At 32.9% G+C, this 72,089-nt stretch overlaps 1 protein-coding gene and 1 pseudogene across 1 annotated transcript; both read right to left on the bottom strand.

The window, feature by feature from the left end:
* LOC128238846 (calcitonin gene-related peptide type 1 receptor-like) overlaps positions 1-11,193 on the bottom strand; it is a 19,337-nt pseudogene extending 8,144 nt beyond the window's left edge.
* A 25,879-nt stretch (positions 11,194-37,072) lies between these two features.
* On the bottom strand, positions 37,073-63,105 carry LOC128235653 (calcitonin gene-related peptide type 1 receptor-like). The gene is made up of 10 exons (XM_052950461.1): positions 62,360-63,105; positions 52,137-52,234; positions 51,549-51,640; positions 42,427-42,577; positions 39,941-40,091; positions 39,661-39,727; positions 39,123-39,189; positions 38,856-38,938; positions 38,124-38,259; positions 37,073-37,708 (listed from the first exon to the last, which is right to left on the bottom strand). Exons 1-10 carry the CDS (start codon positions 62,817-62,819, stop codon positions 37,427-37,429), a joined length of 1,587 nt encoding a protein of 528 aa, XP_052806421.1. The 5' UTR covers positions 62,820-63,105; the 3' UTR covers positions 37,073-37,426.
* Between the last annotated feature and the right edge of the window lie 8,984 nt (positions 63,106-72,089).

Raw genomic sequence — 72,089 nt, 5'->3', positions numbered from 1 at the left:
AACATGGCATTATCAATAGTTACCATAGCAACCAAATGCAGTTATGAACTTTTCGTTAACTTTTGTAATCAAACGATGAGTACTTATTGTTTCTATGCTAAAACTTATATGTTACATGTAAATGGTCCTTGACATAATACTTATCTGACATGGATATTTCATTCTAAATAAACACATTAGACCATACATTTTGTTCATTTCGATTTCTACACCCGTGTTACGAAAAGTACTATATTTTTTAAGGTTTTGTGAATTTTGACTTGGAACTTTGGATTTTTGTTCTAGAAATACTTGGCATCATAAAGGTTACAATATCTCAAAATGTCATTTTTGGGCCAGAATGATCATATTCCCATTCCTATCCACATATGTGAATATTATTATGTGAAAGGAATTAAAATAAGTTATTTATATATTATGCTAAAACTATGACAGTTCGTTTGAATGATTTCATTTCCACAAAATTCAAGTAAGTTTTTGTCCAAGAACGTGACAATGTTCGTATGGGAACTGTTTCAATAGTCTGACAAGCATTCAATCGATAAGGAATAAAATATTTAAACCAGATACGTTGAAAGATATATGTATATCGCAAAATACAGACGGAAGTCTATGTTGTAAATTGTTTCATTAAATTATTTATATATGGATACGTTTTTCTTTCTGGTTGATACAATTCCAAGCTAAATGCGAGCTTAATCTGAGACTGATGGCTGCCTTTGAATGATAAAATCGTTCCTATTCCAAGCAAACTCTTTTGCTTCATTGTCCTTAATTTGATGAAGACTCTTATGACGAAATAGGTGATTGCAAATCGTTTTTTATTAGTTGTATTAAACAAAACAATTATCGAATAACGAAATTTAGAAGAAACTAAAAGTACTTTACAAATATATTTGTTTGTAATTTGACTGATTGGAAATACAAGTACAATTATAGCGAATTTATGTTCTGAATTTTCATGATATTGAATCTCTATAACATGATCAACACATACTTACATTTGAAACTTTTACATATTATTATATTTAATCTGCTTATTGAATTATAGATATATGCATTGTTAAATGTACTGAATATTTACCCTTTCTTCAAATTGTTAACCCTTCCAAAGCAGACATCCAAAGGGTTTTGTTAAAGATTAAAAGTGCTGCAATATGCAAATGTTTAACATATCTAAGGTATCTAAGATTAACATCACTTACAGAATTTCGATGCATAACAGTGTTTGTCCGTTCGTTCTGCAATCGATCCAGGTAGACAGCTACATCCCACGTGACAGTTACTAAGGAAGCGAATATAAAGGAGAGAAAGAGACAGAGATGTAGCTTGATTCTTTTCTGCACCCTCAGCTGCCTGCAAGTTGACGGAGATAATGGTGATTGATTAACTCATAGGAAATAGGGACATGTACTTAATTACATTGTTGTCATTTCATGTCGTGCTGTGAGTTTGTTTGCGTATTCATCAAGTTCAAATATAATAGCTGCAATACGCATTCTGTATACTTTGTTTCTATATCAAATAGCATCAACCTAGTAATCAACCTATCATTAAAGTCAGGTTTATCTGTCGTATGATATTCGCACGGCCTACTATATCTATTTAAGCCACTACGTTTACCAAATTTGAAATATGAAGCGCGATTAACATAGCCGATACCTATCTTTATTGTTACATCATTGAATTAAACTCGCCATATATATCAGGTTAAGCTGTTTTACATCTATGTTTCAATTGTCTGTTCTGACTTTCAATGTCAAGGTATAAAGACACTTCGACTAAATAGGGCGTCAGTTATTATCATTAAAATATGACAAAGCGTGATTTTGTTCAAATGCCTATTCCAACAGAAAACACGGCCATTTTATTTAACAGCTATCGCATGAATGGCATTTACGACTTTCAACCTAGACGCAGTTTATTGTATGGCATTTATATCTTTCAGTCTGAAATCCTCTTATTGATTCAAATTACCTTTGGTAATAACTATTGTTTACGTCTATAACTACTGTTAACGTCTTGCTAATCGGAAGAATAATGATTAACAACATACTTATTAAACAGAAACGCGATGCTAAGGTCCATATGACATTTGCTTTGCTCTCTCCAGCCGAAAACAATCGGGCTCTGAAAATTATACCTACAGTTATGTAAAGCTAATTTAAATCGGCGGCAAGAAGTATTCGTTGATTGGTTTTATCCGTACTATAGATGAAGGAAATAATGTTAAATGCTACGCAATCCTAATTACATATACATTCAATTGAAGCTATGCAATTAAAGATACAAAGTCAACTGCAAATTAATCAATAATATATTGAACACAACAGGAACACACTAAGTAGGCAGCAAATTAAGTGTCAAGTATCATATTTAGAGTAATGAAAAAAACGAGAGGCACAATGCAAAAACGTACACCCTACATACACTGCAAACAGACCACACGTGCATAATTATATGGAGTTAACTGAAGAGCACGGAACTAATCTAGAGGAAGATAAAATCATACAACGACATTTATCTGATATAGTTATTTAATTGTATGCACTAAATCCCAATAAATGAATACCGATTTTATCATAAATTGGATGAGGAGATGCATACATATTTGGTGTTCGCACATATGTTCTCCAATGACAATCAACGATTTACCCTATTTACTGCAGCTCCATATCATGTAGAGCAGATTTGAGGGTGAATATAAGCTCTTATTTTCGTAGAGAGAATTTTGTCGACCTACATGACTTGGTAAAGTCGTTTATTTCACACAGATCGCTCTGCCATCTGCGCACGTTTGACAATTGTATGGATTACGTTACTACTTTTTTGGGATTAAGAGTACATATTTAACGTTCACTTATTTTTGCCAACCGTTCAAGGGCGATAACCACTACATTTATTGATAACGATATGTTGACATTGTTGTACTTGTGTCTCTTGCTTTGTTGCGTCATTTAAGTGTCTGATTGGCTTTTTAATTTGCGCGTTAAAACAGGCTTATGTTTTAGCTCTTCCATGTAGTTTTTTTTAATCATCAAACACATTTTGAATATTAAATGCAAAAGCGCCCTTGTGCAAGAGAAAAAATCTCTCACTGAAATCACATATCCAAATTAATACAAAAATACTAAAAAGTGCGAAACAAAAAAAAAACACGCACAAAGCGGAAATCATGCGGGCGACTCGGTGCAGACAAACACTCAAACTTGAATCAAACGAAGAATAACATACAAAGAAAAGTATGAATGCAATGTTACGACCTTTTGGGTGATCATGAAAATAGTTCATAGACGATAACTGCAAATGTTTAATATATAAAATTCATAAAATTGATGAATGCACTGACGACCGTTAATCTCTTGTCGAACACTCCCCTGTTATTGTTTACAACAAATTGTTGTTGTTTTTTATCAAGGGTGATAACAGACCTAAAGCCAAAGAAAATTGCACATGCAGGTAAATTGAACTGTAATTTAAGAATGTTTCACGCCCGCACCACATACATGGCAGTATTTATACAGCATATGGAAGCTTACTGTTTGTTTAAACACATCCTTAAATCGCTACCACTACATATCACAAACTATGGGTTTCCGATTCCACCATCTGCAGTGCATTTTGACCTTATTCATGCATGCCGACGTCATGTATAAATACAGTGTACAATGATTGAACGTTAAAGAGGAATTGTTTTTATCCAAGCGCATGTTCAACATGTTTTAGAATATAAAAAAGATATGTTAATTTATGCAACAATAAAGTTACTATGGTAATATTTCCTTCTAACGCAATACAAGGGCAAATTATTGGCTACATGGCTAGTAAACAGTACATATGACTGAGAATAAGAATCCGCCATTCGACCAATAGGATGTGCCTCCGATCAACACAGGGCTCTCAAATTAGTCACTAGAGTTGGTTTCTATCCAGTAAACCGCCTCCAGCCTTATTCTATAAGCTGTCAGCTTTAAGCACAAATAAGCGAAGCACATAGTTTAAACTCAATTTGAAATACCTATTTCGGTACGCAGATTAATTATTAATCGATAGAATCAGGTACGGTATTACCTGTTTCGGTACACATGTGGTGTAATTTGTCCATTCCGAGCCTGTAACCGGGTTCACCCACCATGTACCATTTTCGGAACAGTCTTTGTACGCGTATGCTAAAAATATAAACACAACTGTTATAATTCGTTGTCCTGAAAGGCTGTAGATGGCGAAGACTTTACTCACTAAATAAACTTGATTTACTTTGTTATATAGCTGGATTTACAGACATCACAGCTATTGTTGTTGTTATAGCAGAAATCGAAGATCGAACATAAATAAAAAAGCATCATTTAAATATCCAAACTTGAATGTAAAAAAAAATAAAATCTTTAATATTTGACAGGTTAAGTATAATTTATAACGCATTTTTTATATATATCATCATTATATCCGGAGCTGTTACGGCACCCCCGGACTTCAATTGACATAATTGGACACCAGCTGACGATTGGACATATGCTACGTATCCCCTACAGTAATTCGTTAAATCAACACGCTGACCTCATGACCTGAAAATGATATCAGTAAATAAGAATAACATCCTTCAAAGAAATGATGGTTATTAGGTGAGTAACAAAAAATTAAGATGCATATTACATTGAATCTTAATGCTTTGTTACTCACACGCTACAGTAAGTAATCATTTATGTCAAATGTAGGTTTTTTGTCCATTTCAGGTCATTTTATTTACATCATATTTCTATAGACTCATTGATCGTTGGATCATTTAATAATTGATATTAGGATCGCCTGGGTAGCGCTATTGGCGAAATGATTCTAAATTCATTGTCAAGTTTTCTGTAAATACATACATAGAAATCTAATTTTCAACATATGTGGTAAAAGAGTTCACATTAGAACACAAACAATATGATATTTCTCAGGGGAAAGGACTTTGTGTCAAAACTGAAGCCATTCTACAGGCAACTGTATTTTGTTTTACTATTCAACAATTTTATTGATAGTAATGGACAGTTTATGCGTTCATGGACTTTGTTTGCATTGAACATATAAATCAATTTTGCAAGTCGTCTCAAGTTTATTGCGATAAGCATTGAACTTGTTATTATACAATACAAATATTGTTTGTCGGAACATTTATAACGATCGTTCCAGGGCAAGCTTTTCAAGGCTATACACAAAAGTAGTAAAAAATATTCATTTTATGATTGTTTCATTATTTCACTACTGTTTGCGTTAAGTTCTGTATGATGGCTTTAAAATGATATACGGCTTTTATCAATTACTATAATAAGTTGTATTCTTTAGATTTAGTTTGCGCTTCTGGGTTGTATTTCGCAAAATGTCATGGAAAGGTTTCTGACTGATCGTTGCTTGTTCAGGATACGATTGAAACTACAGCGACAGGCACTTAAGCCAACAATTAAACAGCAATCTTATTTAAAAGCTCAATTCTATGACCTACCAGACACGGAATGAGATACGCACAACGAGCAAACTAAATATGCAGGTCACACATTTATCAACATATATCTATCAGCAAATGTATGTGTAATCGTGAAAACGTGAAACGGTCCCCGAAACAGGAGACGACTTATATTTTGAACTAATTTATGGATATCAGGAACGTGCCATTACATTTTTCAACAACAGCAAAATCAGGTGAACTTATAAACGTCAAGTATCTAACAATTAGATATAGCCAGCCCCTTATTACGAATGAATCCAGCCAATGATTTTTACTGTATGAACGCATGAAAAAAGGATACAGTTTGGAGTTTCATCGAGCCTTCTAGTGCACGTTTAAAGTAAAATTTACCTATGTCTAACATGTACGCGTAGTTAAAGGTAAGAATACACGTATAAGTCTTGTTATGCAACATCTAAAATATTTTGCAAATCCACGGCCGATATGATAACATAAGTTATGTACATAGTAAAACAGCATTTTGAATGGGTCACACGTGGGATTTCGTTAGAAAAGAAACATCGACTTTGAGGACATCCTACACATTTTTTATCTTACATATTGAAATAATGTATCATTTTTGCAATAATAAAAGTCCGTTGAAATTGTTGTCTTTGTATGAATATGAATTGGTGACGAAACAATATATTTTTAAGACAGACAAATAAATGTAGTCTTGTCTCGTGAGCAAATAACTCCACCAAGGTATTGTTAATTAAGATATTTTCCGTCCGCTAGAGCGTAATTAGAGCATGAACTTATATTTGGCTGACATTGGTATAACGAGTATTTAGTTATAGTTGAAAATGTAAATTATAAATATTTGGTTGCATAGCTTTTACTAATGTTTTATAAATTTTAAAGACGCATATGGTTATAGAGAATACTAGATATCAGAAAAAAACGGAATTGAAAACAACAAAAACCCTGAAATCTTCAGATATTTAAATATAATTGGCGTAATAGCAAATTTTGGCATCGAGCGGAATCTTTTATATTGCCTTTTACGGTCTACAATATAATATTGTGATTATAATCCTGTTGATGTTAATATTGGTGACACCAACTTAGAATGATAATCTCATTTTTATCTCATCCAATATATGTCGATTGAAAATTAGCTTCAATTTTTCAAAGCTTTCTTGTCAAGTCGGCATAAAACATGTCTTTGAAATGATATCAAATATATCACATCGTCAGGTCATTTTCCCCAAGTATTTAAATATTTCTGTTTCGGTATTTACTACAACAAAACTAGATAGTATTTATTCTATATTTCATAAGCGTTTCAACATCAACATATATTTACTCTTGCAACACAAGTATATCTCCGATCTGTAAGCCTATAAGACAACACGTCATATATAGTAAGTAAGTAACATAACGTTCTATTCATCATACATCTGTTTGTGTTCGTTTAGAATTGATTGGCCCAGAATCGTTAAATCAGTTTTGAATAACTGAAAACTCAAAGACAGTGTTTAGCGAATTTAGCATGGTAAATATATAATATTAATATTGTATTTTACTGAGGGTATAAGCATAAAATCGCTTTCCGTTGACAAATCCAGCGGAGAAGGTATTTGAGGCTGCAATTGTGTATTTTACTGAGGGTATAAGCATAAAATCGCTTTCCGTTGACAAATCCAGCGGAGAAGGTATTTGAGGCTGCAATTGTGTATTAGAGTGTTTACGAGTATAAGCTATTGCCCTAAATTGATGTACAGTAACTGTATCATAGTTTATCATATCAAACTGTTCGGTTCAATGATAAGAAGAAAATTCATCTTTTATGATATTAAATGATAATGTTTTTTTCGAGAGTAGCGATTTACGCTAGATCACAAAAATTGGATGTAGTATCTGTTTTATTGTACCCAATTTTGCCAGAGGCATGGTTAACATTTAAGATTGATTTTGTATAAGTAGTTATTCATATTTCATAAAGAAATTTACATTGTGTTTCGAAAATCATTTTGACAAACAATCATAATAAGTTATACAAACACTTTTTGATAATATCATTCGTAGATATAGCTAACTTAGTTATACCAATATTTTCAAATTAACACTATCATGAAGTATAAGCACACATTAGCATGTTACGTGTGTCTATATAATTTTACTGTTTCAAAGTTTTATAGTATTAGTTGCATAACATCCACAAGGCCATGACCCATGTAAATAAGTACTATATTCAGTATGAACAGGTGAACGCATATACAAAAACCAATATTACTAATACGAATAATCAGTATATTAAGAGTAAAACCATCAAACAATAAAGCAAGTCACTTAAGTAGGTTGCATTGTTACTTTCTACACTGTATAACGATTTGCTTAAATACTTGATAAAGGTAGCTCTATATTTGATTCAACATAATCAATTGTTAATAATAATATCATTAACAAAAAAAAGGATTTCAAATCTTATTTTCAATATTATTCAAGCCAAAATCAATTATTAACATGTAATGCCATACTAATATAAATGACGAAAACTTGTGTCTCATATCTATTTATCAATTTTCAGTTATAAACTGATATTAACAAGCATGTTATTACCTCTTAAAAGTATGAAGTTTTTTTCAGGTAAAAATTTCAATTCATACTAAATTGCATATAACTGATAATGTAACCGTTGATATCATTACGCAGTTACGTTTCTGATTTTTGTACTGTTTTTTGCTCGTTAGGCCACTATTTTAACGCGAAACATTTGTTTGTTAAAACCCATGTTTGTCTCATTAATGAAACAGTACCATGTAATTAAGGTTCAAAATTAACCGGAAAAGTATTTACATTATTCTGAATCGAAAACGAGATAAGGAATAGAACAAGACAGTTTTACAAATGTTGCAGCTGGTTTGTTTGTCTTAGATATTGTGATAATGTTGCGGCAAGCAATTTCATTTAGCTAGAGCATGATGGGCTATAAATTGGTCCAATTATCCATTTTCTTGTAAATTTTATGTAGGATAATAATTGAATTGGTAAAAATGTTTAATATAACGTGATTTTTTAATCAAATTATTTTTTTGTGCAGAATTGCATGGCGGCCATTATGGATTTTTTTAATGGATAATAATATCTGATTTTATCCGATGTTAAAACGTTTCATCAAGTGACATATTCTTAACGATGGAATGTACAAACACCAAATAAAAGTTTAAACTAATAAGTGCACCGCAAGATATAACCAAAAATCAAAAAAGATTATTTAAAAAAATATAATAACACATTGGTTTTGCAACGTTTCCACAAGCAAAAGGTCGCTGTACGAATAATACTTTAATCATAAATGTCGTTTAAATTGTACACTGATATTGGTAGATGTGGTATTGTTATTAGCTAAGTATGTGATAAGCAACAATTTTTAAAAGTCGTTTAAATTGTACACTGATATAAGTAAATGTGGTACTGTTATCAGCTAAGTATGTGATAAGCGACAATTTGAAGGCACCTCATATCACACATGAATAAATTTATGTCTGATTGTATTGACTAAAAGGTCTTAGTTGTCAAGTTAAACATCTAGAGCCTACTACCGGCTTAGCATTTTGAGTTCCTTGTCGATTTTAATCGAGGAAGTATGTTTTTTCAATTATCGGTTACATCAAGATATTTCACTTCGATTATTTTAGTGTTTAAAATATGTCACCTGAATAATATCTTTCAAGTTTGTTGATAATTTGCGATTCATGGAACAGGTTAAAATGACTGGCAACCAGATGGTCCCAAAATCGGCAAGTACAGTTTGTCCTCATAATAAGCCTAGACTTGTCAATACAAGCTAATTTGACGTCGATAATACATCGCTTTAAATGATTAAAAGAATAGTCACAGTCTCCCGTTTAATAATGGCGAATAATGTATTTAATCTTCTCAAATTACTGACAAATGCCGTGCTTGAACCCCTTCACATTCCACCGTTAAATAACACTATGCAACAAATCAAATACGGGCAGGGTATTAGTTTCATCCAATATATATATATATACTGTTTAGATATCTAAAAATATGGACACTTTAGCCAGCGGTCAAGGTGGCCGGCACGAACATTATCAGTGGTTTATGTTTACTCAGTCTTCGCAAAATGTTGTTAAATTGACTCTGAAATTTTAATCGAAAATGATCAAACTGGATTGTATCAGTGAGGTTCATATTTTAATGAAATTTTATTTTAACCTTATATCATCATTGAGTCTCATTTTGATGATAAAGTTGCTTACAAATCAATTCATTACATTTTTAGTCAGGCAAACCAATGTAAGCGCACAGACACTAATTTAAATTCTTGAAAACGCTCTAAGTTAAATTCTTGCAAACGGAAGTGTTTAAGAGGTTTATATCGCAGAAAAACAAATAGTTCAGTTATATATTGGATAAACATTTAATTTATAGAACCTACGCTAATTTAATTGTTGTGATTGAAATACATGATTGATAAAATATACCCGCCTAGAGTTAATACAATGCACATAATGCAAATTATTGTTAAAGTATAAACCACTGATAATTTTCATTTAGCGGTTACATACTTGTAGCACCAATTCCAAATATGTAATGCTAACTAAATTATTGTTCAAACTAGCGGATCGAGAGAAGACGCACACGGTGCCTATATGATTCAAGTTCATTTTTTTATTTAAATATAATAGCAAAGATAAGCAATTAATAAATAAATCAAATGGCCCCCCTCCCCCACAATCATTGTAAACCAACTTAATTTAGGGTATGAGGGAGCAGCACAAGTCAAAGTGTTTTACCCATAAGTTACACCCCTCTTATGTCGACTCCTTGATTAGTCCCTGGTATAACGCATGTTTCAAAAACAGCTGTATGTAGGTTTCAGGAAATGTTTTTACAACTAATTATTCAGCAAAAGAAACAGAAACCAGCTAAAGCTTACCGGAAGTGGATCCATGCTCTATGTAGCTGGGACAGGACAGCTGAACTCGAGTAGAGGGCAGGACGTCGTCAAAGCAACTGTACCCGTCCCACGTGCGTGGACAGAACACACCGGAAGTTACGTTACTCAGCGGGATGCCTAACTGTTTTTGACAGCATCTTATTGCTGCCTGGCAGCAGTCAGTCCAGCGCGTGCAGTCGTCACGGTTAAGTGAGTTGCATATGACGTCACGATATTTGGCGTCTTTAACGTCAGCTAAGACGGAAAAGTTATCAGAGTAATGTGTCCGCCCATTTTCAGTGGGAACAAGCATCCAAGGTTTTTCAGTTTGAGGAGTTAATTTATTTCTCGTGTGAAAAAGATATTTATAACACATGGAACAAGAGAACACATTAAATATATTCACTGGTAGCTCAAAAAGCCTGTCCCTGCAAATTCCATCTGTATACTCCATGTCCATCACCAGAATCTAACAATATTTTTTTTTAAATCATCAATTGAAAACGCACATCATGAGCTTAAGGCCTTTTCTAACAGGTCAGTAACGGTCTACGACACAAAACATATCCAATATTTCTAAAAAATGTTTTTAAGAATAATATTGTTTAATAAACCCGTGATTTGTTTTTATTTCAACTAGCGATGAAACGCGTATACACGTACATCTGTTTATTTAAACCGATAACTTAGGTTGTTGATTTAGGTAAAACTTGCTAAAGCTTCATTATCGAAAAGATATAATCCAATGTTATATGAACGCTCCACCGTACACCGACCGCCTGCCTGTGAACTTTAAACAGGGGATTACAAGTCTACCTGCATTTATTAACATATCAACTCCACGTCTTCAATTTCTAAAACCAGTAAACAAATAAATAATTCAAAAGCAAACAACTTCATGTGTACATTAAGGAACAATTCATAGTTTTAAACCCCACCGCATTACTACACAATGTCACAAAGCCCGTGTTTATTAGCTTATCGGAATGTATCATATTTACATTAAAGATAGTACATCCACAATCGGAGGCTGGCTATAAATGCGATAGTGCACAGTACGTTTAAGCGTATACTTGTATTGTAACAGTGGTCGCGATAGAACTGACATTTGATGTCCCTCAATATGATAGCTATAAAACTGTCCACGATATAATTAATGGTCGCCACGAACATTAGATATGCAACAAATGGTATCTATGATCAGTCACGATCCGTGGTTTCAGTAGCAATTGAAAGCTAGTTTCGATATAATTTATTGTCATTGTTATCAATTTGAAAACTTTCATATATAAAATCAACAGTTTCATATTGTATTCATATATTTACATCCTGTTCTTTCACCCTCGCATGAAGCACTGATTTTGAAATTTTAAAGTAGTGATTTTCAGATTAAAGATAAGTTTAATAGAGCGCGAAAATCAACACCACGTTATTACTTTAACTGCAGAAGTGAATGAGGAAGCTCATATGCATTAATCAACGGTGTATTAACTATTCGATTTCAAAATGACTAAATATAAGTGTGTTCATTCGGATGGAATTTAGTTCACTTTCGTTATTTTTATTACACTTTTATCCAAATAATTCAATGAGCGCAAAATTATCCAGATGGCTTGCATGTGCGCGAAATCCCCTAATTAATAAAAAATATATATTCCAATGAACGTTCCGATATCCTCAAACGTATTTTCACTTCCTTACATTATGTTATCCCAGCCCGTCAGGCTTGAAGATAACTATCGTTGTTTCGCCATTCGCTCATTTGAAAACATACGACAGTCCAAGCTTTCACGAGAAATGAGAAAATATCTAGCCAATATTTTCTCTATCTGAAATCGTCATTGACTAGCCTGTGAGATACAAAGATGCAGCAGACTGCTTCTCTGATAAATATCGTGTTCTTATAATTACCATTTGGAACTTTTCTTAGCCTTTTCTTCGCTTATTGGAAGAAAGGTTGAGCGAAATACTGAAACTAAATTGATATATTAATTAGCCCTTTAGCATATTTGTGCATTGATGCGACAGAGGTTTGACCACGAACCATGCTTTTGTGGAAGTAAAGTATAAAAAATGTTTGTTTAACAATTTCATGGGTTATTTAACCAAAACAGAGTCGTACAGGTCATTTCATATAGAGTTTCCAACAGTAATCATGCAATATACAATATTAAATACTTCTTAACCAATGGTTCATGTAACAATGCTCAAACTCTGTTGAATTTATTATACCTACTCGGGTATATCCTCAACTAATGTTTCCTTAAATACTTGTTTTCTTGAACTAAAATCGGTGAAAAAACTTTCATCGGAAATATATGAACATGCCCTTTTCACAAACGATCGAGCATGTAATCATTGTAAGATAAACGTGTACGTTGTTTTCATATACATGCATGTCTGCTTAGCTCTTCTAATGATGTGTTATATCACACGCTTTGTGTGACGAAAATAATGAAATTAAGAAGACTTTTTTCGAGCGAAACGAGCGAAAAAATCAAAGGGCGAATCGAGTAAATGTCTAAACACACCATAAAGTATTGTGCCATTTTCATAGAACAATGATATTTTATACACGTTGTTATTTCAACTTCCTTCTCAACGAGCCTACAAAACCTGTAACGCTACATACAGACTCACCAAAAGGGCGAGGAAATACTTATTTAACTCATTTTTAAGAGAATACGTATACTCAATCAAAGAGCTATGTATGAGGAGTGTCCAAACGGTACACGGAAATATCCTACCATATTTTCAAACATATTCGAACGATGAATCGTGTTGACGGTACGTATACAAGTACTATAAAAATAGCTATGTTAATCAGTGGAAGGTAGTCGAAATGCAAAGTATATCGGACCCTAACGTCAGTTTACTCTGATTACCGTAGCATCTAAAGGATCCATGTTAAACTTATTATGCATATGTTTGAGTTCACCATGAATAATTGTATACACAGTTCAATTATAACAGTCTACTCGCCTGAATTTCAAAAATCGTTTTGCGACGGTCCTTGTCAAGCAGTTCTTTGACTTGCACGACATGATTTGACGTAATGGGTTGCACTCTGCTATCCATCTTAGAAACTTCCTTCGAAATATCACTGTTTACCTTAGTGTGACATCTCCATATGAATCTCAGTATCTTTTCTTGACTTTGCATTAAGAACTCATCATATTACGGCTGATCTCTCGCAACACTCATTTAAAGACGACTCGAGAAACGAAATGGCTACAAAACGATTAAATGTTGTAAGAATTTTATTTGAAATAATGAACCGGGTTTCGCTGATTGACGTTGTCATTGAATGTGTATCGACGTATTAATTAAGTAAGTTCGCTTCGTTTTATAACTTAAGAAATGAGAGGTTTTTTTTCACTTAACCTTTTCACCCTTTGAATACTGCAACCTAGCAATAAATCGATTCCGAGATAATTGAAACGTCCGAAGTAGACAAGTAGGCAACACCACCTAAATTTTTTTATACCTACATTAAGTATATAATTTACCTAACAACGAGCTCGTTCCACTAGTAATTTTTGTGAGAATTTATGAAAATACAAACGTTCTAGCCAGCGAGTACAGGCGAGTTGTCATTAAACAGTGGCTTAGCACTGATTACTATATAACGGTGCCTATAGTGAACGCCGAGTCTATCTGTTTGCAATAATTTTCGTGTAAAATATCAGGCAAATTAGTAACAAACACAAAGCAATTTAAACACTTTTATTTAAAAATGTGCATCGAATATGCTTTACCTGGAAAAAACTTAATTATTTATACTCTGAGTTTCAAAGTCTTACTCATCATCAATATTTAAAATGTAGATGGATATATACAAGATAGCTAAATGTTCTATTTAATCAATACAAACTATTGATTCTGCATTTGAATGCTCATGTTAAAACATTATGTTTTTGTCTTTCATTCCGCCGTTGAGGGGGACATTTATTATTCATTAGTCATATTTCCTAAGTAAAGCCTCGCTAATTTGATGATTGATATGGATTTAAATAATATATTTGCGTTAATGTCGGCATGCGTAATATGAACATAAATATTATCAACATTAGATGAAATGAAAACATGTAAACAACATAACGATGGGCTATTTTGGTTGCAGCTCTGAAAAAATACAAGTATTATATAAAACTTTCAATTATCATGATCATTAAAGGTCACAAAATGTTAAAGTATGGAAAAAATACAAAAACACCCCATGAGGTTCGATATCTTTGTGACGCATTTATCAGGAATATATTGGTAAAAGCAATGCAAATACAAGGATAGCATATCTTCGGAGAAACTTAGTTGTTGTTAGATTTGACATATAATAATACTTGTCGTATTTTAAATGACAAACCAACAAAAGTACAGAGAGTGGGCCTCTCTGACTCATAAAACATCGAATTTTGAAGTACACGAAGAGAAGATGGCTGGAATATGTTTTAAAGATGAGTTACAACTTAAACTTTTTGCTACTGAGCTTGTTTCTGTAGTTTTTCGCATAAATATTAAAGATTAGATCGGAATATAGCAACGTTTTAACCTGGCTTGAGTGATTGCAGAAATGTATAAAAAATCGTTTCAGAATATCTCTCATGCATGTTTTGAATTAATATGACATCAACGAAACGTTTGACACTACTGTTAGCAATAGGTTAACATACTCTTTCGATGAACATTATCATAATTCACCATTTCGACTAAATTTGAATACGTTTACAGAAAGATTACACTCGTCTCAAAATGTTATTAAACAAAAATATATTCAAATATATTTGAAAGCAACAACATTAACATCAATTTAAGAAAGATGTCAACAAATCCTAACAATGGACCAATTATGCATTAATACTCCATTTCCTTTAAAAAGGCACTTGTCTTATTCACAAAATATATATTGTGATCATGAAAATACACTTGTTTATACTAAAATGTTTGAATTGTTCAAATGAAACACCGTTTTATTATATACAAAGTGTCATAACGTTTGTGATACTCATACACCAATTACCTTTGTAAATGTAAGTAGTATAAATGATATCATAATAGAACAGAAGACTTTTCACAAAACGAAACATGTATGAGATGAGTGTTTGAAATAGACCAATGCGGATGGGTATGCATTTTCGTGCATTGTGTGTGTGTGTTCGTGCATGTGTGCGTGCGTGCGCGCGCGTGCGTGCGTGCGTGCGTACATGTGTGCGTGTATGTGTGCGTGTATGTGTGCGTGTGTGTGTGTGTGTGTCACGTTCAAAGTCTGTTTGTTTTCTAGTACATTTAGACGGATACACTGCTATTGGGCTTATCCTTGTAGTTTTAATGTACTATTAAAAGTATAGATGTATATATGTTAACCGTTCTGTACAATGGTTGTTCGTTTAGTTTTGATACATGTGTCCCTGCACAGACACAGAAGGGGGTTCTCTCTGAAAAGGAGGACGGAATGATTTTCTCTGCATTGAACCTAAATAATGTGTGTTTTCCTTTACACAGAACCACAATAGAGGTTTCTCTGCTCAGAACCACAGGTATGTTTTCGGCACAGAACCACAGTAGGATTTTCCACTGCACAGAACCACAATAGGGTTTCCATTGCACAGAATCACAGTAGGGTATCCCCTGCACAGAGCCACAGTAGACGTTCCCCTGCATTGAAACACAGTAGGGGTTCCCCTGCTCTGAACCTAAGTAGGGTTTACCCTGCAACGAACCACAGTAGGTTCTCTCTATACTGAACAAAAGTAGGGTCACTCTACACAAACCCACACTAATTTTTTCTCTGCACTGAATCGCATTTTTCTTCTTCACATAACCACAGTAGGAATCTTACTGCAATACTAGAGATTGCAGTTGCCATAACAGCCATTGCCAAACAAATGACAAATAATGGTACGTTGAATTTGACCGCAAAAACATGTGGAAATTTTCCAAAATGTGAAGCTCGTATTAACATAAAAATGATAAACCTTTTATGCTGCAATATTAAACAATAGTTTTTAACACGCAACCTTATTTGAAAATAAAAAAATACAATCTAGTCCATTTGCTCTTTTCTTTAAAATTGTAAATGAACCGAAGACTTGATGTTTCATATCTGTATCATTAATTATCGAATGGTGTAATGTGAGTTTATTGGTTAGGTCAATATGAAGACAATTTTACTCGCGAAATGTCTGTTTTCATTCATTAAACACAATACAGACCCAAACATACGATTTCAAATCAGCGCAGATACTCATTTGAGTTGTGATAAATGTTTAAAACCAAATCCTTATCTGGCACGTCGTTAGGGATTAAAAAACAGATTATTTATATGTACACAATGTCATGCACAGATTAATCTACAGAAGCTCATTAAACCCAAACATGCGGTACCAAACATTCGGTATCTCTTTTACGTGTATATTCTTTTCGCTTATCATTCAGTGCACCTTTCCGATAGCACGTAATGTTCTCATTATTACACTTCACGACGAAATATTAATACAAAATCAATTTCAAAACATTGTAAACGCTCTCGGTCTGACGCCAAGAAAATCAAGTTAAGATCAAGTTAAATTAGTGTATGCATTTTTTGTGGATCAATAAAAAACGAGCGTTATCTCAATTTTTCCTGTTTCCATATACCGTTTTGTTGTTGACAATATTTTGTAGAACTGAGTGACTTAAACGTTGAATTCTATATATTTTAAGGTATCATTGACAAAAGGATGTGTTGAGAGTCAATTTTTTGACGAAATAATTTGCATTTCTCAGAACTCTACACTGACCAAGGGTAGATAACACTACCAATGACATGTTTGTTTTTAACGTCCCTTATTTGTCATATGGTCTGGAAGTCTGCAATAATTCAGACCTAGCCTTGTTAAATGGGCCTTCATACCTTTCGGGCCAAATATAGTTATGTAGGACAATAGTATTCCAAGATAATATTTTCAACAATTTTAAATGAAAGATTATATAATTTACAGTTGTGACAAAGAGTGTTATTTTTTCACGCACACATCACGTCACAGTGTTCATATTTCCTCAAGCATAAGCGATCGATGCATGTTATTTATACGACATGTAAGCTTTTCATTTCAATATCAATAGTTCATTTTTACCATTTATTTCAATTTGGTAACCGACTTACAGTTGCTTCGTAAATGCCAAGTAAGTAGTGTGTTATGAGATTCGATTCCAAAAAAGCTGATATATGGTACACCGATCAAAATGGGTATTAACTTGCCAAACCTTTTTGGAGGATGTTGCGGAAGAACAGTTGGTAGCGCGATCGAATATGTTGTTTTAAAGCATTGTTACTGTAGCGGTGCAGATTCGATTACTGTTAGTCTTAGAATAAGTATTTTCATGTTTGTTTATCAGTACGTGTATTGGCTGTACACTTGTCGACATCTGTTAATCTGTTACCTGTTTATCTGTTTGTGTACATAAAATATATATCTGTGCATGAAATTGTGTACAAAAAATAATCTGTTTTGTAATGTCACGAAATAAAACTTATAATAATACTTCACTGATCCTTATAACTCCCTTACTTGCAGACATATAATTTTACACATCTGATTATAGACATACAACGTGGGATGTCATGCTGCAGACATATAATGATACAATTTTCTGCGCAGACATTAATGTTACAAATTCCAACTGTACACTTATTTAACAACTCTAACTGCAGATATAATGTTGCAAATCAGACTTAATATCTTTTGGCATCTTATCGACCTATCAAAGTTAGTACAAATGTGCGGTAAAATCGTGTATAAAAGTATACCATACGTGAATATCAGTATTGAACGATACATTTTGTAACCTCGCCTGAATAATATACTTAAAAAGCTTATGTGCTTTATAATGTATTTCCGTTCGTCCGTATGTCGGTCTAGATAAAGCACAGTATTATGTAGGTTAAACGTTCGACAGTAAAAATAATTTGAATTCGTCTTCTTAACTGTCGGAAGTCCGCTAGAGATGGGGTATCATCACGTGTTAATTAAATGCGGAAATAGAAACAAAACTGATCTTAAGTTATTGGTTGTGATATCCTTATATTAAATGACGCATAAAATATAATTGATCACATAAATCTATGTTCAGATTTCCTGACTTGTATTTAACCATGATTAATGGTCTGCACAGAGATAAAAAAAATGTTATGCAATTATCAAATGAATGATTCTGACGTTCGTCTCAAAATGCACTTTCTATAATGACATGTTGAAGAAATAAACACTAATATAAAATACCAGATACAATTAAATAGGGTGTGAATGTTTGCACGTACCGTATTGGATTTCGTTTGTTCTTTGTATGGAACCAATCTATAATTTCTAAATTGCATGAATGTTGAACATGAATTTAAAAAAGAAATTTGCAACCACGAATAACAGGAAATCGAACAGGAAACGCATTAAGTTTGCGAAAAAATTATCGGATATATCCTCATCATGATGTGGATTTTGAATAAAACATTTATTTGCCGATAATAATAAACGCTTGCTTTTAATATAAACAATAGTGACGTACATTTCGATTTAATTAAGTAAGACCAGTTCATAAACAAGGCTTACCACGAGGTTCCGCATAAAAAAATTGTAGTCTTCGGTTGGTCAAATCACCTGTCAATGACAAGTGTGAAGTCTCTACGACGACTTGCGACATTCAAAACCGATCTCGCGATATGTTGTTGGACAAGTCGTGGCGGTTTTGTGACTGGCTTTGTAAATCATATTCCCTCCGTTGAAAAATATGTCTTCGGATTTAGATTTTTTAATTTTGCATGTGGATGATTTTAAATTTTCGAAATCACACTGTCTCTGCACTTACTCTTCACGAGAAAGTAGTAGTTTGGATAATTATTTTATTTTATCATTGATTTTAGTATTTGATTTGCTCAAGTACAATTAAATCATACATATGTACATCCATTGTAAGCTTCTTTTAGATTATCTCATTATTGAATAGTGTATTTATTCGATTAATTCATTTTGTATGAAGAAAAAAACAACATTTGTTGATGATCATTCTTGTGTTAACCATATGCTTTTAGTACGGGCGTTGTTAACAATAAAACTAATAACACTTGGAACTTATTCTATCACTCATGAGTTATCATGCATTTCGTAGGAAAGCAGTTTTAACAGTCTCACGTCAATCTTCGACGTAGTAAAAATCATGACAATTATTGTTGTCCTAATACGTGTTCCTTCAACGATCAGTAAAATTGACAATACCATTGTTCATACAGGACATCATTTTGAACGTAAGTGGAAATTATTGAATACGTTATGAATATATTGAGGAAATCAGAGAACGAAAACATTGATTGACGTCTTGTCAATATAATTAGTATCTGACTTCTAATGAAAAGTCGTTGAAGCACACAAAACAAATACGATAGGCTTGCACAATTTATAGCATATATATATTTTCAATATTGTTGGCCCGCTTAGACCACTTAAATCTAAAATTGCAATAGAATAAAGCTAGATTTTCATAAGGTTTGACTTTCAAATTGATGCTTTCCTGACACGAGTCTTTAAAAACAAATACTTGATTGGAGTTCTTTCACTGACGTAGTCGACGATGCAGTATCACACACCTACTGGGGTATCGTAGCGGAAAGGGGAACCATTCAGCTTACCAATCATTTATTGAGAAATATATTTTATAACTAGAATCTGGTTCGTGACATCCCCAAAGGCATTCTAGATAACTTGGACCATGCATTTAACAACAGAGTCAATACTTAACTAGTGAATATGTTATATGTGCTGTTATCATTATTGCAAACTACTTTTGATTAATGCATTTATACAAATCAATAAATAGCAACCTGTGATATCGTTTCCCTGCCATTTCTCCAGAAAATCGGCTAAGCCTAAAAAAACCTGTATTATAATCAGTACAGTAATCGACAAATCAAGTTAGGGTAGGAATTTTGCTTTCATTTCGTGCATGGAGAACAATGCTTTTACATTTTTAAAACATAGTTCCATAATCTGATAATCAAATACTTTCTGGAGGAGATATTATACATACAACTTTATATATTTGAAAGCAGTATCCTTGGCTAAATTTATTGAGACTGTTTATTGACCTTAATAATACGTGCACCATGTACTGTCATAGGCAATATTATATTTTCAAGACTGACTTAAGCATAATTCACGTTGACCTCTGATTTATTTGGCACACACAAATGCCATCTGGTCTTCATCAGGATAGATAGGCAAGTCTCTTCTGGTTTTAGTTTCAAAGATATGGGTCATTATATGGTTATTGCCTTTCAGTAAAAATAGACTTATTGTTTTAAAGGATAAGCTAATGGACAGTTATTACCGACGTAGACATGTTATATGACTATAAAAGTCCGTTCATTGGAAATCTCTTTATAATTGGTCGCTACAGTATAGCAGACAATTGAACAAAAAATCGAACAATTGCCGGAAGGTTATATTTTGGGTAGTTTGCATATTAAAGCAGTTTGATTGTTAAATGGCAAATAATGATATCTATTGACCAATCAGTTAAATAAGCCGCTAACTTTATCCTACCTAAACAATTGGCTGCTGTATGGAATAAATGCTAGTAAACAGTAATAATGCTATTATGTTGAGTGAACTACAAGTACGGCATATACTCGTAAGTACATAAAGTTTACTTTTTAGTGTTGCATCTTTTCTAAAAAAATAATACATTATTTGTTATTTTTGAGGAGATGGATGGCCCCACATAGGTCCCATCATCAAACATAAATGTTATATTTTAAAATCTAAACAAACACAAGGTAATGATAATTTATCTGCATGGACAATATCATCCTCGTGACCTAAATTTTTTATATCGTTTTATGTCTATAGAGTAACCGCAATACTATAGCTTGCTCTCCGACAACAGGGAAATACCAAAAGTCGAATGATTTTGTGTGATGTGGTATCACATAAATAAGCCGATAAACATTTGGGCTACGGCAGGCTGTTATCACTGCCTTCTCGAAAACACTCACCATGGCTTGGGCAGTGTTTTGAGTGTTTAGAAATCCTAATTGATCGGCGAACAACCAAAGATATGTTCTGTTCACCTAGATACACGGTTCCATCACACGATAACCGACTGATTAAACGTTCAGCATCAATCAATCGCTTACCACTGACAACAATTGAAAGACTGCCAACAACCGTGTTAAGAACTCCGACAACCGCAGTCGGCGACCGGTCGTGGCTCATGTTTTACTGTTGCCTAACTCAGCTCACATAAAACACTTGGAGGAAAGTTGAATTTATATAGAGGGCATATAATATTGTATAACATCATTGTGGCTCTATTACACTTGCTTCATACAGAGACTTAACCGTAGGTGAATATATAAAAAATATGGTCTTAAGACTGTAGATTTACAATAATAGATATATTACAGACATGGCAACCGGAAAAAGCCATATTTTCTAGCCTTTCTCTCGCATATTCAGTGACATAGATAATGCCACCGCCTACATCAAAAAGCTGAAGACGTATCTCGGGTTTTTGCTCAGACAAATCCTCGCTGATCCCTCTCCAGGAAACGGTTTACGTACACTAAGCTGTTTTCTTTCGGTTAAGGTGGTATAGATAAGAACAAACAAATATTGGACAAATGTAGAGATCAAGCTTAACAACAGAAGAAGCTACGAAATCTGGTTTTAAATATTCTCTTAAGAAACATGACGGATAGATGATATGACTGTCATTGATGAGTTCTTTTTGTGGCCACCTTGTGCAGTTCATAATTCGATTTCACAAAAGACAACAGTAGTGGTTACTACCTAGCAAACGGACTCGAACGTGATTTCAACAGAAACAACAACAACAACAATACACACCCATAAAAAGAAGAATACTTGAAGAATGAAACCTCAACACCTTCTTAAAATAACGCAATGTTGGACTTTTTAAGTACCTATTTCAATGTGTATGTGCAGGGCCAGGCCTATAGTGCCCAGGCGGAAAAAAGCCAGTGATTTTGGTTTGATTCTATTGAGCTGTTAAAATGTTATTAAAAGGTTTAATATTGTCTTGTCCATTAACATACACTCAACGTCAGTTCGTCGAAAATGCAACATAAGCTTTGTGTGACACTCCTCGTTCTTTTACTGTTCCAATAAGAGTGTTTATGTATGGACAAATTCAGAGGAAACACTCCCAAACAGAGAACAATTAGTAAATTTCATTTATGCAGTGAGGCTGCTAATGAAAAATGACACACATAAAGCTGTTGAACAAAGTATTAGTTATTTGCTTTCAGTACTGTATTTACAAGGAATAAATTTGATTGATCTCGAAAGTAATGTTGTTAAAGTGTTTCTCTTTAAACTTGAGCGAGGTAAAAAAATACAATGCTGCGGGGTCTGAGACACTTAGTTGTTTGCTTTTATTTCTATTAGATTAGAAAATTTGGATTTTATTATACATACGTGAGAGGTGAGTACCTTCAAGACATGGGATAATGTTCAAATAGCGGAAGTTACTACTCATAATCATCTCGGCGTCACACACGCCAATAACTGCTCATGGCATGAGTATATTCATTTAAATACGTCCTGGATCGCAAATCGCTAGAAGTCTTATATAAGTCTTGCCGGTTTCATGTGATCTTTGTTTCCTCATTATTGGTGACAAAGCCATGTCTTTGTCATCACTTATATCACAGATGCCTTTTCCAATATTTTCAGTTAAAAGATACAAAAACAAATATTAGTATTAAGACGAAGCCTTGTCAGAATTTAACCTGTTATGTTCTGACACATTCCACACAAGATTAACAAGATAAGTCATTTGGTAATTTCGTCTGGATCAGTTTATGTTGATACGTCAGTTTGTGCATAATCAATGGCTGGGTGATACAATACTATATTCAGCAAAAAAGATATCTTCGTAGGCATATATATTGGTTGATTTATAAGGGAGGTGCTGAAATCGTCAGTAATAATAGAAGACCCAGGTATTGATTGTACACATATATAAACTGATTGGTAGAAGGCTTGGTCACTTAACTTGCAAATGATTTAAATACGTGCGAACTGGCTTCAACATCGGTAAATAATTTTATCTAAACAAACATAGAAAGAGACCTAAATGGCAAACCTATGTGCCATAGATTCAAAGCAAAACTTGTTACGAAGTAGATGTTTCAATGCCTGGCAGACGCTAATCGTCACATACGTTTAAAATACAAAGAAACCAGATAATCTCACTTTAGTATATCTTTATTTGTACATGTTTGTATTACCGCCTTGAAACATTCAACAATAAACAGTATTAGTAACTTAACACTTTCAATGCTCTCTTAGGTTTGTATATTAACACCCCGTTTTTTACTGTTAATGCAAATGTTTGGCTCTTTACGAAATGGTTAAAGATTGATGAGAAACTATTGATACAAACAAGTGGAGCACATTATATTGCATAAACTATCCACTTAGTATACCTGATGCAAATCAACAAGGACTGACTGCAGATTTAATGAAATAAATAAAATAACTGTATTGAAAAACATCAGAAGTACTGTTTTTGCATTAGACAAAATATCACGTTAATTACTGCAAGGCATTTCACTTTCACAAATAATAGCGATTGCCTTATTCTACGATGAGTATGTGTCAGAAAAAAACTTTCTATATATCTTTTCTTACATGCTTTAGAAACGTATTCAGGCTCATGCAATTTTCCGCCTGTTGTTATACGGAAATGCTCTCACAAGCCATTACTTTTTTAAACGCGGCCGTGATTTTATTGCTATTTTTTTATCATTGATTGACATAACAAAAACAAACATTCAATTTGAAGGGCTAATTATACAGCCGTTTATTTTCATGTTTTCGTGTTCTAGAAATATTTATATGCATTTTATCAAACAACCGTGGCATGTTTTGTATTGGAACTGTTCAAATAGTCTCGCCTGCAATAAAAAAGTTCGAGGAGGTAATCAATTACAATGCGAATAATAAGAAAACGTAAACTGATAAGTAGCATTTACCAATTTGCTGACATTAAGCTTTATTGTTAGGAATTTCGCGATTAAATGACAAGGGACATTTCGTTAATCGCTAATTAATAGTATATTGGGCAGTATATTCACACATCTATAGTTATCCATACTCATACATAGGGTTATTGAAATACATTCTTGAAACATATATAAGAGCATAAGCGGTCAATATATTTTTTTTTAAGAACCTCTTGGCGATAATGCGCTAAAAGTTTATGTATTTCGTAAGAAAGTATTTTCACTCTATGGCATATCCAGCTCTTATTAATTACTCTCTTATCTAAGTGTTCAGGTTCATGCCTCCGTCAAGGTGTTCGCCGGACAGATTCACAGTTATTTAAAAGAGTTCTAAAACCGAAATTCCATTAAGGAGATTACAACCACCAATGTCTATTTTGACATTAATTGGTTGTATCATGTGGATTATTAAAAAACCTGCGCATGCAAATTGGCTAAAATAGAGACATTTCGCGCTGCATATTTATACAATTAGCATTTTATTGTGGTCTTCTAAACATTATCTCGCTTTGGCTGGTTTTACTAACTATGACATAGTAGCAGCAAGCTCATGATACAATTCTGATAAATTATTTTGTCGTTCTACACAGGTGTTGCTTATCGTTCAGGCAGCATTATACCATAACTGATAACATCTGTAATACTCCATTTACATTGACTTTATTCAAAAACATACCTTCATATGAAAAACACATAGAAAATTGATTTCAATTAACATATTATCGTTGGAAGTTATTTGAAATAAAAACATAATTGTTAACAATTTCTTCTCTTTCAAATTGACTATAAGCATTTTTGAATTTGCTTAAGATGTTTTATGAATACAGGGGGTCGTTGACCTTATTTGATTTCAGTCGTTAATGGAAACAATCCAAGTGTCATAGTGTTACTATTTGATGCATATTCGAGTGAATTGAACTCAAGCCAAGATGAAAAAAAGAATAAGCAAAAATCAATTTGATGAAATTGCGCAGTTTATACATATTTCAGACAATTTGATTAAAATCCATTATTGAACGCACCCCCCCCTGGTATTTTTCAGCATGTTTCTCGTTTAAAACCTCATCAGTCTACAAGTGGAAGTAGATAAACGATGATTGATAAATCATGCCTAGGAAATAGGAATATGTAATTAATCACATTCTCGTCTTTTTAATGTGGTTCTCTGGGTTTCTGCAAATTTCTTTACTCCAAACATTCTCCTAGTATTTGTTTCAAAGCATATTTCATATCTTTTGTAAAAGTGATATCATTATAAGGTCTAGTACAACGAATATGGACTTAATATTTGTAATAACTGCACTCTAATATCTTGTTTTTTAAGCTAAGTTAAGATACAACAATGGATTTCTTCCTGCTGAGGGGTCGATTTGCATCTACTTGCATTTGTTAAATGCATTTTTTTTATTCACACGTATGCAAGAAACAGCTACGAAAATAACTTGTTTGCAAAGAATAAGCAGACATGGCCTTATTATAACTGCACAATTGAGCTACTATGCAGTGTGCTTACCAAAAGTCAGTGGATTACAATACCGCTAACCGATAATAATTGCCATATTTAATGAAATTATAGTTTTCTTGTTTCATTCTGGCTTCATTCCATTATGGTTAGTGCGAAAAATACTATTGAAGTAAATGTGTTTTAAACTTAACAAATCATAATAAAAAAAGTTAGCTATCGTTTAATGTCCACAGTTCTTTCTTCCTCATAGACTTCCCTTATCTGACTTAAGTGCGCGATTACTCAAACCCTAGGACCTTCTAATTTTTGAAGCTTCCTAAGCTTCAAAAATCAGGTTAAATAGCTAAAGTGGATTTTCCCCATCGTCTACTTTCACTGCCATTGTCCAGATATTCAAACCTTTTAGGCCAATAACCCAATCATCCTAACAAATGGTATCAAATGCTGGAAAACATTATTTTGATTCGACAATGCGTTTTTAAAAATAATCTTCTCGGTTCTATTACACAAAACAACAAACAGGGTTAACTTAATTTACACTTTACTTTTGTATTGGTAATAAATCCTCGCACTGTTCGTGTTTAACGTCAATTTAATCGAAACCTTTCAAACGATTGGCATTTACCCTCCCCACTGCAGACGCCTTTTCTTGGAAGTTAATATTTTAATCATTGCTTGGATTTCGATTGCAAATGTTTATGGTTTTTGGTAATGTCTTTCTAATCTAATTTGTAATAAATAAACTACCTACTTATCAAACATCAGCACGATGCTTCTTAGATCGATGATATTTGCTTTATTACAATTCAGGCGTAAACAATAAGTATATTTATATCTCTATGTGACCTTTAGGAAGACACTAGATATATTTTGTAAGAATCAATTCCCAGGATTTCTTGTCTTTTTAACTTTTGTCTGCGAATGTTTGTCAGTATTTTAATAGCAAAGGCACTCTTATAACTAATAGCGATGGTATGTTGGTACAAAAAATAACTTTCGACATAGTTTTCATCAAAAGCTGTAGATAAGTTTGAAGACTCAAGACCATTTTTAATGAGTGTGAATGGAAATCTTCTCACATTAAAATGAAAAAATGTACTCGTTTAAACGCGGTGTCCGGTTTGCTTACCTTTTGTTATCGTTCCTTGACATTTAACAAAACAAACGTTTAAATGTTAGATGATAATTTAAGAGCCGTTTATTGTTTTCCCATTTTACTATAGTAAATAAAATGTTTCGTAAAAGAACAGTTTAAGTAGCCCTGCATGCAATAAAGATTCAAGGAGGCAATCAATTACGATAAAAATAATAGAAAAATGTAAATTGACAATATGCATATTAGAAATTTAGAGACATGAATATATATTGTAAGGAATTTTGCGATAAAATGACAATCTAATAATCCGAGGGCTGCCTGTATTGTGATAAAGAACGTTTGATGTCGCCAATGCCTGCCAATGTTATCTCTTATCAATAGTAAGACCTATTCGTCATCTATAATTATCTATAAACACAAATAAGATAAATTGACAGATTTTCTTGTAATCTATATTAGTGGTTAGTTTTATTTTATATAGAATGCAACGACGGTAATGGGCTAAAAATTGGTATTCTAAGTAATGTTTCAATGGCATATCGTTTTCTTATTAATCTCTTATATAAGTGTTTAGGCTCATTACTCTGGCAATGGTGTATCCGAAAGGTTTCACATATATTCATTGAAAAAAGCTCTGACATCCAAACTCCAATGAGAAGATTAAAACAATCACATTTTCATTTTAATATTCTCATTAAGTCAGGTATGTAGAAGCTAGCACATGCACGCTACTAGTATAGAGGTATTTAGTACTCACTTAAAAGTTTTTCCTTTTCTGGCTTTATTAGTTTTTAAATCAATATCTAGCGTCAGGCAGCTGTTATGTGCTATAACTTAGAACCTATCAGATGGTTACACAAATCTGATGAACCTGTTTTCCATTATGCACACATGTTCTTCATCGTTAGGGTCTTGTTCCAAGCAGAAATATATCATATAATATGTGTAACATAGTTGGTTCGTCTTCATAGTGTCTAAGCTAACAAAACAATATGAATAACAGTGTCTGTGTGTTCGTTATACAATCAGTATAGTTAAATAGCCACGTACTACGTGAACATTACTATAAAAGCGAATTTAAAGGACAAAATGAGAAGGATATGTAGCTTGATGTTTTCTATACCTAATCTGTTAACAAGTGAAAGGAGATAAATGATGATTAATTAGTTGATAGGAGACACCGACATATAATTGATTACATTCATTTTCATGTCGTGCCCTGGGTTTCTGCACATTCCCTTAGTCTTTTTAGTCTACTAGTTAAATATTTGGAAACATATGACATATGTTTTGAATACGCAATATCATTTGAAATACATTGTCTTATCTTTTGTGACGAAACCAGATCACTGGCTCGAAATTATTTGGGTATGCTTAAAAGTAAACACAACTGTATTTATTTTGTTGTCAAGTATACTATACAGAAAAGGTATATCGCACTGCAATGTACTGTTTTGTCATCGGCAATCGGCATCGGCAACGCTTGATTATGCAGTCACAAAGCCAAAAAGTTGTTTTTAGCGTACCCCGATTTATCTTAAGACACGATTTAGTGTTGAGTTCGAGTTAAATCTTTAGTACAAGCGTGTAATATTTCACATAACTGTAAATTATACGATACTTGTTCACGTCTCAATATTGCTTGGTGTATAATAAACAAACCATACAGAAAAAAAACTTCTGTTTCCCCTGACAATTATAAGACACCACAACAGAGAGATAAACAATGTTACAACCGTTTTCAATGTAAAGTGTCATTTTATTGTTATTGTTGGAGAAAATGCTATTTTTGAAATGTAAACAAATGGTCAATTATTTACGACAGCAACATGATGTTGATTTAATACTTACTAACGGTGTTTCCGAAAAGAGTTCATATAATAAATGGATGTTGATGAGTTTTTATTATGGTATAGATTAAGCTACTTGATGGATAGATATGCTGGATATTTTGTATTTTCTTAATATAGGGCAAGGCCAGCAGTCCAAGACATATTGAGGTATGTCTAAGGTATCTGATTGACCAATACTAGGTTACATGCTTGTGTCGATGACTTAGTAATGGTTAAACCTTATTGTAGAATTAGCATGCATTTACCAAACTATATTAGACCCATTTATTTTACGTAATATAAAACCTTAAATCAGCATAGGCAGTGACATTACACATTGTCTTCTTTCCGTGCCTCTGTATTAATATACCTTTTCCGTTTTGCCTCATTCAAATCAATGACGGCTGAGGTTCGGGTATGCCAAAATAAGTATACGGCATATTTGAAAAGTACTGCCAGTCAACTATTACAGGAGCTCGTTTCAATACAAGATTTCAGTCGTCACTTAAAAAAACTTATACAAACAAAAAACAAAAACAACAGTACGTTAACTGCTTTACGTAGTAGCTAAACGATATCCGTGTGCAATGATAACACGTCTTTATATGAATTTTTATAATGTGTGTGTGGTATGATGTTATCGCTTGAAATTTTCGATTACAGCGATAACAATAATTTTCATTTCAATTCAACCGATAAAAGATATAAAGTTACTTTGCTCTTGAATATTAAATGCTGATGTTATAGCGGATACGCACTTATAAATCAAGGTAATGATTAGGATGTGAAAACAACAACAAGATTTCTGCGAAGCGCACTATCTGGGAATATGATGTGTACCAGATAAGAGTATTTTGACGAATTTTGAGTATTGGCCAAGGATAAAGATTTGCACATCAACGCTTACTACGGCAACGTCTACTGCGTCAATGCTAGAAAGGCTATGATTATAACTCGATGATTTTCACTGAAAAACTTACGAACTATAACAAACATACGATATGATTTAAAATAACTTTTCTTAGAACACTAATAACATATGTATGTTAGGAAATTTACAAGGTCATTCAAAACTCCACAATGTTTTAAGAATTTTAATTGTTTTTTAACAAAATGATTGATGCACTACTTTTAGATCCATAACAAGGCTTTAGAAATGTTTCATGTTTCCATCTTTGAGAACTATTTATATGCTTCTTATCAAAAACAACGAACATATTCGTACCGGAAGTCGCTCATGCCATAAAGATATCAAAAAGGCAATCAATAACTCATGTAATAATATGATAACACTAACTGATAATATGCACTTCACAATTTACAGACACGAGAAGATTATATTGTTGAGCATTTCCCTATTAATTACAAGTAAAAAAACACAAGAACTCCCTTTCTAAGCTGATAAAGAAAGTTTGATATTGTCAATGTATCTCAATATAATTGACAACCAATAGTATATGAGGCAGAATTATTTAACATAAATAGTTATCAATAAGCATATATAAAAATTGAAAGACTTTCTTGGTACATATACTAGATCAAGGGCGCTTCTTACATTTTTATAAAGAACACCACGACGACAAAGTCCCTAAAACATGATGTTTTCATGCCTATGTCTCCGCGAATGGAAACGCCGTAACTATATATGTTTTCATTCAAATGTGCTCTGACAACTAGAATACAGCCACCAAATTCCACATATTTATTAAATGTTTTTATTTAGTAGGTTAAGTAGGAGCCCGCGCATGCGAGCTGGCTAGTATAATGGCATTTCGCGTTCAACACCCGTAAAGATAGCATTTATTTTTGGTCTTCTAAACAAACAAATCGGTGTCATGCTGCTATATCTATTACTTATTAGCTGCCAGATTGTGATATAATGTCTGATAAACTCGTGACATTTTACACACTTGTTGTTCATCGTCAGAGTTTTATTATAAGCAGCATTGTATCATTATTATATAACATAGTTGGTACGTCCTTATAGCGTCTTTGTTCACAGTATTTGGATGCATAACAGTGTTCGTCTGCTTGTTCTGCAGTCATTCTAGCTAAACAGCGAAATCATTCGTGAACATTAGCATTGAAGCAGCTTTGTTGATATTTATGAGCCCTCATCTGTCCACAAGTAGAAGAAGATAAACGATGACCGACTAATTTATATAAAATAAAGACATGCAATTGAATACATCCATCGGTTTTTGCACATTTTAAATGTTCATTTGGAAAATAGAACATGAAATTGATTTTTGTTCATGTAACAAGCTGTATTTATTATTATTTATTATTTATTGTCCGTGCTACATAGTGTGTATAATTCTATTAAATTGAATTATTCTAATATCTAACACATCGTAAATATAAGAGATATTAGTCGTAAAATGTACCAAGTGTATATTCGCACTTTAACTACGTTAATCAAATATGAATAAAATGTCCGATCTCTAAACCCAAATATCTTTAAGATATCTATCTATTCTATCTAAGTTTTGTATCTTCCTAAAGTTAAGTTGTTAGAAGTATCAGTTTTGACAAGCATAGTGTAAGTGTGTCATCATTGCCTTCTCTTAACTTTATAGTCGAACATTTTACAGACTTTCTGACTAAATGACGTTCATCCTGTCAAATGGCTTCAACTGCTGCGAAATATAATTATGATAAAAACAATGCGCCTTTTTTCCGTTGGCTTTACGATTACAAAAAAGACATGGTAACCAGAGTATTTCATTCGTGATGAATCATGTTTGCCGATATTTTTGTTCGAAATGTTTCAAACGAAAGGCATTTAAGCTCTTCACTCAATACGCTGTTCCTTGCAATTTAATGTTTTAATTATTGACTGGATTCCGATTGCCGGTGTTAATAAATCATTGTTTATGTCAGGCTAACCTAGTTGGTAAAAAAAAATATAATAGACATTTTTAAACATCAGTACGATGCTAAGTTCCATGCAATTTGCGTTTTACAGTCCAGTCGTAATGGAGTCAAAACCTGATTATTAAACATACAGTTTATCAAAGGATAATAGATTTACTGAGAGGGGTTAAGTCTGAAGTAGAGAACTTCACATGTTTTCAACACTAGGCGATAACATTCCCGATGCTGAGGATGATGGTGTATGCTGGCATAAGGAGAAGCAAAAAGTGGATTTGACAAGCAAGCGCCGCATACACCGCCGTCTTGGTAATAACATACCTTATGTTTAGTACGATGGCGTATGCTGGTATCAGGAGGAGCAGACGAAGGATTCGACACGCCATTGCTACACACACGACCGTCTGTTTGTTACACACACTAAATAACGATCTATATATCGAGGATTATGCCGCATGCTAGTATACGAAATACGCTACACGTTGGCGCTCCTTGCATCATTGTCTGGCAGTCCTGTAAAATAATCCTTTTTTGAAAATTTAAGTGTATTTCAAATTGTTTAGTATCCAAATGAATTATTTACGCATCATTAATCAGCAACCAATACATATCGCAAAACACATGTTTCTGTATTTAACTTCTGCAGTTCAATATGACCGTATGCTGCACTGTCAACGTCACGTCGAAATGTAATAATTATAACCTGTTCTCCACATCAGTAAAAAGGCAGGGACCTTCAGGAAAAAGGTATATCATGGTGCTTGTGCCGCATTCGTTAGCTATAGAGGATCATTATTTCTCTCAGTGTAAGATTGTAATATATTTTATCGAATGAGCCCGAAGAACTATATTCCAAAGTGGCATATAATTAACAGATTTTACCGAACTAAAATGATCATTGTAGTTATATGTGCGCTAATATGTGACGTCCGATTTCTACCATTTCGTGTACTTGCAGTTTTCAAATGGTACTAAACAAATAAGCATCGCATCAGGTAAAAGGTGTTAATAGTGTCTTAGTTATCATAGCAGTCAATTTATCCATATGTCTAGAATATGTACTTTATAATACAATGGGCAAGGCCAGCAGTCCAAAACATATTTTGTACAGATTAAGGTATCTGATTTCTCAAATAAGCTTGACTTAACAGTACATGTTTGTGTCGATGACTTTTTGTTTCATGTTTTTTAGATTGCATTTACCAAATTTTATGGCGCAGACCCACTTATTCTTTAATAAAAACTTCATAACAAACAACTAACCAGCTTAGGTTTTGAAATTACATTGTGTCTCCTTGCCCAGTCTTTGTATAAATCAACCATTTTGTCGTTTCGTCTCTTTTAAATAAAAAAAAAACGACTGAGATTCTGGTTTGCCTAATGTAAGTATATATATATATATATATACTTACAAGTATATATAAAGTACAGCCATCTTTTTTACAAACAATGGTTTCCAACACTAAGTAGTATTAAATGCTGATGTGGTTGACTAAGTGAAAATATTATTTTTTTATCATCAACCATTACGGGGGCTTGATTCGATAATTACTTTTTATCCGCATTTTTAAAACAATTCTATAACTGAATAAATGTTCAAAGATGAAACACATTGATTTCTTTCTTCAACTTTGCGTTCATTTTTAATTCTCGCTATTGTTAATTGCACTCAAATATTCAGCAAATCAACGGAACTATGTCATTTACGTTATTTTGATGTTTTATTCAAGGTCATCATTGAAACGGCTCCCAGACATCATGAGAATTGAATCTCTTCATGTTACACTGAGATCAGTCAGTGACATTGTCAAGCAACATCTTTTAAATCCAACTTAACATTCATGCCAGGGGAAATTCAGGTCTGTCTTGGAAGACTCTTTTTTTAAATGAAACTTCATTTTTATATCTTTAAGCATTTAACGATACTTGCATTTAATAATGATATTAAAGATACGTGATTTCTTTAGTGTCCATTACGAATGTTTTAGATAACTAAGTTTGCCGCCAATTGAAATAATATGCTAAGACTTGACGTTTAGAAAAAAACACAAATATTATTCGAATTTATCATAATAACTATAATATTGCTCATCAGTAAAAAAAGGAATGGTGATTTTTTAGAATTTATCTACCTTAAAAAGTGAAAGACAATAAACAAATCTGACTAGATATCTGGAGACCGTTCCGTCAAGATTCCTAGGATTTCGTAGCAGGAGAGATGTAAGGCAGAAATACTGTATTGGTAATAAAGTCTTATTTCTCTTGTCATATGAAAATTTTATCACATAAAATCGACGGATATATAACACATGTTTCCCGTTCGATCATGGTCAAGGATTTATATCTGACGATGACAATAACAAATGAGTAGCAAATACACATATAACAGTTCAAGAAGAAATAAGGTATGATCAACGACACTGGCGATATAAACCATGTCGCTGATTATGTTAGCACCTACTTATTGACAAAAAGAACACGTACACTCACAACAGCATAAAAGGTATTTGTTTACATTGTAAACAATTAAAAAACATGGCGTCTTTATAGTAATTTAAAGTGTGCTTTGTCTTTTAAGCTTAATTACTTCCGATATTCATTCTCTTTTAAGGTTTTCAAAATATGTGTTAACAATTTTAAAAGCAAAGCCATAAAATATGAGTTTTTAATTTACTCTCTTAAAATGCGTAAGGTATGGAAACGCTTACGGACCATCCGATTCTTCCGAAAACTATTTGGCCTAAAAGATCTTGTGATAACAAAGTTTGTTTTCCAAGTTTTAATGAACGCATACCGTTGCGTTAATTCCCATGTTTTTGAAATTCATGTAAAATGACTCAAAATAGATAAATGAAATATGGAAGTCCATAAAACGCTTCCCTAGTGCTTTCCTTAAACAAGAGCACGCGGATATTTATAATATATCACATAGTATTTAATCGATAAAACTAAACCATTAGCATCGTTATTTTTTCAGCTGAAACTCATAATATAAAGAAATACCTAAGGGCTAACTTATATATTCAAAGCAAACCCTGTCGAAGGGTAGGTTGTTCAACGCCTTAAGAACACCTTACGACAGATTTATGCCGATACAGTACAACATAACCAGATAAATTCAATTTTTAATTTTTAATTCTAAATGTATTCATGTTTTGGTTACAGATTTTGAACGGTCAACGATATAAAATTGTAATAGTTACTATTATCAACGCTGACCATTATATTTGCTTTCTCAGTTCTTTCTAAAAAACAACCCGTTTTCACTACTGTCTGCGGTACTGTATTGCAGTACTTAAATATCCATTACAATACCACAACTTATGCAGATGGCTTTAAACGACAATGAATTGGGACAGAAAATAAATGTATGTATGCATAAGAAGCGTTTTCAGGCTCATGCTCGTGCATGCTTGTTGTTAAACAGAATTGTTCTCACAAAAATGTAAACGTATTTCAATAATCTTTTCAAGGCGCGCCTAACTCTGCTTGCTATTTGTCTCATTTTTGACATTTATCAATCAAACGCCTAATAATACAACCGTTGATTTTCATGTTTCCATCTACGAACACTATTTATGCGCACTTTATCAAAACGGTGAAATGATTAGTATGGGAAGATTTCGAGGGTGCAATAAATAATGTTCAGGATACTGAAAGCTGGTATAATCTCAAAACAACTTGATTTGATGTTTCTTCAAAATTCATATCAACTTAATGAACAGAAACATATCCGTTCCACTGTATTATAATTAAATGTTTTACGGCATACCTTGATAAAATACCTCAATAAACTATCAAGACGACGTACATATAATATCAACATCTGTAATGATTTAAAAATAGCACGGAAATAACACTAGAAACTGATGGTCTAGTCATGTCTCGTCATTAACAAGGTCACTACTAGTTGTCAATAGGCATTTTCAGGTCCTCTTTATCATTTATCAATTGAATATCTTGCCAAAACTGCTAACAACATCGGGAGAATGTGTATAGTGTACTTTCCAGTCACAACGCTTCAGTCAATGTAACATTCATAAGACCACTTTATAGGTCGTTAACAGCTGGATGTATTCCTAACACGATGCAATTTGTCTTTTGCTACAAGTTTTTACAATTATGGATTCAATAACTCGTAGCTTATGTCATGTCACAAAGGCCTCTCTGTGTCTCATTAACAGAGCCAAAAGCCAAAAGGACAAAGCCGTTTCTAAGTATTCAATTATTTCACAGACGCCTATTTCCATATCTTCTTTAAGAAGGAAAATAATTCATAATACATAAGTGTATTCCATGACAGCGGGTGTAGTAATACACGCAATGATTCAAGCATAAACCCATTAATTTTTATGATTTGTGTCCCGTCTTAGTTATTTTTTTAAAGCATGTATGCCTAAGATTATGTTTCATTCCTGCCGTTTCCTTTAAGGAGTAGTTTTATTTATATTCCCTTTTAGTAGTTTGAGATGAGATCAAAAACATATCAGTTATGTCACAAAATTATAAAGGAGCATATATAGCATTGCCCTTGCATGTTTGGAAAGCTATAGATGTCTTCGTAGGCATGGAAACTGGAGTATGTTAGGAACGTGCCGAATCAGCTCTTATAACGTTTGTCTCGGATAATTTAGTAGATTTAAATGAAACATTGCTAAAGGACGGGGACGTTTAACCGGTTTTAGGATGAAATGATTGCGAAAAAGCAAAACCACGCGAATAAATGACCATAATATTGAAGGAAAACTTTCGAATTGCAAAAGGGCCCAAACGACAATGATCTATAAACACAAACAAATTAACATCACATACGCAAATACGTGGGGAAACTTAAAAACCTAAGAAAAAGAATATATGTATTTGTTACGTGTTTCTTCCTGCACAATACAACTGTTGCTTGTACTTTCGACTACAGTTTTAGCCTTTGACTAAAATCATTGAACTGGAAGAAAAGTGAAATCAGATTTATTATAAAAGACAAATATTATATACTTTGATTTGTACCTTTTAACATAGGGGGTTGTTTTAAAAATGAGTTCTACTCCATCTTCCCATTTCTACGTTGAATCTATGTAAGCTCTATCTTAATTCACTAGTCAATGAAACTATATTATTTGGAAAATAATGTTTTTAAAGAACAGTGAAATTCTAATTAAAATAATTCCTGTAAATTATTGCCTTTGAAAAGCCATTAATCATACTTTCCCCGTACTGAACACAATTATCTCCGACGGGATATTACCTAGAGATATCTTATTGGAACCCTGGTTTAGTCAAAATAATAAAATCTAAAGTCTGTCAGGATTGTCGTGATACACAAAACCCATTGATTAATAGTGTGTTGCTTATCAATTTTCAAGGAAAGTGAGTTATGACATTAACCAACGACTGCGAACACGCATGACAATTTGAGAAATGAAAGAGAAAAAGGTTTAAGAGACCAGAAGATAGTTGCAGAGGTCCCTTTCATCTCTCTCCTTTCAATGTAATAATTAACATATCTTACTAATCCTTTGATGAGAAAGAACAAGATTAAAAAACTAACAATGATAAGAAAACAACAACACTTTCCACATGTGAATTCACGTTATATTCTAAAGTAATCTAAACTGCACAATACACAATCACGTATGCGCTTTTTTTTGTCCATGATTTCTTGAACACTTGTCATAAGTTAACATCGCTTCGGCTATAACAGTTTTGACGTCATACAGAAAATGTCACGTGACCATTTGTCGGTGTTGTCAGCTCCTGTGTGGTACTACTTGTACTGAGTGGCATATAACTTTTATCAAAATTGTCCTTGCATTTCGTGTTTCGTCTTGCAGAAGATGTGTATGACGTTACTTGTGTTGCAGAAGACATGCTGTTATCACGATTATGATGTTTGGATGACGTGCCGATGTTTATGTGAGATCCTATACAATTCCTCATGTATGTATAAACCTCGCCGTTGAAAAAGCAGAAAATGAATGCCACGGTCGCCCCCTGTAATAAAAGTAAATGAAACTGAAACATGTTTATAAGAACATTAATTGTTTTAATACTGCTACAAATACCAATCGTTTGATATATCAAAAATGTCGCATTATAGATTGTTACAAAAATAAACATAATGACTGTAAAGTTTTTTTACGAACTTTCATGATATTGTTCTTTATTCTTCAAACAAACTCCACATAATAGCGAATTCCACCCCAAGAAGTATTGAACACTGATTTTAGATTCGTTCTAAAAACATTACTGATTTGTTTGTCTACATACCTTTTAATGTAATGAAGTTACATACGTACTTTAATCAGGAATCAAAGTAATACCATTGTTATTGTGTAATTGTCAGATCACAAAGCTCATCAAAGAAAGGTACATATATATAGCAGTTATTTGTTACAAGAACTTGTACCTGTGTATTCTGTATGACCTTTTGCAGTATCTCATAAGTAAAAGAGAGCGTTGTTCCCGGCAGGGGTCTGTATATCACAAGGAACTGCTGGATACCAAACAAAGGCACTAACACAAACGTTGCTTTTAACGCCTTTCTGAAAGAAGAACACTTTAACAATTAAAATGTGTGCACTTGTATAAATATAACACAATTTGACAGCTTTTTAAAAAAACTATTTTCACGTTATAATCTCTGTATAATGCTTTATAAAACACTTATTCTTAATCCAATATGTTAACATAGCCGAACATTCATATGTAAAATCAATACGCTTTCATATAATTATAATAATACACCATTATATTGTATTAACTATCAAATTTGAGAGTGTTACCCTTCTGTAGCTTCGTAAAATTATTAGTACTTTAACTAAATATCGATATAAAGACATCGCTGATAGAAACATCATGTACTATCGCGTTCTATGTAATACAGTAGTTTCAGGGATTATGCACTGGTGTTAACGAAAGCAACGCACTTTAATGGATAAAACCAAAGTATGCTCTCAAATGAATGCCTAGTGATACCAAGTGACTTTTCTTCTGTTTGATTTACAATATTTTATAGAGAACACTGACACATAAAGTGAAGAGTATAGACATCGAGTTATATGAGAATTAAAAAATGAAAAGTACGTCCAAGCTTCTTATTAAAATACGTTTATTTATAAAATAAAAGCACTGTTATTACCTGTAATTACTCGGCTCATTTGGATGCATTTGCAATTTAGAGCATAAGATTTTCAGTATATTAGCCAGGAATAGGACATTTGCCTGAAAAAAAGATAAAGAATTTTTCAATTTATGGTAAATACAATAGTGCAGTAGTCATGTTTTATCCAGTCATTATTATAGAGTGGGAGTCAAATGCGGCATGAACGCCAACAAACATAACGGTCTACAAATAGAGAGTTTTTGTGTATTACTTGTTAATGATTTGTTCTTTAATTTTACTTACCACAATACAAAAAAGATTTGGTGTGTAGAGTAACCATTCATATGGACCTATGTTGTGTACCCAGCAACTGAAAAGTTGTTATGTAACTGTAAGACTTCAGGACCAAACATAGTTGCCCTTAAACCTACTAAAATACTGCGTAGAAGTGCAAGCATTTAGGGTCAAAATATATACAGACTGACAAGGCACACACACACACGCACGCACGCACGCACGCACGCACGCACGGACGCACGCTCACACACATAAACAAAAATGTAATTAAATCATAGGTAGGCATTGCGGTTATTTCAAGAATTATACATTGGTCCATGTTATTGTACAGCATAGAACTGTATACATAATACTTAGGATACATAGTTCTTACTCGATTGAATTAATATGTATTGTAAATTAATTAAAATAACTTAGCATTGAATCCCGCCCCTAATACAGACGATTTATAGAACTAGTTCAACGATAAATGTTGAATGATTTTAGCCGTAAAAGGACAGAAAAACTACTCGCTTTGAATTATTATTTGTTCTCAAAGCATTACCTCGAATTATATTCCTGTTTTGTAGCTCTGACGATGGAGTAGATCAGAGATGGAATCCAGGCACCAGCTGTAGAAGTAAGACAGGCGCGATATTACTACGTATCTACTTTTGTTTTCATTATCAATAAAAAATAGATTCTTTTCTTTACTTCTTGTATTTCAAAACAACTAGACCTGCATTTTTGTTGAAACATAAAGCATATGTGAACACATTGCTAAACCGTATGGACAATATAGTATAAGGCAACGCGAAAAAGAATGCTATATGTTTACCGCTTACCCCAACCAAACAGATAGTACGGTATGAGCGTCTTTGGCGGCGAGAAGGCGTGAACGATTAGGCGATGGAGATATAATCCTTCACAAAACATCCAAAAGAAGTTTGCCGTGCTAACGTACCGTGTCAGTATGTACAGTACCTTACAGCCTGCCTAAAATAGTGGAAACCATCTACCGCTGAAGAATCGATTTATCACCAACGGCCTTATTAAAACAAACTTATATCTTACTTAAATATTGAAAAAAATAGATTTTACTTAAATGTTTGAGTATAATATGTGTGTATTAATTAAAATAAATAAACACATCAAGACCGATATACTAAATGTGATCAATGAGGCATCTCTAAAGATAAGAGACATATTGAATACTGCTCCAAATGACAAATCTAATGCAGCTTCTGCAAATTTTAAATATGTATAGTACGACTGGTTATTTCCATGTGTTAATGTCCGAAAAGTTGAGTCAGTTTTTTTTTAAAGAATGTAATAAGTGTGTGAGAACTGGTTCAATAGTCTGTAATAAAGATGCCGAGAAGACAATAAAGAATCAAATAATAAACACAGATACTTTGTTGGTATATGAATATACATTATCTACAGACAGGAGTTTATGTTTGGAGGATTTTAGAATAAATGAAAATAAAACAAATCTGAAAACAATATTTCTCTGGTGATTAAAAAGTGTGCGGTCATTCATATGTCAATATTATCTTTTATCAATATTTTTATGAGGATATTCGGTGGATTTTTCATAGATATTCATATCATTAAATTGACTAGCAGTAGATGCTGCCTCGTATATAAAAGACTTGAATAATGTTTTTATGCCCCCACAAAGTGGCGGCATATAGGGTTGCCCTTGTCCGTACGTACGTCTGTCTGTCTGTACGTACGTACGTCCCGAAGATTGTTTCCGATCTAATTCTTGAAAACCGTTTGTCCAATCCTCACCAAACTTTAAACACATGTTTGTGACCATAATATCTAATGTTTTTTATTCATATTCTTTTTATATGTCGAAAATAGTCGACGTTAATATATATTTTATATACAATCTATATTTGTATATATCTTCCTGGTTTATTCAAATGTAAGCCCTGCTTAACAAAACGAATTTCTATAGGTTGTCTATGAATGACTGTATCTTTGCTTTTAAAGTGACTCGCTCATGTTTTCCAAATAAATTTTTCCCGGTAATGCATATGAAAACACTTATTTAATCATTAGTTTACTCTATGATATCGAAACTGCAGTAAAAATTAACAGTGACAGCATAAAAAAATATTTTGGTTTTAACGGGGTTCGAACCCACGCCAACAAAGTCAAGAATGAAATAGAAAAAAAGTCGGCAAGTCTACACTGCCACCGGAAATCTAATGAAAGTGTTGATTATGTTGACCTTTTAAGAATACATTGATAACATCACGTGGTAATGCCAATTAACCAATCACGCTACACCGGAGACTTAATTAATTTTCAATCGCGTTCTAAACGCTAACAAAACTTGTGGTCTTCAAAGACGATAATTGAGCAAATATCAACGTATTAGTAGGGTTCCAGCTTTTGGTATATTTGTTTTTACACTCATTATGATTTACCACACTTTGTTTTGTAATTAAAAAAAGCATTTTACAAACCAAGAGCGAGTCACTTTAAGAGCTAGTACTATAGATCCGACCTGTTTCATTTGTTTGCAGTTGTAGATTGTATCCGGTCGTTGAATACTTGAAATAATTTTAACAGTTAATCTATTTATTTTTACTTCATTCTTCACTGTCTCTAATGCTGGCTCTGTTGAGGCTTATATTGTTTGTTTTGTAATAATTGATTTATCTTTGAAGACGTTTGAGGTTATTGCGATACAAACAAAGTTTAACCCCAGTACACGCGTACTCCAGTGAACTCGTGTTTAACTGACCGTTCCAAGGCGGTAAACCAATCATTTATCGGTAAAGCTAATTTGATCTGTATTTGTGGTGTGTTTGTTTTTGTGTATGTCTTTTTTACGTTTATGTCCTTAGTTCATTGTTGCATTTTGCTTCCAAACAGGGTTTATTTTGGTTGTCTTTGACTACTTATTTTTCCCATGTAGTTGTAATTGCATTATTGTAACAACCATGACGAAAAGGGTGGCTGTAAATATGTTTGTTTTTTTTTGTATAGAATGAAGACATATCGATGAAATGATTTCACAGCTAAGGATTTCCTAGATTACATCGGCAATTTTATGAAGTATTTAGTAAATTTGCTGACTTCTGGGAAAGGAAAAAAAAACGAAATATTTAAATTTTTCATTGCACGCATCCTTAGGTCCTAAAAGTGTGTAATAGTTATCTTTAACTTTTGACATTAAACATTTTGTTGTTCTCTAGGGTTTTGTTAAATTGTTTGCTACACATGTGTATGTTTTGAATTTGAGTAAGAGTGTCACTTTAAAGAAAACATATATGGTAGGTCAGAAAAGACTAAGCTCAACCTAACTTACTGAATTTTGGTGCATAACAGTATTTTCCCGTTCGTTCTGCAATCGATCCAGGTAGACAGCGACATCCCACGTGACCGTTACCAATGAAGCGAATATAAAGGATATGAAGAGACAGATGTGTAGCTTGATTCTTTTTTGCAGCCTCAGCTGTCTACAAATAGAATGAGATTGACGATGGTTATTTGTTGAGGAATATACAAGTAAATAATTTTGCGTATTTTGTTGTCTTGCTATTTATCAAGTCCAAACGTAATATTATTTCAATATACACGGATATCGGAAAACGTGTTGTTTTTAAAAAAAAAAAACGATATTAAACGCACTCATACACAGATTGTGCAACACTTCAATAAAAAACCAACTTGAACATTTTTCAAACCAATACAATTGTTTCGATTATGACAGACAGTCGGATGTTTTAAATGAATAAACAAAAAATGTTACTTAATACGTTTTTGTTTAGTTTTCAACCGTTTCATACGCATTATGATTCCCTACACCTATATATAAAATGGCATCATCTTACTACTCAATCTATCAGAAAAATCAGGTTTAACAGTCGTTAAAATTTCCCCAGAATATAACATAAGGGCTCAATCATATCCAGTAACCATTTTTTTACCATCTGTCTATTTAACCATAAATGTCAGGTTAAGATGTTGTATCAGTTTTTCTGAATTACCTATTCTAACTTTCTATATGAAGGTGGATTCCCACATTGACTGAATTAGGCAACCATCATTTTAAATAGTATTATGCTTATACGGAAGTGTCTGACAATGTTATTTAGTTGAAAATTCGAACGATAATCAAGTCAGCCTCTTGGTTATAATTTAGCATTAGAGATATATCCAAATACAGTTTGTGTTTGCCGTCAGATTGTTCGATTACTATCACACGAATAACATTTACCCCTTCTATTCTAAACCCTGATTTTTGAATGGCATGTACAATTTTAAATATGGATACTGTCTCTTAAGATCAATGCTTGGATTCCGAATACCTTTGTTAATTACTATTGTTTATGTCTGGCTAATCTGTTGGGTAATGAAGAACACTATACATACTAATAAGAAAGGCGATGCTGAGATCTATGACATTTGATTTCGCACACCACAGCCATAAATCAGTCTGGCCCTGACTATTATACACACAACTATGAAATGGTGATTGATTTGGGGCACGAGATTTGTTCCTAGAAAGAAAATGCCAAGGAGTCTTCGTTGATATATTTCTTCTAAAGATGAGGAAAATAAATCAATTATACATAAGTTGATATTAAGCTACCAGAAACATAATGACCTGCAAATGAATAAATAAACTACAGCGACATGCTAAGTAGACAACACTTTGAGTATCTTTTGTGATGAAAAAACAACACCAATGGACGAGAGACACTACGAACAAAACACACGATGCTGAAACACTATACACATACACTTCATGCATTATAATAGCTTGAAACCAGAGCGACTGTATTGAACTCATCCAAGGTACAATACAATCATATAAAGACACCTATCTGATACGCTTTCATTGTGATGGATGTATCCAGTGACGGTTCCCTTCTAGGTAAAGACGCTTTGAATAGTAAATGAAACGATATGACAAACAGTTTGCAAAACGACTAGCAGCATTTCATCTTTCACTGTTTCTGTATGGCTTATTAAATGAAATTTTCTAACAAACAAAGACTATAACTGAAATATCATACCAAATTAGATATAATAAACTAAATAGTGCAGATTCAAGTCCAATGGAAAACAAAACTTAAGTCTATAATACCATGTACAACAAACACTGCGCACACATGAATTATTTCTTACTGCACAGTGGAGACAATCACTCGAACATTTACCAATCAAAATATAGCATACAGACAAAATATATAAAAACGTATGGTATAAACAATTCAAGCGACCAGTAAAACATGTCACAGGGGAAGAACGCCGAATGTTTAATTTATATAATACACAATTAATGCAATGACGGTAGTTAACATTTCGTCGAACATTTGCCTGCATATGTTCGCAACATGCCTTTATAAAGGTGATATCGAGGATAAATGTATTTGTTTATTTCAGTGTAAGATCATATTTTATTTCACGAGTGTCATAGAAAATCATATTTCCACGAGTGAAATTAAATACGATCTTACACTGAAATAAACAAAGTTTGTGTTTCTTTTATGCTTATTTTCGGAATTAATAGTTTGTTTTTTTAAATTTATTTCTTAATTACCCTCTTTTTTGAAAAGAGTGTTATTCACGCCGCTACCCGTAAGGCGCCCCTCACGCAAAATTATAGCTGTCAACTTTTCTCTTTCCGGTTTGGTGAGAAGTAGGTCTCTGCTATTCCTTCTTATAGTTTATTATTCGCTTGTTTTTTTAGTGCAAAGCTTTTATGAACAGTAAACAATGAAGTTTTATAAGTGCGCATATGCTCCAAAAAAAAACACAACACGAACACTTTATTTCAAGTGGGGCATGAATACATAACCAAATTACTACGCCACCATTTAATAAATGAAAATTTGTAAGGTCAAATGTACTAGCATAACAAATGCGGATGCTCATTGTATACTCATTGGCCCGATTGTTCAGAAAGTCGCTAAATAGTTAACGACGAAAATCGTTGTTAAATTTAGCGATAAACAGATAGCGATCGTTAGGATATTCGCTAATTTGTTTTTGATTGTTCAGAAGTTTTTAGCAATAGCGATCGTCAACATTTTCGTTAAACTAACAACAAATTTAAATCACCTCTTACCCTGATATCAAAAATTTAGCGACGGTTAACGACGACAAACAAAATGGCCGCAATAATTGGTGCTCAGAATGTAAACATCAGGAAAAAACGTGTTTATCGGCCAAATTTTGTATATAAAACTCTCACAGACAAGGAACTGCGTGCAAAGTACAGATTTGGTAAGGAAGGGTTGCAATTTATAACTGACCAGCTTGAAGAAAGGCTCCGTAGACCTACCGGTAAAGGTTGTGCCATGGATCCCGCAGAGCAGGTAAATATTTATACCATTTTTTTTCATTTTGGGTAAATATTACAATTAATCAGAGGAATTATAATTGGACTTATGTGTATATATATACCTTTCAATCATTAATATTAACATGGACCTTTAATCAGTTAATAGACCCGTGATATTAATTGTTAATTTTCTACTTATGCCAGAATGACAAAGCAAAATTTACCTTCCACTGTTGAAATTGAATAGTAGGTTTGTGTCATCTACAGGTAGATACAAGTTATCTACGATAAGATTCAAACAATGATTAATTAATGCATTGAATCAAATCGTAAAGTACCTTATGTGTCTTGCAATTTGAGTGTAATCCACAAATGTATACACGGTTTTCCTGGTGTTTTTATTTCTGTATCCAATTTTATGATAGCATTGATTATTTTTTTTATTGCTAAACCGGTTTCGTAGTGTTTAAGAGAGGCCCGTCTTCAAATATTCTCAATACAAACATCGGTGGAAAACAGAATCTCAAGAAATGAACAAAAAGTAAAGCTAAGGAGCGTTATAATTATTTAAATAATAGTACAGTTAGTAATATTGAGAACTGTATAATAAATTCGTAGAAAACATAAATGTATTATCAATGAAACAAAAACTTACGTGAAAACATACGTATGTTTTCTTACCCTCAGGTTTGCATTGCTCTACGTTATTATGCCACTGGGGCATTTTTCGATGTGGTAGGGTACACCATGGGGCGCGACAAGGCGACAGTTTGTCGCGTGGTAAAACATGTAACAGAAGGTCTTGTAGAGATGAAAGATCGCTTTATACGTTGGCCGACTAGAATGGACACCCGTCGCAACATTATGGCAGGGTTTGCGGATGTAGCTGGGATTCCAAATGTGATTGGTGCGAAATCATCCATATGTATTAAAAAATATAAAAATTATGAGTGTAACCAACATCACATTATCACTGATACGTTCATATGTTGCATTAATTTTGGTTCAATTCATTTTTTTTAAAGCTGTTGTTAAATTTATCATTAATCTTAAAAACAAATATTTGTAGATGGATTAAAGAATTTCCATTCCGTTTCATAGTGATCAATTTATATTAATTATGCTCATTTGTAATAAAATGTGTTTCGACAACAGGTGCCATTGAAGGATCACATGTTGAAATTACGAAGCCAGGCCCAACAGAAGAAAGGCCGTTCATTAACAGGAAGGGAAGGGCATCCATAAATGTAATGGCAGTTTGTGATAATAAAGGTACATAATATTGCAATACATTATTCAGGTGAATCCTGTTTTAATTGTTCACGTATGTGTTTATCATAAACTATCGTGTGTAATGCGTATTAACTGAGTATTCCGCCCGATTTTGAAAAGTAAAAGTCTGAATCTGAATTTTCGCCTATTGGAAAGGATTAATATCATTTAGTGATTTGGTCAGAAGGACACTGACCTCAAAATCATGTTTTGTGTATTAACATCAGTATTTGAATTTATATTTGAAGATGTAGGATGAGCTGGGTCTTATGTTTATCAAGGTGAAATCCTTTTTTAAAAGATAACAATTAACTTGGTCATTTGACCTTATGATCCCATAATCAATCGTCTGTTGATAAAGGTCAGTGAATTAACCTTATTTTCAGGAAGATTTACTTTCATAAATGCAGAATGGCCGGGCTCTGCGCATGACAGTTTTGTTTTTCGAGCGTCTTCGCTACAGGACTTTCTGGAGGAAAATATTCATACACTTGAAGATGGTGTTCTACTTGCTGACAGAGGGTAGGTCCACATTAAAACTTTTGGGCAACACACAATATACACAAACATTTGAAAGATAAAAAAAATTGAATCTAATTATTATTACAACAGTATATCACACTGTTATAATGTATATTTCAAACCTTTGAATTCAATATGTTTATCATATGAGATCAATTAAAACATTATTAATACTCAGAATGAATAGTGTCATCTTTTTAACACAGTATTATTTTCAGAACTGATGATCTCCCCCTGTTTCTTATCTGCTATGGTCCAATCTGAAACAACAAATTATAACATTATTAACAGCCACAAGATTAAAGTATTTCTCTGTCTCGTCTTTTTTAAGATATGCTTGTTCGCGTTACATGTTGACGCCGTACAGTCTCTGATACACCGGTGAAAACCAGATTCAACAGAGCCCACTGCCGTTCGAGGGTTGTTATAGAAAGAACATTTGGTAGATGGAAGAGAAGATTCTCCGTCATGTGCAAGAAGGTCTGTTTGATAGATTAATATAGGTTATGTAATAATGCTATATATCTTAAAAAAAGGATATAAAAAAGGATATATAAATAAGCTCGAAGCTTTGCCTATATATGTTAAGTTATTCAATTTGTTTTATATACTATACTCAAGGTAAGGAAGACACCCGCTCAAGCATGTAGAGAGATTGTCGCTTGCGCAGTATTGCATAACATTGCCATGTTGTTTGGTGAACGTGACGTGGATGACGGCGATGTGGATGAACTTCCACTTATACCCTATGTTGGTGGTGAAAATGGATTTGCCATCCGTGACCATATTGCGCAGGCCTATTTTGGATAGGAACATTTCCTATTGGAAGGAAGCATGCAGCTGGTGCTATGTTGTTGTTTTGATGTAACAAAGTAAAGTTTATGTTACGTGTTCTATGCATTTCTGTTAACTGATCCACTTACCCTATTCGTCACAAACTAATGGAATTATGTCCATGTCATCCTTCCCCTTCAACTCTATCTGCAAAGCTTTAAACAGCTTCCTTTTCTCCCTAGACGTTGCGATCTTTTCCCTCAAAAGCTCCATCTCCAGCTCAACTTTTTTATTTTGTCCTTCGAACCATTCCAGTTGAGCTGTCTGCACCTTTTCCTGCAGAGATGTTCTGCAAGGATAACATGTTAATGAAAAAAAAACATTAATTAAAATTTAAAATTATTGTATCTAATAACTAAATAAAACAACATTTGCAGCGTTGCCCATCTATTGCTTATTCAGCTTATATTTGAAACCAAGGATATTGACGGTAGTATGATCTTCATACCTAGACGAAAACATTCAATGCGATAAATACAATGTTATTATGTCTATTCACGTCTTGTTGCATAAATATACAGCTACATATTTCATTTCAGAGTTCAAATAAGTTAGTATTCCATTTTAAAGTTAACAATTCCTTATATGTATAAAATTGCTTACTTCATTTTTTTCACTTGCTGATTACTCGAGGATTGCATTCTACTTTGGAATTCCTTGCCGGTGGACTGGCTTCCTCTGTCTAATTCTATCGTCTGATATGAGAAAGCAAATTAAGATATAGAATTAATACACATTGGATAGAATTATTGTTTTGTTTTACAAGTCATGATTTTGGCTTCGTATGTGTGTACCTTACTTTCAATGTAATAAAATATATATTTTTTGCAGCTGAGTTTGACAGTAAGTTATAACCCTAAATAACACCCATTTAATTATATATTTTATTTCAGAATTTGTTTCCTCCTTCAGCCTCTAAATCCATTAACATTTTTAATACAGCCTAGAAAATAATTTTAATTTCTTACGTCCAAATCGAACACTGCACGTCTCTCTGCTTCTGACTGTAAATGTATAAAGCATACATCGAAGTGTACTATTTAAGAATAGGGTGTGATTACATGTTCACTCTTTAATGATCAATTGTTGATATATAATTCAATTTTAATTGCTAAAAATTAAGGTATTTAATTCATAAATGTATACATTATATCAACATGATAATTTACAATTGAATAAAATAAACATACATCTGATTCTGGTATGACTTGAATAACCACATCACCATTTGGCAGCTCATCGACCTTTAATTCTGAAAATATATGTTATGTTTATTTTTTAAAGTTACATCGATGATAGATGAAACAAAGTTAAATTGAAAGGATAAAATAAAATCCATTGCATCTAATGTGCTGTATCGAAGCAGTTCAATACTAATAACCGTCTCAAAATTTGGATTTTATTTATACAATGGGTTATGGTGACCCCATGTCAGGGCCTCAAATATCAAGGGAAGGCACTGTCATGAAATATAGAATTGCTTGATTATAATTTTAAATAAATAATAGATGGAATTAATAGATCTAAACAAAATGATATAAATGCTTGCAAAAGATACATTTAACATGTATCACATTTATTTGTTTACAACTGTTTGTGATTAAATGATTATTTCATCGTGTTAAAAGTTTGTGACATTCGAATTTTAATAACATAAACCGGTTAAACCATTCTACAATCAAGTGGCACATGAATCATGACAGAAGTTGGCAAGCGCTGGAAGAAAAAATCGCTTTACTGGATAATATTTGAAGCTGCGACACGTAGCATGTATTTGCAAAGGTATGAACTTATGTCATGGACAATTGACTATGGTAAATTATCATGACATCTTTTCATTATTCAAGGATTTGTCATATTCACACTCCACATGGAAACAAAATGGAGGTAGGAATTCCATTTTCTATTTTTAGAACATGTCGAGTTCATTTGTGTATCTTTTTAGCAGACGGAAATATTTTAATAAGCATTTGATAGTGTAGAAATATATCTGTAAATAAACATGATACTTAATGAATTAAGTAGTACTTGATGATTAAATCTATAAATAAACAATGAATTAAGAAGTCTTATACCCTTCTCTGCTGCAATTGTGGTTTCTAGCCCACCAGGAATCCCACTGAAGCCTGGGTCTGCCTTATTGATGTTAATAAGGCGGAGCACCTCCTCGGGCGGTTTTTCAGATGGTGGTCCACCCCCTGTTCCCTTCAAATGCTTTCTTTGTTGCATTTTTGTTGCCTTTGCAACCCGGTTCAATTTGTGAAATTTGTTTCTCACATCTTTTCCTGTTCTTATCCCAACTCCAGCAAGTGAAACAGCACTTCCAATACAATCCCACATCTTTTGTTTCGCATCTTGTGATACCTTTGCGTTATTTAATTTGTCCTTTACTTTTTCATATTCAGTTATGAGAATTTCCCTCTCATATGCACTAAAGTTGCAACCTCTTTTCTTATTTTTTTCTGACAATGACAAAGTGTTGTCTGCTTGGGCAGCCATTATGTTTTTTTCAATGCATTGTGGGTAATACTTTATGCATTTAAATGCATTGTGGGAAAAAGCAAATGCATTATGGGTCAACCCCATTATACATTTGTCGCTTAAAATTTAGCGATATCGCTAAACTTCCTAGCGATATCGTTAAATAGTTTAACGATTATTAGTTAGCGATAGCGATAACAATAGTCTGAACAATCGGAATTTTAACAATTTGTTAGCAAGCGATACATAAAAAATGTAGCGATTGTTAATTTGACGATTCGCTAATTTTTAGCGACTTTCTGAACAATCGGGCCATTGTATTATAAACATTTTTCTTAGTTTAAGACTGCAAGTTTTTCATAATAAATGAATATGCAGTCATCTTACTGTCAGAGACCAGTCTGTTTCGCTTGAAAACAGGTTTGTTTTCCGGGTAAAGAGTGAGTGCCACGATAGTTTGTTGACAAATTTTGAGGCGTGGGTGGGGTAAAAAGTTACGGATTATCTGTAAATTAATGTGTAAATTTTCCGAGAAGCTTATTTGACGAATTACAAAGGCAAAGAGTTTAAAATACATTTGAACGATGATATAAACTTATATTTATGTTCGAACAGTTGTTTTCGTCTGTAATTTGTTTTGTATGAAAGCAAATGTTCGAACTGTCTGGTTCTGAAAAACGGGATAACCGGTAATAAACTGTAACTTGTTAATTTCCAAATATATATTTATTTAAATTTATAAAACATTTCTTTAAATATTAAACATTTTTTGCCATTATTGACTGGTTCAAAGTGAAGTGTTCTGTTTGATTCAGGGAAGTAACTACAAAGGAATTTAAAAGTAGTTCTGAAAGTTGATATTTTCACTTCTTTATTTGCAGTGAAAATATCAAATTGATATTTTCACTGTTGTTGTTTCACTGTTAAAACCCCATATTTCATCAAAATGCATGAAGGAAAACGCAGCAATCTGAGAATTTGCATGCTAGTGCAACATACACCATCAACTGCTTTGGATGTTAATATACCTGATGCCAAGGAAGATGGAACATGCGGGTATCAGAAGAAGGAGACTGAGTATGTTACACGCCAGCCCCACATAAACCACCGTATGGAAGTCCTGTAAAAATGTATTTATATATTCAAGCTTCAATTCAGTAAATGGTCCCTAAATGTAATATTTTGCTGTCCTTGAGGGAGAAAATCAGCTCAATGAAATCCTCCATATAAAAATTTTAATCAAAGCTTCAGAGTCAATCAGAAGCACAAATATATATTTTTTTCTGTTTTTCACCTTTGGTTACTTTAGCTAACATAGTTTACAGAAGATTATATTGTATTTTCATTAATAAGTACTTAAAAACATTTCTACACACAAATGTTAGCTTCTTTGATGATTTAATTTTGTGCATGCTCGACTCAAATAGATTGTTGCGAATTTCAAATTTCATTTTTTTAAACGAGAGGCTAAACCATTTTGAATAATATTTGCATAAAAATCGAAAAATGTTAAATCAATGCTCACCAGTACCATGTAGGAAACGGATTCGGACTTGCTTATATCAGCCTTAAGGATTGTTTACTTAAGCACCTATCTTAAACTAACTGATCAATACCTGTTTCGGTACACATGTTGTGTAGTTTGTCCATTCCGAGCCAGTAACCGGGTTCACCCACCATGTACCATTTTCTGTACAGTCTTTGTACGCGTAGGCTGAAACATACCATATATTGAGCCTTTTTTAGCTTTATATAAAGGATTCAGAATAAGTATCAGTGCAGTTTGTATATCTCCCCTTCGCATTCATATAACTCGGTCTATCGGAATGACCCTAAATACAACGTTGTAGAAGATTATTTACACGAGCCATGACTTGGATACACTTTAAGAAAAAGTTTTGCCCGTTGTATCTATAGTGTCAAGTAAATGTTGTCACTGCCTCCCGGACTTAATATGTTCCATTTCGAAATGGTTAGTATTGTTAAGCATGAATTCTAGGCGTATTAGGTCACGCAATAAAATTGCCATTTCTGTGACAGTGTTAAAAGTGCGTCTTCCTACAGAGACAATGCCCCGGTTGTTTAAGGACAGTTAAAGTGATTGTTGTGATAGTTGTGCCTCATTTATGTTTGTAAGTGAACGGGGTTCCTAATGAGTATTGTCAAAATCGTAAAATCCTTTCTAAACCATTTGTCCTTAATTATACAACCAAGGTTTATATTGAAACAAAACAACGTAGATGTAGACAAACTAAATATGCATCAAAAGATTCAAAAGATTCAAGCGTTGCATTAAAACAAATTGACGACTTAAATAATGTTGTTGTTTTTATCATGGCATATTGATATAGCATAGCCTTTTTCTTGATTGTCTTGAAACAACATGTGGCACTGATACATTCTAGCATACATGACTGTTTATTGTATGTACATCATGTACCATAGCATTATCTGAATGTCACCGAAGTAAATATATTGAATTATCTTGTTGCGTAATATTCAGTCGATGTCTAAGAATGTTATTAGGACAAAGATGACTACTAATTTAGTCCATTAGTTTCGACATAATTAGACACTAGCTGACGAATTGATCGATGCAACCTATTCCCTACAGTAACTCGTTGAAGCAACACATTGACCCCTAAGCATGAAAATGATATCATTGAATAAAATCCGATCATTCAAACTATAGTTCATAATTTAATATCAAATCACGATATATTAACAAGTGATCATTTAAATCAAGGTAACATTTCTGTCCATTTATGCGCTATGGCATATACGTCTTCTGTTTTAAATCAGAAGAGTGACGTTTAAATTTTATTTAGATTTTGTCTAAAAATGGATTGATCATTTGTACATATCTATACTTTGAGTACGGGTAATATAGTTAGAGTTATTTGCGTATTGGTATGATTGCATTATCAACGTCATATATCAAAAACTAATTTCAAAAAAGGTATTGATGCAGTTAACATTTAAACACAAACAAAAACACAATTCTCATAGTAGAGGATTGTGTGTCAAAGCTTCAGGCATTTTTACCGGCAACTGAATTTGGTTAACTGTTTAACAATAATTGATGTCAATGGCCAGTTTCTGCGTTCATAAACATATCAATATGCTTTGAAGTTCATCTAAAGTATAATGCCATAAGCATTGAAATTGTTATTATACAGTCAAAGTATTGTTTGTCGGAACACTTAATATACTGGTTCCAGGGCGTGCTTTTAAAGTCCACACAATAAACTAGAGAGATGTTTTGATAAAATAATACAATTATTCTTTAACTACAATTGGGATTATTTGCTGTAAAGTGGCTTTAAAAGTCGCCATTATCATTGTCCACGCTGTAATTACGTATGATCTTATGATACAGAATACTTGTATAATAAACTGTTTGGACTTATCATTACAGACAAACATCACTCATGTTCATTCTTTGGGTTAAGTTTGCGCTTATTGATTGTATTTTGAAAATGTCCTGGAATGGTTTACATCTGATAGTCGTGCAATCAAAATACAATGTAAATACAGGGACAGCCTCGGTAGCCAACAAGTAAATAACTACCCTGTTTTAAGGCACAAAGCAACTACCAAACGTGAAATATTCAAGGTTTAAACTACACAGACATTCCCCACATTCATCAACATATATTTATCGATACATGATTATAATATCGACGGTTAGTCAAACAGGATCTGACTCGTGTTATAAACTAGTTAAAGGATATCCAACCTGAAACGAGGCCAAACACTAATTTAAAAATGGCAAAGTCAACATGTTTTATAAACTCATTAACTTCATATATTCAACGACCAGATACAGACTGAAAATGAATGAATTCATACAACGGAAAGTATTGCATTAAGGTGCATTGTTTACAAATGATCACTAGAAAGGTTGTGAAACTATACATGTACGGGTACGTGCACGTATAGGCTACGCTTTGTGCACTACGTCACCCTGGTACGTGTTTTGGCATGTATGATAGCACGAGAAATGTAATTCATGCACTTGAAGCATCATTGAGCCTATAAATACATATTCAAAATTTCAAACAAAAATAATTTAAAGCAACGTGTTTGAATTGGTCACACGTGGAAGTCCGGTAGAGTTGGAACATTGAGTTTGAGGACATTGTATACATTTCATATCAGACATCCGTAGAAAACGAATTATTGGAATAATGTTTTATTGTTGCAATAAATTACGTCCATGTTAATTGTCGTTTTTGTAAGAATAAAAATGGATGCGGAAACAATAAAATATGTAAACGACAGAAAAGAGAAATATGGTTTTGTCTCGTGAAGAGATATCTCCAAGGGATTGTTAACTAATATAGTCTAGTCGGCCAGAGTGTAATCAGATATTGGTCTTATAGGTAATAAGTTATAGTTGAATTGGTGCGATGCATTTATTCAATTTGCGTAAGAGATGCAGAATATTGAACAACTTCTAGAAGAACTACATAAAATAATTGAAAAAATAACAACTTTGAAGTCTTCAGATCCTTGCCTTATTCTATACTGTCTTCCATAAATAATTGAAATTGCAATTAATATGTTTTTAGGGTGATCATTTTCTTAGTTGGTGTTATCGATATTAACATCAACATATTAATTGCAATTTCAATTATTCGGGTCACAATACTTTTATTTTGTTAATTATAAAATGAGGCAAAATTCATTATAAATACAATATCAAACCGAATTATTTGAAGTCAACGGGTTTTATTCTTTTATTAATATTTTGATATGATTAAAATTCTGCATCCGCATTTAGACCATTATTTTAATTAAGCCTCATGGAAAACCATCGCATGCAGTCTACACATATAGTTATGTTAACATTATTGTCGATAACCGAACATACAATCATAACTATATATATTTTTTACAACGCCAAAATCACATGAGGTAAAATAAAAATGTCTTATTACCGGTCCTTGTGACATATTTGAAGGTTATACTTATACGTACTAAAGCCATAAGCATCAATCATAAAATAATTGTATTACCCGTTTGACCTTTTGCAACGCATACATCTATTCAACGCATGTTGATAAGGCGATTACAGCTAACAGGTATATCATATTGGGGTTTTAAGGTAAATGCTTCATATAGGGAAATACAGACCTGACTCTAGTGAAAGAAGTAGATCAAACCTAAACAACATGCACGTTAGTGGTCATTTATCGCCTGCAAGTTCGATTGAACTATGTTCCACTACATGTTAAAACAACTACTAAATTCTATCCAATTCTTTCTTGACGTTTTATGTTCAATAGGAGAAATAAAATGCCATTTAATTGAGAACATTGCGTAATCAAAAGCTCATACGATGTCATATGTGGCTAATAAAAAGCTGTGATAAGACCTGAAGCATTCTTTGTACAGTAAATGTCATATCAAATGTCGAGTTAACTGTTCGGTCCTGGTTCCCCGTTGTTGGCTTTATCAAAACAATGTATTTCATATTTTTCTGTATCCTTAGAGTCTTTTCAACACAACTTTTCCCAAACATTGTACACAATATACATTCAAATATCAAAAATCTTATTTATAATATAAAAACGATGTTAAATAATGCATATGCTGTTGATCAGTGCATTGACCTACGAATGAAATGAAACCACTAAATAAAAACAGAAAATATAGATGTTAGAGCTAATTTCATCTATGGTTCAGCTCAGCTTTAATTTAATCATATAACACGAAAATTGTGCTTTTAAGAGGATAGTACTTGATAATGAATGGAAAAATGATGGTTTGAATTTAAAAAAAAAGTATATACATTTATATGTATATTTGATCTGTAATTAAATTTACAGAGTTATTACCCCTTTTGTTTCAAATATTGTTTTTGTGATATTGTTTTAGAAAGGTCGATAGCTGCATGATAAGTTTACCTCGTTTAAATTATTTTTTAAAGCATATAGTTACTTATTTCATCCAAAAATGTTTACTAAGAACAGGCGTATAGTGTATCACTATATACTTATTTAAAATAAATGGAACGATCTCCGACAGCCTTGGATGGCGTACTTTTATCAAATACATCTCAAAAATTAAATACTCTTTTGAAAGATGAATTTGTTCTTAATACATACAAACACAAATTATGCAACGGGCAAAATTGTTCTATTAAACACTAAGGAATAAACCTTAAAGGAAAGTGTATGTAACATGAATAAACCTTTCTCACAGTTTATACACACACTCCGAATTCGGTTGTATGTTGATTCTTATCAAACAATATTTAATACTGCCTCATGTACTCTTATCTACTAACACAAATATACCTTTTTGGTCAGTTGTAAGACATTTTGCTACAGACACACGCAATAACAGTTCAATTTCATTATGCAGTGAAAGGACAACCTTTCGCTGGCCATCTACCTGCGTCTTTCTGTTATTTCTGAGTCAAATGACGTTGTTGAGATTGCTAATTAAAATTGGCTTTTCTCCAATGAATCTTTACTATATCAAGTGGCTATTCCTGTAACTGAATGCATAGTTTAAAGTTTCAAACTTGATAACCAATTTGAATGAAAAACAATATTTGAAAAAATAAACATATATTGTTTTAAACTCTCCATGTCATTCGATATACATTATGACACTAAGAATATAATTTAGTTATATTTCATTAACAAAAAGAAACAATTAGCAAACTAGCAGTAAAATACCCATGTTGAGAGGCACAAAGCAAAATTTAATGACATAGATACACAGACGTATAACAACTACAGACATTAATACGAACACCACAAACATACCATCAAAATGGCTTTACCAATGAATGATGGTATTACCGTCTTGAAACTGTCAATGAATACAAGTTCACTGGAGAGCGAGTCTATTGGATTATTCAGCTAGTTTGTATACTCATAAAGATGAGGATTAAATATCGATCAAACATTGACTTTAACTACGACTCGAACAATTTTACAAACCTAAAATTGTTTGTTTAGAAGTTGTTTTTGGGGTGCTAAGACCAAATATCATCACAAACCAGAAGGAAAATTGAAAAAATAAACGATGATATACAACTTGACAACACTTGAATGAAACACACCCAAACATCATGTTTCTGCTCTTATGTTGAACATCAAATTGTTTAAAAACTGTGTCGTAAAGTAATGTACTTTTGTTTGGCTTCATAAGTGTTCAGGCTCAATAATTGACATACCACTAGCCGATTGTATATATATCAATTTACGTCCATACATAGATTGACGTCCGTACAGAGACCAGCAGATTCATGCGGTTGATTGGTAAAACATGAAACTTACCTGTTGTTCATTTAAGTCTTTCAATTATTTGTTTCATATAAAACACATTAGGTCAACAAACAGTCGAACTATTATAAGTTTCTTTTGAATAATAACATATCACATGTCTAATGAACAAATTGGATTTTTTTTTCAAATGCTGCAATGAGGATGTTCATATGAATATTTTCCGTACATGTTTATTCTGAAATCATTTGTCTGGACCGCACCTATAACAGGGGGATTTCTTTCACCAACAGAAACGCATATTTTGAATATTCATGTAGCCATTTACGGTTTCCCATAGCAAGTACCCAGAGTCTTGCATCAACTAATCATCATCTAAAAAGAGCTTTTTTAAAGAATAAAATAGACGTATTTCATATACACGAACATACCGAAAGTCGTTAAAAATGATACATGTTTTTTATAACTATTCCATGTAAAACATGTTTTCCTTATAAACTTCTCCTTAATAAACTTTGATAAAGAATTTATTACTGCGTCATGAAATAGACGTATTTTCCCTCTTTATTCAATGCAAAGTTCAAGAAATAACGAAATATATGTTTTCGTTGATGGAGGGTGGAAAGTTCCTTCATTTAAAACAGTTTACAGTTGTTTCATGCATCGGTTCACGTGTAAACATATCGATAAAAACCATTTTTTTTATTTAAAGAGTTGCTTATTTTATAAGATTAAAATTAAGATTTGAGCCTGTAGGCAAATCGAAATCATGTATCTTCAGATCTTCGTTTTGACAGGACATGCTAAAAGACAAATTGCGCCGGGGTTACAAAACGTATCGTGCTTTGCGATTTAATTGTGCGATCCAAAAGATCCCCTCGTTTACAAAAGTCATAAGATTACAACGTTAATGTAAATATGAAAGCAAACCGATGAATCGTAAATCATTTTTGGTGAGGACCCGGGAATAGATAACTATAAAAGATAATAACGCATAAATGGAGATGTGTTGATTTAAGTACACCGGCCTAGTCAAAACGTCCTAAACCGATACGGGTTTTCATTTACTTAACTTTACACAAGCAACTTGGGATGAAAGCAATGTTCATATTTCAAAATGCATATATGTATATCCTTGACGGTAAGGAGACTAGCTAATTGTTTTAGGAAATCATGGTATTGACAAGCGCCTATCGTATACAGTTTGGGGTCACTTAAAATATGTTTTAGATTAGATTGTACTTGTCGCGCCTTTTAACGCTTTCGGCGCTTTTATTAGCACGTCTTACATTCCGGATTGCAGTGCTTTGCAAAAAATGATATTCAGTGCTGACATGTTTTCGATATTTGAAAAGAAATATGTGGTAAATGGAAACTTAAATTTTGAATAAAACGGGCCCTGTGCAATATGAACATCATTATGTACAAGTAATATATTCATATCATATTTATACCCCCGACAAACGAAGTTTGAAGGGGGTATATTGGAGTCACCCTGTGGTCGGTCGGTCCGTCCGTCGGTCCGTCCGTCGGTTTGTCGGTCGGTCTGTTGCAATTTACCTTGTCCGGAGCATAACTTGAAAACTATTGGATGGAATTTAATAAATCTTCATAAAGTGATAGATCATACTGAGAGGAAGTGTAGTGTACAGGAACCGCAATTCTATTTCAGCCAATTACAGAGTAATTGCCCTTTGTTACTTTTTTCTTGTCCGGAGCATAACTTGAAAACTACCGGATGGGATGTAATAAAACTTTAAACAATGGTACAGCACAATGAGAAGGAGATCAATGTACATGAATCACTACATTATTTTAGCAAATTACAGAGTTATTGCCTTTTTCTGTGGTTTTTTTTCAAACTTTTGTCCGGACAGTAACTTGAAAACTACTAGATGAAATAGCAGAAAACTTCATACAATGATAAATCATAATGAGAAGCAGCGTTCGGGGGTATTAATCACCTTCAGTGATAGCTCTAGTTAGGAATTTACATAAGGGATTGGAAATCATTTTGAATAAATGACGAACACGGATAACAATTAATACAAACACTTGTAGTCAAAATACCAACATCTGAAGTTATTGTAACCGTATTCCGTAATGTAATTAGTTGACATTGCCTTATTATAAATACCATTTAACACTTTCATGATGTATTTGCATACATTAACATGTTAATCATATCTATAGATAGAGTACTTTACTAGTTGCTTTACTGCTTACGCCGCAATCTATCCGAGATATATTTGTTAGATACATATTGGTTAATTTTGCCACAAACATTCTGGTCTTTGAGGCGTGTGGGAATCAATTCATCAGGACGATGTTGTAAAGATTGATTTACTGTAAAGTGAATTCGACATCAGGAATGAACTAAAATATTTCTAAAATACATGCAGCTAATATGATTTTCCTAAAAATGATGATAATGCCCATGTTGCTGTGATGAATTTCAACTGAATAGACCATGACAAGCTGTTCGTTTGTCAATTCATCTACTAGAATATAACGCTTTAATGAATAAAATAGAAGTTCTGATTCGAATACGATATTATTTCTGCATCATGAGAAAAACAAACACTAACTTGCAATTTGAACCTATTGTTGATCCACAAAAGTCAAAGAAGACATCCTCATTTACAAAAGTAGTCCAAGAGATTGGTGTTGCAATTTTTTCACAAGCAAAAGGTTGCTGGCAGAGTTATATTTTAATTGGAGAAGTAGTTTACTTTGTTAGTACACTGATATAAGAACACCTCGTATTGATATCAGCTAAGTAAGTGATAAGCCACTAAGTGAATGCGCCTAATATTACACATGGATAAATTAATATTACTTTTTTCTGATTTTACAGGTCCTATATATAAAGTATATATTCTAAAACCTTCTTCCTGCAAATTGTTTTCGAGATCTAAATAAAATAGTGATTTGTCAATTAGAATCTAGGAAGCATGCCTTTTCAATTAGCGGTTACATCAAAATATTTTATCGCAGTGATGTTAGAGTGTTTCAAATACGTGACCTGAATAACATCGTTCAAATTTGTTAATCGGTCTATTGTCGAAAGTAATCTGACACAGCCTGGGTTTATTTGCCAATTTCATAGCCGGTATTCGGCTAAAATTTCAGGGGTATGTGTACTTTTCCCGAAATACCGACAGAAGCTTAAACCCAAACACATTCAACCGCTTCTGACCAGACACAAATATGAATGCAGTTTATTTGTTTTATCGAATATTTAAACATTTAATGATACGGACACTGTAGCCAGCGGTCAAGTTGGACCGCCTGATAATTATCAGTGGTTGAGGTTTATTAGGTCAGGTCAAAAGAGTGTTAAGTTGACATTTATATCGCAAATTGTTTAAACTTTAGTGAATCGTTTAGGTTAAAATTTTAATGAAATCTGTTTCTAAATTTTATTCAAACATTGTTTTAAGGAATGAATTGCGGGGTTGATGTCATTATCGGGGTATGAACGCAAATGGGCTGGTCTAAGTGTGTGGACTTCATGAGTACTTTGACCAGCCCAATTGCGTTTATATCCCCGATAATGACATCAACCCCGCAATTCATTCCTTATATTTACACCAATGGTTCATTATTGTATTCAAGAAACGTTAAAAAATGCTTCATTTCATTTCGGATTACCTTTCAGTAATCCTTTTTTACCCATTCTGTAAATAGGACGACTCGACTGTTAACGGAAACATTTTTTTTCAAATGACGTCACAATAACGCATGAAATGATCAACCACTTTAAATCACTTTTAAATGTAAACTTGAAACACTTTTGGCAACAAAACGTTAAAAATATAACAACTAAGCACTTTCTAAAATGTTGATTTATATTTAACGGGACCTGCTGACACAATACGAACAATAACAAGATCAATAGTTTTCATGTATATTGTTATGCAACGAATTGCGATCCGAACATATCCGAAGATGTTGCGTTCATCGATTGATGAACGCAGTTGCCGAAAGGCAGTTCATTTAAGAAATGGAAGTTGAGGTGTAAATATGTATCATTGATGCTAATTTTGTTAATAATGTATAATAAAGTTAATTTAAAGCATAACTGAAACTGTCGTTAAGCGATTTGAATAAAATTAAAGGTTTGATGACATTGTTTTAATGATTGATAAGCATTTGAAGACCCTTAATTTCGAACTTGAAGTCCGCTAGCATCTGCTATCTGTTTAACATATTAACATCAATATTAAAGCAAACCATTGTGTGCTCATTAACACTTAGTAAGATTATTCCAAAGGGAACTCTTTGAGAAGTTCCAATAGCAGAACAAATAGCAGTAACTGTAACTGTTAATATAATATTGGTAAAACATTCAAGGTATAGAAACTTTATACGCTAATTTAAATGTTTTGATTGCGAATACATAATCGACATAAAAATTCCTCGATGAAGTTAAGTGTTAAATACTTGAAAGTAATAATAACGAATATGTAATGCTATGAAAACCATTGTTTAGCGCATTTTTCGAAAAACATTTATTTGAAGGTACTGTTAGGGTTAGAACATTTTAATAACTAGTTTGTCAGCAAAAGAAACAGAAATCAACAAAAGCTTACCGGAAGTGGATCCATGCTCTATGTAGCTTGGACAGGACTGCTGTACTCGAGTAGAGGGCAGGACGTCGTCAAAGCAACTGTACCCGTCCCACGTGCGTGGACAGAACTCACCGGTTGTGAAGTTAATCAGCGGGGTGCTTAACTGTTTTTGACAGCATCCTATTGCTGCCTGGCAACAGTCCACCCAGCGCGTGCATTCTTCATCGTTAAGAGAATTGCATATGACATCACGATAATTGGCATCTTTTACGTCAGCTAAGACGGAAAAGTTTTCGGAGTAATGTGTCCGCGCATTTTCTGCTGGAACAAGCACCCACGGTTTTTCAATTTGAGGAGTTAATTTATTTCCCGTGTGAAAAAGATATTTATAACACATGGAACATGAGAACACATTAAATATATTCACTGGTAGCTCAAAAAGCCTGTCCCTGCAAATTCCGTCTGTATACTCTAACTCCATTCTCTATCAACAGAATCTAAAAAATTATTTTTTCCTTTTGAAAGTTCACTCCATCACTTTAATTCCTTTTCTAACAGGGGAGTACAGGTCCACAAAATAAATATAATATTTATTTAAAATGTTCTTTAAGAATAATCTTGTTTGAATAACCCGTGTTTTGTTTTCATTTAAACTAGCGATGAAACGCTTAAAAACTTACATCTATTTGTTTAAGCCGATTCATGTTTGTTGATTTAGATACAATTTCTAAAGCTTCACTATCGAAAGGATATAATCCAATGTTAAATAAATGTACCACCGTACACCAACCGCTTGCCTGTGAACTTTGCACAGGTGATTTGCAAGTCTGCCTTCACTTATTAACATATCCACGTCCTCCATTTCTAAAACCAGTAAACAAATAAATAATTCAAAAGTAAACAACTTCAAGTATACAGTATTCATAGTTTTAAACCCAGCGGCATTCAATCACAAGGCCACAAAAGCCCGTGTTTATTAGCTTATCGGCATTTATCACTTATACATTAAAGATAATAAATCGGAGGCTGGCTACAATAGCGATACTTGAACACAGTAGGTTGAAGAGTTACATGAGTAATAAACAATTTGTCGAGATTGAACAGTCATTTGATGCTCCTTAATATAATAGGTAAACACTGTCCACTATACAATTACTCCTCGCCACTAACGAAATATTTGAAACAAATGTTATCTATGATCAGTCACGACCCGTGGTTGAACTAGCTGGTGTTATGAAAGCCACCTTTAATGTGATTTATTATCAATGTTAAATACTTGAAAAGTTTAATAAGTTGATATCAACGTTTTATATTTTATCCACATAATTATATCCGGTACATACATTACGTACCCTCGCACGGTTCAAATTATGATAAAAAATTGATTTTCACATTAAACAGGCATTTGTTTAATAGCGCGTAAATCGCAAACATGCGTTTACTTTAATAAACAAGCATCTTCAAACTTCAACGATGTATATTGTTTCAATCTCAGATTGACAAAATAAAAGCGTGTTAACAAGAGCGTTAGATTCTCGTTGGTGTATACGATCATTTGCATTACACTTTGATCAAAACAATTCGATAAGCACTAAATCTCTAAGGCGTTTTAATTAATAAAAAATCACAGTGTGAATTAACGGTTCATCTGTAGGCTCTGAACCTCCCGATATCCATAAATGTACTGCCACTTCTTTAAATTATGTTTTCCTATCACTTCAAGCTTGAAGACAACCTTCATTGTTACGTCATTCGCTCATTTGAAAACAGGGGAAAATCTGGCTGGTCTATAGACGCTTTCAAGCTTTCATGAGAAACGAGAAAGTATTTTGCCAATATATTTCTCTAGTTGAAATATTCATTGGCTAGCCTGTTGGATACCAATTTGCAGCAGAATGTCTGAGTTATAAAGGAAATATATACCAGGAGAAACAATTCCAATAAAAGTAGAAAATTGTCCAATACTTACATAATATTGCAATCGTTTGTACTATGCATTGGATCTTACTTACTGATTCATCACATCGCTTACGACACATGCATCTTCCACAGTTCTTGTGCATATTTCCAATTCGCAATATGTTTGGGTTGTCTACCACGTAAAATCCAGTGGTGATTAAAATGGCGTCGGTTTAAGGATCTTTACTCATCACGTGATTTTCACATGTTTATTATACCAACCTCATGGCTTCTCAGTAGAACGGGCATTGCAATTAAGCATTTAATTGCTGCGAATCAACGAAGGAATACCATCGGTGATATAAACATTTAAAAGATATTAACTCTGTTGAAAATGACAGGCAGTAACTAAAACAGTGGGAAATGAATACATTACTTGAAAGGTGTTCTGAAATATTATTCTGCGCTTTTCAAAAACTGGGAAACAATTATGCGTTTTTGAGAGAGAGAGAGAGAGAGAGAGAGAGAGAGAGAGAGAGAGAGAGAGAGAGAGTGAAAGAGAGAGAAATGATTGTGTTGCGTTCATTCTTTAATCATGTAGATTGATGTTACATCGACCTCCTTCTAGCTCGCATTGAGAATTCTATGCTTGTTTTGAGGAAATTTCATGTTGCCGATTTAAAGACCATGTGGTTTCTAGTCCTTTTCCAGATAACCATTTGAGCTTTTCTTAGAATTTCCGATTTCACTGAGAATCACTGTTTAATTGCTTGTTGACAAAAAAAAATTGAATGGAATATTGAAGCTTTATTGATATTTCCTTTAGCCCTTCAACATATTTTTTTGATTAAGCCAATGTTTGGCTTTGCTCCTTGCTATTGTAAGGAGTTTCCAAACGATATACGTTCTTTCATACTACTTAACACAAGGTTCATGTAAAAGGGCTCAAAATATCTGCTGAATTAATCAAAAACACTCTATTTATTATATTCTCAATTAAAATTATTCCTGGGCGAGTTGAATACTGGTTTTAAAAATCCGCCAAAATCATAATCGATCATTTAAATTATTCTGACTGGCCATTTCGACGATTGATCGAGAATGTTTTTTTAAATAACGTAACAATGCAAGGGAAAAAGTACAAATTGCATTTAGAAGTAAACTACACTGCTAAAGAATAAATAAACGCGTACGTCATTATCACCACTATCCTCACTGAATCAGTACCGCTTAATTTTGGACTGGAATACAGGTAACATATGTTTATCTTTATTAAAACGTTCCTATACTGATTGATTTTTTACTGTAAATAATGATTACTGTGCGTCATTACGTCGGTAAACATGACCGCACGCCCTTTTTGATGCGAAGTACAAAAATGCGTTTTTCTATAACAGTTGCTTCACAAAAAAAGTAATTTAAGATATGCTAGAAAATATATCAATCGTGTGTGTCCGGTTCGGATAAAACACAATCTGACCACACGGCAACGTTACCTGGCAGCACAGGTTCTCTCGGGTCGGAGGTTTGCAATCCGGGCCGAAAACATATGACATAAGTTATTATTCATACCTGCATAATAACAACGTGTCTGTAATTAGTGAGCAGTTGAGTTTAAGTTTGCATGACATTTAATTATATATTTTCTTTTTGCATGTCATTGAAAAAACGACAACGAAATAATACAACACTTCAACTTTGATTTGAAAGCAATTTGAAAGCAATAATAGCTTGTGTCTGGTTCTAAAAAGTATATGATAAACATTAAAGTACTCATCAATAAAAATATAAATGCATGATTTTTTGTTTCTATAGCAGCCTAAAACATAAACTTGTCGCCGTACAGGAAGACTTTGGAAGATTGTTTGCGATTGTTATTGACAATATAATTATCATGAAACAAGACTCTGATGGATATTCTTACTCCACCATGCATTTTAGTTCTAATAAATGAATTTTCAATCTGGTAATCCTTACAAGCGCTTTTGTTAAACGCAGTAGTATCTAACAGCAGAACTGTAAAGCAACATTTAAGGAACCTGAAACGCGAGAAAAAACACGTGTGTTCTTATCTGTCATACATTTTTAACATAAAAAACAGACATGACTGGATAGCCTATATTTGGAGACACTGTGTTGTTGTCATGTTGGGCATTCAATGGTACTCTTCGAAATATGAACTAGCAAACCTTAATACGGTCATACACATACTGCCTAACATAATTGACCCTTAAATAACGCAAAGGAAATATTGTTAAAATGTCTTTGAAGTATTTGAAATATTAAAGTTGTTGCAGAACGTCTGTTCAAGCATACTTGTTTAGAATTCATATGACCTCATAAAACACTTTACACTACTTTAAGCAAAAGGTGAACATAATCATTATCCACTATTTAAACTGAACTTGAATGCGTTTGCATAATAATAAAAGCTCCTCTCAAACGTATTTTCAAATATAATTGTATTGAATCAATTAAACGTTATGCCAGCGATAAACAGAATCTGACCATGGATAAAATGAGTATGGATAATTGCTCCATCTGCATTTAAAGAGCACTTGCTTTATTTACAAAACAGTTTTTTTATCATTAATATGCAGTTATATACCCCTGTAAAGAGTGGCTCCGTAATGATACAGGCTTTTCAAAATACTGGACTTGTCTAATACGAGTGTTTTGATATAAGTATTATTATTGACCGTTCCGAGGCGGTACCTAACAATCCTTGATAATAATATCCAGTGGTTTTATATGGTATATATGCACTGCTCTTGATAATGATTTGTTTCTTTTCTTTCGTGTTCTGTCTTTCTTTAGCCTTTACCCTGTACCATTAAACGGGGTTTATGATTAAACCCTTTGCTACTGATCTTATTTCTGTAGTTTTTCACATACATATTAAATCTTTTATTGGTTACACCAAAGGTTTGTATGTGTGCGCGCTATGTGTTTTTGAAAAAGGTTCTTGGTTAAATGTTTGGCTACCTGACTTGACTTGTGGTTCAATGTACTTTAAACTTTATAGATATATTGATATATTTGTGCATATGTTTTGTGTTTCGTGCTTCGTTGTTTAACTAGTATTTTTATATTTCCTTCATTGCACAAAATCAAAATATGATTAATGCTTCATATGGCTCGATATAGTATTTGCGAATATGAAACGTTGAATCGAGACGCCGAAGATTTATAAAATAAAAATACACAATGTGAACCCTGTATCAACGTTATTATGATATACCTTTTTTCGTGCAATATGGAAAAGTATTGATAAATTTAAACATATCCAAATTCTAAAATAAAATATAAAATTAACTCCATTTTGCTTTCTCTCTGAAGTTAAAAAATGATGTATACGCTCTGGACGTACATACTGAACTTTAATTGTATTTAAACAACCATCACGATCTTTAACTCAGGTACGTGCATTTCATGTGCCTGTATTAGTTAAATCATTATAATAGAGTGATGTATTACGACTGTATTATTTTGGTAAGTATAAGAAAATGTTATCCGCGAAATGTATGTCTTTATTTATGAAACACAACTAAGACCTATGCATATAGAAGTGATGTAATATGCTCAAGAGTACATTTTCGTGACGAAAATAACAATAAAGAATCAATTTTAAAACGTGGTAAAAACTTCTGTAACATAAAATACTTTTCTCTGGTGCCAATTATATGCAAAACAAATGTTTGTAACGTTTTGCAACTGTTGCCTGTTTATATTTCATAGACAGATTGGCGTTAACTTTATTTTGTAGAATGAAAGGATTCAATCAGTTTTGAAGATTTAATTGACAACTGGATATGGTGCTATTCAAACTTTGAAATATTTATTTGCATTCCTTTGCACTCCAAAATGCCCCAAAACATACTGCACGCCCTATGTTATGTTTGTTTATAATTTATTTTATAGGTTGTATTGCCTTGAAATGTGGATGTACACACTTGTATCATTTTAACAGATCTTATATATATTTGCTAACATGATAACAGTTCTCATTTTGTGTCTGTGTGTCAATGCACAACACATAGCATGGTATTCGGCTCATACGGCTCGAGATCTTATTTGCCAATACTTTGAATAGAAACGCACACTAATTCTTAAATATCTAAAATGTGAATCCCGTTTTAACATGATTACAATAGACCTTTTTGTTGAAATATGGAACAGTTTTAATTTACAAAACTTAGCCAAATATAAAACTTATTCGTTTTTTGCTTACTCCATAAAAACACAAAATTAATTTATACCGTTTTATATGCCATGGAACGATCGTCGTTGACTATAAATCTTAATGACACAATAATATAGTGAGATTAACAATTTGGCTTATTGTTGCTTAAATGCCAAAGAACATATTATTCCACCAATAAAATATTTTCTAAAAATGTCATTCATACGTCATATGCCCTAATTGTTTGCACTTACATGTATTTGCCATTTTAACTTGTCTTATAGATAATTGCATCCACTTATGATAGTATATATTTTTTAATGTTCAATGGACACAATATGGCTTTGGCTGGGCTGCACACTTTCTTAGAGATTGTTTATTAAAACGTGTACAATGCATATGACTATAAGCTTAGATCTGAGTGTTCAAAATATTTCACACCAATGACCGATCTACATAAACTTTGCAAGTTAGCATGTGACCTCTCACTGATTACTTAAAAGTTATGCGTAAAACAGCTCTTGTGGTAAAAAAGGTTGTTTTAAATTATGAGTTGTTTGCATGGCAATAAAGTGTTTGCTTCAGAACGTCTTTGTCAAGAATTTAAAGTGGATTAATCAGTCATAAGGCAAGTGATTTTTACATCTTGGTCCTATATTCGACTGAAAGTAACATTTTGATCGATGCAGGTTTTTCATCTAACATGCAATCGGAGTCTTTACATTTCAATATAAATGTTCATTGTTACCAACTATTTACAATTTGACATTTGACGCATAAGTTTTTTCAGGTTACTGCGTAAATGACTTTTAAGTTAGTGGTATGTAATTATATTCGATTTCATATAAACTGATCCATGACTAATTCAGCAAACCAACTACCGTATATTAACGTGCGAACCCTTTATGGGAGTTGTTGCGGTAGAACAGCTGGTAGCGTGATCAAATAAGTTGTTGCAACCAATGTCGCCATAGCAGTGCAGAGTAGATTCTTCTTAGTTTCAAAATAAATCTTAATTTGTGTTCGCTAAGGTAAATTGCATGTCTGTTTGTAATCATTCTGTGTCTGGGCTGTGCACTTGTTGTGCATTGGTGTTATTAAATGTGTGTTTTTAACTGGATCGTCGATTCACATTGGCTACTATATAGACATTCGTGACATCACTGCGATATACTATTTAGTATTGATTTTATTTAACAATTAAGTCAGCAGCCAGGCAGCTTTTTAGACGGAAATAATAAAGTAGTGCTTGCGTAGAAAAGGCTAGGAAAATGTTCAATTATGGATGCACATACTGATATTGCCAGCAAGGCAATTCGAAAAGTAACACGTTTCTTGATACATGCACTATCCTCATTGGACCTTTACCTACTGCAACCAAGAATACATTCAAGTTATATGACAAGATATTGAAAACACCTAATTTGACGTCACCAATTGTGATTCCTTTATTTGACGTTAACAGTCAAAGTTCTTTTTGACTCGAAATAAGGATCTTCCATTTAGCCAAAGTATATTAAATAATAAATATGTTACAGTGGATACAGAAATATGTTGTATTTTGTATTTTTTATAAAATTGAAACTTTATATGTAAATGAAAATCCAATTGGTTATTGTCATATATGTTTCTTAGTTTTCTTGAATCCGAATCAAGTTTGCTCTAGGGGAATCAGACGTATCTCACCTCGGCATTTGTAATAACGCTTCATGTGCCGGAATCAGGCGTACCAAATCGTGGGTTCGACTTAACGCCATATACGGTAAACGCTTAGTAACGTTTTGTTATGATAATTTAAAAATATATTTTTGCAGTTATAAATATAATGTTTTCGATCAACTTCTACTTACATTGATATATTTAGAGAATACTATTAAGTAACAATATACTGTACCACACACTTCGCTTTTCTGCAATCCTTTTTTAATTAAAGTAATGGCAAATTAGAAATAAAGAAGCTATATTAACTCCGTAATAATGATTAATCAGCGACAACGCAATCTAAGTAACAATAAAAGGTATCACATACTTCATTTACCTGCATTTTTTCTAATGAAGGATCAGGCAAATCAGAAGGAAACAGGCTATATAAACTTTATTATTCAAATGAGAATTAATCAAGGACTTTTAAAAATGTATAGTCGGTATATATGATTGTATTAATACTTGGACTCAGGCGAAAATAACAAAGACGTGTGTAGTCTGGTTTTTCGCACATTATTTCGCAATTCGAAAAATAAAGCACAGCTTAATGTACTAAAGACGATAAACTATGCAAAAATCGTATATTCTAAGTCGTAATTTGCATGTGAAAATGTTATGTATTCCAGATAATTTCCTTTCGTCTAGACCTTTAAGATAAAATATTAATGATATTATGATTCATATGTTTTAAAATGATCTAATGTACGTTTAAATTACGAGTAATCATAATAACGGGAGTATTTGCCTGCAGCTCTTTATAAACAATTTTAAGATTTATTACTTTATAACATCATTGTCTTTAAAATTGACAAATTTCTCAATTACTGAAATAGCTGTTCCTTCTTCATTTGACATATGACCTGAAACGTCGTCAATTAGGTTGGCGCGAACATCAATTACCATGACATGAATGAGAGCCATCCGCCGCAAGTTCAAAAGTTTTTTGTCAGAGGTTATCGATGTAATCTATTGGATTAAACAACCATATGTAAATATCTAATGACAATACTTTTATAAGAATCACACAAACACATTTTTTATTAGTATTTTTTTTATTAATTTTACCGTGTGGGCGGTTTGGCCTCATCAGTAGATAAATAAACGAATTGAATGGAATTGCATACTTGAGTGACAACCATCGTCGTTTCAATTATGTGAGGATTACACTTAAACTGTTAAATAAGGGATTTATAGTAAGTATTTGTTATAGGTTTGATCGACGATTAGAGATCTTTCGTCTTGAAAAGTTTGTAGGATAACAGAAGAATGATAACAATTCATTATTTGTTTGCCTGTAGCTGTAACATATTCTTACGTAAGAAGCATTATCGGGTAAGCATGCTCAATAAATATCGGGATTAATTCCTTAATAATCATTAAAAAATCTAGATAATTGTAGTAAAGAGAATTCCAGACTACATGATTTTATATGAGGAATTTATGTCGACATCAAGATATCATAAAACCGACATATTATAAGTTTGTGTGTTTTATACACAAAAAAAAATATTTACTTAAAAAGTATGATCAAGCTTGGATAAATCCAGTCATTTCCGAAAAAAAACTATAGAAAGTGACGAAAATTAGGAAATGGCGTCATTTAGACTATTGCTGTCGTTCTATAAGTTGTATCAAATAAGTATTGCTTCTTTCTTGCCTTTCATCATAAATTTCGATGTAAAATTTACTAGTACATAATAAAACAATTATTGACTTTGGTGTCGAAGAAAATGATCAGATATCACTAGCAAAAACCATCTTGACTTCGGCTAAGCATCGGTCAATATGACTTGAGTTGTTATTTTTGACAATTATTTTCTAATAACATCATCGTCCTAGTTTCACTTGTTCATCTGTTGTATACCGTTTATTATTTCCTAGAATATTTTCACCATCAATGTGACTTCAATTTTGTTACTTTTATACTAAGGAAGCAATTGTAAAGGTCAGTCTTAAATTTCCATG

The sequence above is a fragment of the Mya arenaria genome, chromosome 1 (assembly GCF_026914265.1).
Source record: "Mya arenaria isolate MELC-2E11 chromosome 1, ASM2691426v1".
Taxonomy (NCBI): domain Eukaryota; kingdom Metazoa; phylum Mollusca; class Bivalvia; order Myida; family Myidae; genus Mya; species Mya arenaria.
Note: the sequence above shows the minus strand (reverse complement) of the source record. Positions and strands in the feature narration are given on the sequence as shown.

Bases quoted from the DNA above. Each gene is read 5' to 3' on its own strand.
- LOC128235653 (XM_052950461.1), bottom strand. From the start codon at position 62,819: ATGGAGTTAGAGTATACAGACGGAATTTGCAGGGACAGGCTTTTTGAG. The intron at 42,578-51,548 runs GTATATTAACAT...TTCTATTTGTAG, and splicing joins TCCATCTTCCTTGGCATCAG to ACAGCTGAGGCTGCAAAAAA. The intron at 38,939-39,122 runs GTAAGTAAAATT...TCTTTTTTTCAG, and splicing joins CAAATCTTTTTTGTATTGTG to GCAAATGTCCTATTCCTGGC.